Source organism: Nesoenas mayeri (genome assembly GCF_963082525.1).
Source record: "Nesoenas mayeri genome assembly, chromosome: Z".
NCBI classification, from domain to species: domain Eukaryota; kingdom Metazoa; phylum Chordata; class Aves; order Columbiformes; family Columbidae; genus Nesoenas; species Nesoenas mayeri.
This window is the reverse complement of record NC_137542.1, coordinates 69,742,683-69,796,006: the sequence shown is the minus strand read 5'-3', so window position 1 is coordinate 69,796,006 and position 53,324 is coordinate 69,742,683. Positions and strand designations below refer to the sequence as shown.

Sequence of the window (53,324 nt, the reverse complement as noted above, 5' to 3'; positions counted from 1 at the left end):
TTGCAGGAACAGAAGACTAGCAGCCTTCACTAGCATGTTCTTGAATTTCTCAGTTGTCCTGACATGACATGAGAATACTCAAAATATATTCCCAGCTCTGCTGCTCACCAGTGTGAGTCCTGAGCATCCACTTCTCCTCCCTGCCCGGTTCCCCATCAACAGGGTATGACCAAGACACCCTGTTCAGAAGCAGCTTGGGGTAGGCAGAGGATACGTTTGGAACTGCTCACAGCGTGCTGCATGATCCTTACTAAAACACCTGCCCCCAGCTTGGTGCTGGAAGTGCCATCAGCTCCCGGGTCACCCTGAGTCATCCACCTCCTTGTTGCTCTCTCCTCCTGTGTGCAATCCAGATAGTGATCTCTCCCTGTCACAGGACAGCCAAGGACATCCATGTCTCATCTTCCACTTCACCACGGGTGAGGCCAATGGTCAGAAGAGCAGGTAACAGTGTCCTTCACATGCACAACAGGTCAAGCCATCGGAACAGCTCCCCCTGCTCACCGGAGCACTTACTGCAATGCCCACAACAGAGCAGCAATTCGATGGCATTTTAGATACAGCAAAATCTTCGGAAGGGGAGATCTGTTGTATCGGACTTTGACTTGTTTGGAAGCACTGCCAAAATAATCCATCCTGAGTGCCTTGTAGCCATAGGCAACATCCTGATGGCAGACAACCTGCCCGGATCAGCTTCTGCGCAGAGCGAGATATGAGCTAGCAGTGACAAAAGCATGTCTTGTTCTAGTTTGTTGTCACCAAGGAAAAAACATGTTTATAATATGCATTTGTTGATTCACACCGGCTAACAGGGCAACAAGATCAAGACAGAGAAAGGGAGGTTAATAAATCATAATCACCTTTAAGTACTCAACAGACTGACCTTAATCTGTAACTCAGGGTCAAAGTCTAAGGTATTCTGTCTACATGTCTATATTAGCACAGTAAAGATATGGGCCTGTTGGAGAGGGTCCAGAGGAGGCCACAAAAATGATCAGAGGCTGGAACAGCTCTGCTGTGAGGACAGGCTGAGAGAGCTGGGATTGCTCAGTCTAGAGAAGAGAAGGTTCCAGGGAGACCTTATTGCAGCCATTCAGTAATTAAATGGGGCTTAGGAGAAAGATGGGGACAGACTTTTTAGCAGGGCCTGTAGCGATAGTACAAGGGGTGATGGTTTTAAACTAAAAGAGGGAAGATTCAGACTACATACAAGGAAGACATTTTTTACAACGAGTGTGGTGACACACCGGCCCAGGTTGCCCAGGAAGGTGGTCGATGCTCCATCCCTGAAAACATCCCAAGCCAGGCTGGACGGGGCTCTGAGCAACCTAATCTGGGTGAAGATGTCCGGGCTCTTGGCAGGGGGGTTGGACTAGATGACATTTGGAGGTGCCCTCCAACCCAAACCATTCTATGATTCTATGATATTAGCTGACTCAATACCCATCTGTTTCGTAGAATGAAGGTATGCTCTTTGGAGAATGCAGACCCAATGCCTGTGAATTTCCCCCTGCCTGCTGACAACCCGCAAGCTGGAAGAAAACTGCAAATCCCATGGAAGAGTCCTACAGCATCAGCTGGCGATTGACTTGGATGACCACATGGTGCTCCCATGCCCGGAGTCCCACCCAACCAGCTCCCTGTCCTCAAGGAGCACACCCCTCCCCAGATGCTGTAGCACTCAGCTTTAATCAGAGGTTTCCCTTTCAAGCACTGACCTGTCCTGCTGGATCAGTCCTGCTCAGCTTTCAGCACCCGATAGGATCGTAAGCTGAGGCAATCGTAAGCAAAGGATAGAAACAGCGGATAGAGATCTAGAATAAGCAATTACACGTACAGTAATGTTATGTTATGCACAGAGGTGCATGAAATATGTTTGAGAAAAAAAAAAAAAAGATCTGCATAGCTAGGAGAGTTGCTCAGAGTCCAGGATATTATCAGATCTGGAAAAATGCCATGTGAATGAGTCACTGGAGCATCAGTCAATGGCTGTGTACAGAAAATGCCACAACACTGGCTGTTGTATTCTGTCTCCAGTATCAGTTCGTGTTTTCCATAAATGAGTGACTAAAATGTACCATAGGCCACTTGCCTGCATTATAGTTATCTGCCCCAATAGTCTATTCCAGTCCAATCTCTACTCACACCCTTCTCCCCTTTAATAAAACTTGTTTTAATAAAACATCTTTTTCAGTTCATCATTGGAGAGCAAATGAAGGCCCTTTGAAAACTGTTCTGCATATTCCTTAGACAGCTGCCCTCCAACCCTTCTGGTACTGTTGTAGGGTAGCCTGATGCCAAGGAGGGACACCAAATGTGTCTGATCCAACAAGTTTAGAAGTGCCCCATTCCTCCAGGAGCTAGATTAGAATACCTCAGCATCCCAGCATTTAGGACTCCCACAACTTGCAAGCTAGAGATCTGCAGATAAAGACAGGAGTCCTGCTGCCAGCAACAGGTCCTGGGGCACAGAGGGCTTTTAAATCACAGATGGTGCCTTCAACCCTAGCTGAAAGCTAGCACTCTTCAATGTCTTTATAAAGAAGACTCAGGACCTGAGTGATTGCTTAGCAAGTCTGCTGGTGACACAAAATTGAGGGGATTTGTCAACACTCTCAGGGCAGAGAGGCCCTGCAGAGGGATCTGGACAAATTGTAGAACTGGGCAATCACCAACTGCACGAAGTTCAACAAGGGCAAGTGCTGGATTTTGCACCTGAGACACGGTAACTCTGGCCGTACATACAGGATGTGGGACAAGATGCTGGAAAGCAGCTCTTCAGAGAGATCTGAGGACTCTGGTTGATGGCAAGTTGAACATGAGCCAACAGGGTGTCCTGGCAGCCAGGACGCTACTGTGTCCTGGGTTCATCCAGCACAGCATTGCCAGCCGGGCAGGGAGGTGGTTGTCCCGCTCTGCTCTGCACTGGTGCGGCCTCACCTGGAGCACTGTGTGCCGGGCTGGGCAACACAGGATAAAAAGGAGATAAATATACTGGAGAGTGTTCAGAAGAGGCTACGAAGCTGGTGGAGGGTTTGGAAGGGAAGCCATATGAGGAGCAGCTAAAATCACTTGGTTTGTTTAGCCTGGAGAAGGTTCAGAAGAGACCTCATCACAGTCTACAGTTTCTTCACAAGGGGATAAAGAGGGTCAGATGCTGATCTCCTGTCTCTGGCAACCAATGACAGAACCCAAGGGAATGGCAGGAAAATATGCCAGGGGAAGTTCAGGTTGGACATTTGGAAAAGGTCCTTCACCCAGAGGGTGCTGGACACTGGAACAGGCTCCCCAGGGACTTGTCACGGCTCCAAGCCCAACAGTGTTCAAGGGGAGACTGGACAATGCCCTCAGACAGGTGGTGTGAACTGTGGGGTTGTCCTGTGCAGGGACAGGAGTTGGATTTGATGATCCTTGCAGGTCCTTTCCAACTCAGGACATTCTAAAAGCCAAGAGCTGGATTGCAGAGATCCCACTGCCCTGATATCATCCATTATATGTGCAATAGCTCAATACATGGGTCTTGGCTGCTCCTGTACTGCAGGATGAGCTCTGCCCTGGGCTGGCCTCAGACAGGCAAGGACCTTCACAGCAGAGCAACTTTTGGTTCAGCTCACATTTTAACCACCCCAAATGTACAGAGGAAAAAAAATAAATAAGTAAAAGGAAGCTAGGAGAAAAAGAAAAGGAGCTAAAGGGGAAAGGCTGGGAAGCAGGAGGCCACTGTTCCCCGACTCACTGTGATATGGCTTGTGCATCAGGGCAATGGGAGGCAAAAACAACAGGGCTACACGTGGCGGCTCCCGGACCTTCTGCTCTGTGCTGTGAGTGATGAGTCACACCAGATGCTTTTGCTTTGCGTCTTATGGGAGGATCAAGAGGGAGAGGTGCTGCCTGCCACTGCTGGGCTTTGGGTGGCATAGGCGAGGGGATGCCTCCTATGCTGCCCCTCAGAGCCCAGAATTATGGCTTGCTCCCCTTACAACATGCATTTGGAAATGTCTAAAACAGAGCCCACCCTCCAAGAGGTGCTGGGCCAGACAGCCCTTTGCACACCTGCACCGCACTGCTGGAGAGGCAGCAAGGGCAGGTCTGTTCTCTCAGGCTGCATGCAGCAGCATCTCAAAACCTGGAGGTGCGCTCCTCCATCAGCACACAGGGTCTTCTGGCCAATGTAGCAGGGAACACCAGCTCCTGGCCAAGTTCCTGGCTCCAGGACCCTCCTCATGACTCCAGGGAGGAGTGTTTGATGTCAGTGTGCCTTCACACACTATTTATTTTCCAGGCAGCTACTTGGATAGTTTTAAATGACTGTGTGACAGCCATTTTCCCATGCAAATGTGGATGTGGGCAATCTAAACACCAACTTCTCTAGCCCTGAAATTAAAACACCCTGGTACCATGGGGGCTTGGCCACTCACTCAGTCACTCTGACCATATATGCTTTACTGTTAATCAGGCCAGATCACATCTTGTTCTCCTTGTGCCACGGCAGCCTCTCCGCATCATGCGTGTCTGACACTGACTGGGAAACTAGACCACATCCAGAAGAAAAGATGGGGTGAGGATTTCACATATGCCAATCAGCTGCAAAGAACACCTTGCCGTTTGTGAGGCAGAACTGATCTGCTGACACTAGGAAACATTTAGACAAGTTTGGCTGGAAAGTGCCTTGGTTTTATTCGCCCAAATTTCCTATATGTTTTGTTTTTGAGTCCGAGTCACAAAAAGAAATACACAAAGTAGATGTATTTACACACACAAACGCAGTATGGTGAAGGAGCAATTACTCTATGACTGTGATACTTTAACTTGCCTGAATAATAAATACATCCTTCATTCTGTTTCCTTCTATAAAGGCAGTTGATGGAAAGCCCATATCTGGGCAGAGGATCTGCTTTCTATCTCCATATTACTGTTTTCAAATTGGTTGTAATAAGCTCCCTGGAACAGGACTGGCTCTCATTTGTGTATGTCTGGCACAGTCAGGCAGAGCCTAGGGTTATTGCTGCAATAACCCTCTGTGCCAACACGAATTGTAGTGAAGAGGATGTACAAAGAGACCTACGCATCTATTACAAACAGGGGAGCATACACCCCATCAGCCCTGCGTGTTAGCACACTGGAGGAGCCACCACACACTCCAGGAAACAGGTTTTGCTGTTGCAGCTTTGGGTGTTGGAGGAAGACCCCCGTGGGCTCTCTGCTGTCATGTATTGTCCCCTTGAAGTGCTGCTGCATGATCCCATAAGGTGATGCCCATTGAGTGTGGTCTCCAGGCTCTAGACAAGTGTCAGCCCAGCTTCCACTGAGCCCATATTGAATTTTTTACTAAGCTAGCATTTTAAGAGACCCAAAGCTCTCCCTTGCTGCCAAAACATGATGATTACTAAATAATTTTAATATTATTTCTTTTTACTGCCAGACATGCATTTAGAATAAACCGGCTATGTGAAAAGTAATTCTTCTGTGCTCTTGCTCCACACTAGGTGCTTCAAGAAATGGGAGGAGGAGGAGATGGATAGGTGTTATTCTCCCCAAATAAAGAAAAATGCTTCACTAACACCCTCCTGTTCTGAAGGAGCACTCTCATCTCATCCAAGTGTAGGTTCAGGCTTTTGGGATGTCAGAAAGCACCTGGTTCCTTGCAGGGTCTGCATCCACTCTTAGTACATTTGTTAGGTATAAAAAGGTTCCTTTATCTGATTCTTGAAAGATACTCTCTGTTGCAACCAAATTGGTGGACAAGCCCTTAACAACAGTAGCAAGGGGCTTGTCATCTGAGAGGCAAGTCCGATCTATAAGAGTTGCATGGAAAAGGAGGACACGCTCCTTGGTCTTGTCTTCAGGACTCAGGGATGAGCTTGTTCTGACCCCCTGGCTGGTGGCCCCCTATGATGGGCAGCCATAGGGTCCATTTATTATCAGCAAAGGGCTTGGCAATACAGGCAGGGAAAACTTGAGTCAAAGTAATGTTGTCCTAAAATGGATGTCAAAATCACAGCGGTTAGATGCTTTCAGGGCACAGTTTATTTCCCTCCGCAGGTATGTGTCTGCAATCTGGGCTTCTGGTGTGAATCTCACCCCCCAGGAATAATGATAGTCAGAGTTTGAAATTGGAAGAGCCTTCCCAAAATACCAAACATCGCATCAGCTTTGGGCACTTGTGAGTCTGAGCGTGCCAGGTGCATCTCCAGCTCCAAGCCTTGCACAGCCTGTGAGGAGTGCCATTTGCCTTGCTTTGCGTTTGCACCAGCTTTTGTTTATGATTAAGAAAGGCAAATCAGCGAGATTGTTCAATAAATGAATCAATGCTGGGCTTCTGCAGCGCTCTCTGCCTTGCCACTAAGTCTCCATGCTTCAATCCTTCGAGCACTTGGAGGCCCAAATGTACTGGGACTTCCTTCCATCTGTCCAGCCCCATTGAGTGCCGTATGGACAGGATTCAGAAACTGAGTGAGACCCCATGTTGCCCAACTTCAGTCCTATTCCGTCTCAATGAAAGTCAGATCCTCTAATTCTCATTCACAGTATCACAGTATGTTTGGGATTGGAAGGGACCTCAAAAGATCATCCAGTCCAATCCCCCTGCTGGAGCAGGAACACCTGGGTGAGGTCGCACAGGAACACGTCCAGGCGGGTTTTGAATGTCTGCTGAGTAGGAGACTCCACAACCCCCTGGGCAGCCTGTTCTAGCGTCTATCACCCTCACTGAGAAGAAGTTTTTTTCTCAAATTTAAGTGGAACCTCTTGTGTTCCCGCTTGATCCCATTACCCCTTGTCCTATCATTGTTTGCCACCGAGAAGAGCCTGGCTCCATCCTCATGGCACTCACCCTTTATATATTTGTAAACATAAATAAGGTCACCCCTCAGTCTCCTCTTCTCCAAACTAAAGAGACCCAGCTCCCTCAGCCTTTCTTCAAAAGGGAGATGCTCCACTCCCTTAATCATCTTTGTTGCCCTATGCTGGACCCTCTCCAGCAGTTCCCTGTCCTGCTGGAACTGAGGGGCCCAGAACTGGACACAATATTCCAGATGTGGTCTCACCAGGGCAGAGTAGAGGGGCAGGAGAACCTCTCTCGATCTACTAACCACCCCCCTTCTAATACATCCCAGGATGCCATTGGCCTTCCTGGCCACAAGGACCCAGTGCTGGCTCATGGTCATCCTGTTGTCCACCAGGACCCCCAGGTCCCTTTCCCCTACACTGCTCTCTAATATGTAATTTCCCAACCTATACTGGAACCTGGGGTTGTTCCTGCCCAGATGCAGGACTCTACACTTTCCCTTGTTAAATTTCATCAGGTTATTCCCTGCCCAACTCTCCAGCCTGTCCAGGTCTCTGGATGGCAGCACAGCCTTCTGGCGTGTCAGCCACTCGTCCCAGCTTGGTGTCACCAGCAAACTTGCTGATAGTACACTCAATTCCCTCATCTAAATCTTTAATGAATATATTGAATAATATTGGCCCCAGTACTGACCCCTGAGGCACTGCACTAGATACTGGCCTCCAACTAGACGCCGCACCATTGACTACCACTCTCTGGCTTCTCTCCTTAAGCCAGTTTGCAACCCACCTCACTACTCTATTGTCCAGACCACACTTCCTCAACTTAGCTGTGAGGATGCTGTGGGAGATTGTGTCAAAGGCTTTACTGAAGTCAAGGTAGACCACATCCACCACTCTGCCATCATCCATCCACCTTGTTACATTCTCATAAAAGGCTATGAGGTTGGTCAAGCGTGACTTACCCTTGGTGAAGCCATGCTGACTGCCCCTAATAACCCTCTTATCCTTGATATGTCTTGAGATGGCACCAAGGATAAGCTGTTCCATTACTTTTCCAGGGACAGAGGTGCGGCTGACCGGTCTATAATTACCTGGGTCCTCCTTCTTGCCCTTTTTGAAGACTGGAGTGACATTTGCTTTCCTCCAATCCTCGGGCACCTCTCCCGTTTCCCAAGACTTGGCAAAGATGATGGAGAGTGGTCCAGTAATGACCTCAGCCAGCTCCCTCAGCACCCACGGGTGCATCCCATCCGGACCCATGGATTTATGGATGTCCAGACTATTTAATTGTTCCCTAACCCAGTCCTCATCACCTAAAGCAAACTCCTCCATTGCCCTGGCTTCATCCGGGGTCTCAGGGGTACAGGGCTCCCCAGGACAGCCTCCAGCAGAGTAGACAGAGACAAAGAAGGCATTCAGTAATTCTGCCTTTTCTGTATCTTCTGCCACCAGGGCACCCACCCCATTCCTCAGTGGGCCTACATTGCCTCTGGTATTAGTTTTATCCACTATGTATTTGAAAAAGTTCTTTTTGCTGTCGTTGACCCCTCTTGCCAGCTGTAATTCTAAGGAGGCCTTGGCTATACTAGCTGCCTTCCTACATCCAACCATTCCTGCCTTCCAAGCTGGTTGCTCCTCTCTGCACCTGGTGGGCCAGGTGCAGCATTTCCCTCAAATGAGTTTCCCAGCTGCCCATGTTCCCAGGCCGTTCCTCAGATTCATGAGGTGTTACTGAGTTTATGAGATTTATCTGCTTGGAATGGGAGGAAATAGTTCTGAAGAGAGTGGATCAGCAGCCTCATGGTCAGCTCCTTGACCTTCACAATTGCTGGTGTCCTGAACAGGAAAGATCAGCAGCCTCCACTGGCCAGCCAAGGGGACATCCACAGTACAGAGGGTGCTGGAGAGAGGTTTGGAAACCAGATCCTGAATCCCATCTGGGTCCATCAGATGCTTCTTTTAACAACCAGGAGATTCTGGAGATCTCTTGCCTATCAAACATGCTCCTGCCACTTCTGAGGTGCCTTCAGGAGATTTCCAGCGTGGTTTGCTGGTTTTGTCAGTCCTGGTGTTGTGTTGTCAGACCCTGTCACTTACTGCTACGTATTGCAATGAACTGTCACCTCCTCTTGCTGAACAGAAGACAGAGAATCAAGTATTAATTTGGGCAGAAATGAGGCCACCTACACTCCTCACAGACTCTGAGCCAAGTGCCCCCAAACCTGAATTTTGTTCTTCCCAATTCTGAAACTGCCACTAACATTTGCTCCTGCTCCCACCTGGCGCAGACAATGCGCTAATGAGGCAAGGAGCCTCCTCATTGCTGCCCCAAATGTACCACTCTGAGCCATTAGTCCCAAAATAACACAATGCTTAGATGGGCATGGACAGGGTTGACCATGGGGGGCTCCCCCTGAAGCCTGGGCTGCTCCGAGCAACAGCACCAGCTGATGCCATGTGCCCAAAGAGCAGCAAATCACCTTCACTCCCTGTTTTCAAAGGTCTTGGTAGCAGAAGCCAAAACTGCCTAAAAGAGCCTGTGGCATCAGGATCAAGGCTGCTCTTGACAGTGTCTCTCCTTTGGCTCCTTCAAGCCATAATGAACTTGGTCCCTCCATGTGGGAGGAAGAGTCTGTGTGGGGCAAGACACATGCTGCGGAGCAAAATTTCCCCAGAGCTAAAAGCCATCACAAACCTCTCTGCCTTCTGGTCTACCTCCACAAGCATAAAAGCAGAGCTCTGTGCATGTGTTCGCATGTGTGCTACTGTGAGAGAAGGAGAGACTGGCTCAGTGCAATGAGGATTTCAAACAAAAGAATTTAATTACACATATTTTTCCCCCCATGAGCAGGATGGGAACTAAACATGTAACAGCTGTTGTCTAATGCATTCCTAGATAGCACACAGATACCATGCTGATAAGCACCACTTAAGAACCGAGATAGCAAAGAGGAAGAGAAGTACTGATCTTAGTTACACAGAGACCAGGTCTGATCTTAGTGTGACTTTGAAACAACCCTCTATTTATTGGAGCATTTACAGTAATGCATACGGCAGTGAAGCATTTTAATAGCATTTTAGAGGCAGTAAAAGCTTCAGAAACGTGACATTCATTGCACTGCTGTACATCCTCCCCTGGAAACTGGAGGGAGCTATGTCCCACACACCCTTTAAAACCTGACTTGGAAAAATACCCTTTGAAAATCAAATGTTGGTACGGATCCTATGCTGGCTAAGGGTCTGGATAAGACTCTATAAATCACACCTGTTTCAGATCTTGGGCTTTTTCCAGAGCACAGCTTGCCAAGGGAAATGCATGAGCAAAATGAAGAGGTGACCACCCCAAGCTTCCCACAGGCTGGCCTCTCCCAGTGCACCGTGACATTGCTTCCTATGCTGGCCTCGTCCCTTGTTTCCCACTCCAAGAGGTGGCAGCAGCACTCCTGCCTTTGGGAAACCGCTCCTATGTGGGACTGACACCCTCTCCTGCCCTGGGAATGGGAGAGGCAATGACACGCCAGGGAAAAGCAAGTGTACATGACCCACTCAGACACCCTCAGCATCTCTGAGCTGAACCACCTGCTGCAGTGGGCTTAGCACTGTAGTCAAGCATAACAGAATGCACAAGGAAGGTGTATTAAAAAAATAATAATAATTTTTAAAAAATTATTTGCATCTGGCTTCGTTTTAAATGTCAATGGGAGGGGGAACGCTCCTTCTGGGATTGAAAAGAGCCCTGAGTCTCTGCCCATCAGCAGAGGTTTGACAGCATTGCTCATTACAAACACCTTTGCAGAAATGTCTGCTGCACTGATTCTCTCCACACATCTCAGAGACTAAAGGTTAAAGATAAAGATGCAAGTGTATGTCAAAGAAGAAAGGAGAAACAAATATAGTCCTTGTCTCAAAGACAGTACAACCTCAACAGGCCAAACATGGGATGAGAAAAACACCAAAATGAAGCAAACTAGGAATAGACAAAATCTCCTGGTGTCCTGGGACAAAAAACATCCCATCATTTCTTAGTACAAGCCCATAGTGGTGAGACTTTTCACCTGAGAAAATTAGCAATGATTTGCAAGCCATGAGTGACAGCGTTGGTGACTCCATTACACTGCTGGAATGGGTGTGCAAGAGCAACACTATGAACACCGATCTCACAGATTCACCAGGCAGGGTCCTGTGGTCCCTATGCATGACAGCCTCTTGTGTTTGGGGACCTCCTCTTGCAGACAAAGGACAGAACAATATTTGAAGGTCTGTATCTGTCAAGGTACAGATGTAGCCCAGTCTGTACAATTTTTGAAGTTGTTCGTGAAATAGACAATCTTTGGCATCTCAGGATGTCTCCAGGTTTGACTTGGACTGGTGTTAGTTTACTTTAAGAGTAACTAGTGGTGAAGTAGCTTCTATATAACCTGTTCCAACTTTATCTCTGTGATCTCATATCTGGTAAAATGTCTGACGAACATGAGCAGCCACTGCATAACAAGAAATAGTCTTTTATGTTAATTGAAGTTTAGGGAAGCTGTTGAGCAACTTTCAAACTTTACTTGTAAACCACTGAGAAGGAAAAAGAGCGTGATGAAAAAACACATAAAAATAGCCCTAAGCAGACTCCAAGCCTGAGGAGGATGGGAACTCCACCATGAACATTGTTCTCCTCCCAGTGAACAACTCAGGCCACTTAAGACTCCTAAAGAGAGCCCACCACTTCTCTGATGAAGAATGCGAGTGCCACAAACCACAAGACTCAGAGGGACATCGGAAGATGAGGATAGAATTGGAGAACAGAATTCAATATTAGTAAGTTTTATTTTGTAACAGTTTTAAGACTATTGTTATTAATGAGGCTTTTCTGTATTAGTCTGGATTACAAGTGTTAGTATTATTGCAACCAGACTAATAATAATTGTTATTATTTGATTAGCCTAAGATTTTCATTAAGCTCTCAAATGTACATTAATATAGTATGTTCCTCTTTGCCCATAATAATATTTTGAGCATAGAATGAAAGAAGCTGTCGGAAACCCAATATTAATTGCCAGACACTTTCAGAGATGAGAAAGCCTCTCCAGGCAGTTACTTCCAAAGCATGAGTGAACCCTACACAAATCCTTCACCTTGAAGTCTATTCTGCCCACTATACCTGTTTGAGGGTGGATGAGACTAATGTTACTCTTAAAACAGACAACGGTCTCCACGTAGTTCTTGCATAAGGAGCCAAAATTTTGGTGGACTCAGCACAGGTAGTAAGAGGTGAAGCTCTTCAAAGGTTCAACAAGGCCAAGTGATGGGTCCTGGCCCCACACTACAAGAAAGACATTGAGGTGCTGGAGAGAGTTCAGAGACTGGCAACAAAGCTGGTGAAGGGTCTGGAGTACAAGTCTAATGAGGAGCAGCTGAGGGAACTGGGTCTGTTCATCCTGGAGAAAGGGAGGCTGAAGGGAGACCTTATCACTGTCTGCAACTACCTGAAAGGAGGTTGTAGCATGGAGGGTGTTGGTGTATTCTCCCAGGTAACAAGATAAGAAGAGAGAAAACAGCCTCAAGTTGTGCCAGGGCAGGTTTAGATTGGATATTAGGAAACATCTATTCCTGGAAAAGTTGTCAGTTATTGGAACAGGCTGCCCAGGGAAGTGGTGGAGATCAATGCTCACACCCAACTTGTTCTCTGGAAACTTACTGAGGGTGCACTCGATCCCCTCATCCAGATCCTTGATAAAGAGATTAAACAGAACTGGCCCCAATACTGAGCCCTGGGGAACACCACTTGTAACCGCCTGCCAGCCGGTTTTAACTCTATTCATCCCATCCTACAAAGACTGTTCCTCATTTCCCAAAGACAAAAATAAAATAATTCCAGCCTTTCCTTTCTAAAATAGGCACAGGGGAATGGGAAAATGGGGAAGGAAAAGTAAGAGAGTTGTCATTGCTAGAGGACCCCACAGACAGAATGCACAGATGGACTGCAAGGAAGTGGAGGCATCCTGCTGGTTTCACTCATCTTTGATGCAGGAGTAAGCAACCCTTTTAAGTCAAGAAAGATGTAAAGGCCTACAATGTTTCTACCCATTTCCACAACTAAGATTAAAAAAAACAACCAAACAAACAAAAAAACCCCCAGATTTTTAAAAAACTAAACTTGCAATAAAACACTGAGACTTGGTCAAAAAAATACTCTGCCCCCAACAAATCAATTAGGCTTTGACCGTTTTCAAAGTCTCTCCCAGCCACAATAGTACATTGCGACTTGAGATAAGCCTCTGAATGTTTTCTGGAAATATCCCTTTATCCTCATAGCACATTCTAGCAAGTAGGCCCAGAAGAAGGGTCTCTTTTGGTCAGCAGCTGCATCAAAACCTATTTTATTTGCTTAAGCTGAAGGTTGTGCAAAGCAGCAAACAACACAGCAAGACTTTCAGCAGGAAAAGATGTCTCATCCTCTGCTTTACTTGCTACAACAGAGAGCAAAATTACTCCCCACTGGATGTACATTGCACTCCCACCTTTACATCCTGGCCATGACTTCCACCAGTCTGATCCACAGTGACCAACAGACCCGAGTCAAAAATTCACCTGCTGCCAGACAGGGAACTCAGCTGCATGCCTTCTGCTGGCATACTGCACCATGCCCTCAACAGGAATGCGGTGAAATATCCCAAGGCTGTGCAGCAGCATCTGTATAGGCCCAAATTTCCTATCTGCCCAGTATGCAGAGCTGGAGCAGATTTCACAAATTGATCAATTGCCACTCAAGCACAAAAGAAGCAGCCAGATGTTTGAAGTAGTTCAGCACCTGTTGCCAAGAAGGGTCACAATGTTAGTCTTTCAAAATATGTTTATTGTCCTGATCCTCTGGTTTTCTGCCCGTCTCACAGTTTGAAGTGCATGTGTGTACACAGGAATTCCAACAGGAGTCAGAGGCAACGGCAGCAAAAAGGAGGGATCAGCTCCAAAAGTGAAGGGTCCATTTACAGCACCTCCATGGAAGCCAGCATCCTCCTCTGCCTCCACTCCTCCTACAAGTTCATTACAGCTCCCGCCAAGCAGCAGCTTCTCCACTTTTATGGCTTTTCTCCGTGACCTGTGACCCCTTTTGGCACTGTGCTGCATGCACCAAATGCAGCATCCAAGAATCCAGAGTAGTTACGTTATCTATGGTGGTTATGCCTGGAAAGGGGGAACAAAAGGAAACTCCTCCTAGCCATGGGCGGAAAAACAAGCAAACAAACAAAACTATTTTTAAAATGTTCTGTGACCGATGAAGTTAATAAAGTGTGCTTTCCTATAGTTCCCCCACCAATCTCCTCCACCACAATTCTCCTACTGCTACTAGTTTGGCTGGAGATCTGGGTCCTGTGCTACAGCTGGCTGGTTGGAGCTATACCTGCCTTGCTTCGTTAGCCAGGATATCCGTGCTCCCTGGCCAAAGGAGACAGCACTGCAGGGTATAGATTTTGTGTATATTGTGCTGAACTCAGCCATCAGTGGGAAGAGAGCAGGGAGCAGTGAGAACATGGATCTTTCTGCTCTATCCAGCTGCCAGTTTTCACAAAACTGTGAGCAAATTCCAATCTTGGAGATCTATTATGAGATGATAAATAAGGTAGAAAACATACTATGGGTTCAAAAGATTTGTTGAGGCATAGTGGGGGAAGGGGAAACAAATAGGGAGGAAAGACTGAACATAAAGCTTCTTTTCATAAGGAAATTGGGTTAAAAATACTGATGAGTGGCACTACCATGGACTCTATACACTAATTTAGCAAGGGATAGCCTACAGATATCAACAGAAATCCATCAGGAATACTGTGGAACTGTGTGGTCACACTTGTTGCAACCTGTAGCAGATCTGCTGGGCCCATTTAAAGTACCTTGCAAGCTAATTTCAAGCAAGTGTGAGTAATTACCAGAAAGGCCAAAGAGAGACAAGAAGGAAAAAAGCAATGCAAAATAAAATCTGGGCTGAAAGACAGCTTTTAACTTGCTCCTAAATTGTGTGTGTTCCTAATCAGGAAAAATACACGGCTGAGAGAAATGGAAATCCCCTTGCTCATGAGTAACTGAGTGGGAACTGGGTTGGTGAATTTATCTCCAAGAGAGGCCAAGAGATTCCAGCCTCACTGGAGATACAGTGTGACCTGGTCCCCTGGGAGCTCTGGTTTCCCTGGCTGACAACTTTCCCAAGAAGCTCCAGAGAAAACCAGTGGATACAGAGGAATTTCAACCTGTGGCACTGAAAAAGTGTGTGATTTCTGATGATTCCTGAGGTTCTTCCACCTCTAGCATGTCAGAAAGCTCCACCCTCCACATCTGCTGCAGTTACCATTACAGCCTTTTGCTGCTGTTGACCCAGGGCACAATGAGAAAAAGGAGAATGAGAATGGGGAAGGGACCTTTAGCACCCTTAGCACGTGGCATCAAGATCTACCAACAGCCTAGTCCACGCCAGACAATATTTTGCCTGTCAGGATGGCTTTTTTCTTGACATTTTGAACTTTTTTTGAGATTTATGCCACATATTTGCCCCTGCTAGTGAATTTTATTCCAGTTATTTTACTCATTTTAGTTTCTGTCACATAATAGATGGGATGTGCACAGTCCAGTTCACGGTATCAAAACCTCAGTTTCAGTTTTTTCATTTCTTCGTGGACCTCCTGTCTCGGTGGAGAACTCCAAGTTATTGAAACTCAAAGTCAAAATGCAGAGGGAAGGGGTGAATCTGGTGCCAACTTACACCCTTCTAAAGAATCCTCCTTGAGAAAGCTGAGTTCCTTGTTGCAGTCAGCTAAAAACCACATGGTTATGGAGGTGCTGACTCAAAACAGGGCAAGAAACAGAGGGATGAAACCTCCTGTAGAGTTGCCAACAATAACAACAGAAAAGCATCTTTTCAGCATCTCTTCCACGTTTCTCTTGGAGTTATCATCTCCATTGTTTCCCCATGTTGAGCTGCCAGTCAGCTCTCATTTGAGATAGAAACTCTACGCTAGTGTAATTGCCTGAATTTTAAACCATCCCTTCTCACTCTGGCTCCTTCCCATGGGTCGTGTTGAGTCATCGGAGAGCTGAAAAGCTGAGCTGATGTGGGTTTGGAGGTTTTGTGGCAGTGCAGCTCGGCCACAGAGCGTTTGCTCCAGAGCTGGGGCTGGGACAGCAGGATCTCTAGAGGCAGGGGAAGGAAGAGCCTGTGCCAGAAATAGCTGCGGTGCTCAAGCAGCTCTCACACCCACCCGCAGCCCAACAGGCAGACAACATCTTCCTCTAAATGACAGAAAAGGGAGCGTTGAACAGTTCCTCATGTGCCCCAGATGGGCTGCGGAGAGAGGAACTGTCATGACCAGGATGCCAGGATGGGTGGAGACAGGGGAGAGGATGGATCTGTGACTGGAAATGTGTATCACAGAGCCCAGTAACTTCTGATTCCCGTCAGTCATTCCCATTCTCCTGCTTAGGGTTATCCTGAAGAGCGTGCAAGTCTTCATCTGGGCAGTCTGGGACATCATCCTTGTTGCTTAACCAGCCATGAAACACCAGGAGCAAGAACAGTTTTTTATGAAAGATGAAGGGGAAAGACATATACAACATGGACAATTTGGGTCTGCTCCAGACTGGATGGATTTTCTGCAGGGACTGAACTCCAAACATCTGGATGTAACCAGGAGTTTCCACAACTGTCTGCCATGGCTCACTCTTTAGTCTCTCCCACCAGGCGATGTGAACAGAGCCCACAGGCAGGAGTTTCTACACCAAACTGGAGGGAAGAGAAGATGGAAATGGGGAATGACATCAGTTAATGCCATTGGTTAATGACATTTCAATGCCACTGGTTAATGACCAGGTCTCTTTCTCCTGTGTGTCTGCTTTTATATTTTGTGCAAGTCACCAGTGTCCTAAGCACCACATGCTTTCAGTCCAGGGCCATTCGTGGCACATAGTACTTATTAGCAGTTTTTCAGCTTATAGCAGCTCTGGTGCATAACTTGCATTACGGTCTATTAGTGTAATCTGATGAATCTTGCAAATCTATAATTTCTTACAGCATGCCTTTTCTCATCATGTGAAAACTGAGGATCTCAACTCAGATTTTAGGAAAAAAGACTTTCCCATGCTCATGACTGCAAATTTCCTGAGTAAACCACAAAGATTTGAGACCACAAGGCAGATAAATCAAGCCACATCTTTAGTTTTAGACCGAGGAGAATGAGTCACACTTCTCAAAAACTTCTGACCAGAAGTGCAGTGTGTCAGACCACTGTCACCATAAGTGAGTACAAGGCCATGGACTCAGCAACACAGTAAAGAAAAAGCAGGGGAGAAACAACTAATTAAGACATCTAAAGTCCATTATTTTACAGACATGTTGTAAGGGAAGTTAACCACATATTCAAAGCCTGAGCCTTACACTGATGCTATAGATTAGCATCCTTCAACACTGCCTGCTAAAGCTCCCACCTCTCCAGAGTGGAATCACCTCCTATAGCTTGAACAAGATCCTCCACTGAATCCAATCTTCCAGCCAGACATTTTGTACAGTATGTGACAAGATACTTCCTAAGCTGCACCAAGCCCTTTGGATCCAACAAACCCTACTAAATGAATCTTCATCTGGAGGCTGCAACAGGGCTTGTAGTTTCCTAGAGTGGTAACCTCACAGCTCCATTCAACATGCACAGAGTCCAATATTTGCAACCAGCTACTCCTTTGGAAATGAGCTGCCAATAGTTTTCAGTTTTTCACTGGCAAACCACACCATCCCAGGAGGTCTTCAGCATAAACCTGCTTGGAAAATGTGTACTATGATCTGATATTCCCTACCTGTTTCTTCTGGAGCAGAAATCTCAATTTGTCGGTGCAACAACACAAGTTTCTAGGCAGGAGGCCAAGAGCTTGTTCCCTGGAGATGAAACGAGACATGAGGTGTGACTCTGGGAGGCAGTGAACTGTGGAAAGAAACTTTCCCTTCATGTGAGCTGCAACAACCTAAAACAGAACAACTGTGTCTCCAGCGGCAGCAACCAGACCAGTCCCAGCACTGACTTTCACATCAGTGCTCGTCCTAGTAACTGGTAAGTTTTAGAGGTGTGATTGCTTGGAGTGATTTGTTTGGTGACCCTAAGATAGGTGCAGAGGTGAAATTTATTTTCATTAACTTAAATGCACGACAGCTCTGATGAGTCTGAACAAGATGATCTAGCACACTTCAGCTATGTATACAGAGGGAGAAATGCTTCTTCTATATGACAGAAATAGAGATGTGTAGGAAATGCTGTTCTTCACAATATGCAGTTCACAGAAGAGAAAATATGTCTGAAGGTTTGGTAACAGCAGGTTTTCATCTGGTTTAGGTCTCCAAGGAGTTAGGAGATGAAAAAATGCAGCTTTTGACACAAGATTAGCCTATTAGTTTGTGTAGTGGGCTGTGGAGCATTTGCTATCTGTGCTCCACAGCTTTAAGTCTTTAAGAGTAGGACCAGTTCTTCTAGGGGTACCCAGGTCCCTGAGCTGGAAGACAGAGGTAGGGAGCAGAATTAAGTCTCCATAATCCAAGGGGAAATGGTTAGTTACCACTTGGACACACACAAGTCTATCAGGCTGGATGAGACCCGCACAAGGGTTCTGAGAGAGCTGGAAGAGGTGCTCACCAAGCCGCTGTCAATTATCAGCAGTCTTGGCTAACTGGGGACGTCCCAGTTGACTGGAAGCTGGCAAATGTGACACCTGTCTACAAGAAGGGCTGGAAGTAGGATCAAGGGAATTGCAGGCCAGTCAGTCTGACCTCAGTACCAGGGGAAGTTGTGGAGCAGATCATCCTGACTGCCATTACATGGCATGTACAGGACAACCAAGTGATCAAGCCCAATCAGCAAGGGTTTATGAAAGATGTGACTAGCCTGATCTCCTTCTATGACAAGGTGACCCACGTAGTGGATGAGGGAAAGGCTGTGGATGTTGTGTACCTGGACTTCAGTAAAACCTTTGACACTGTTTCCCACAGCATTCTCCTGGAGAAGCTGCAGCTCATGGTTTGGATGGACATACTCCTTGCTGGGTAAAGAGCTGTCTGGATGGCCAGACCTAAAGAGTTGTGGTGAACGATGTCAAATCCAGCTGGCAACAAGTCACGAGTGGTGTTCCCCAGGGCTCAGAACTGGGGCCAGCTCTATTTAATCTCTTTGTCAATGAACTGCATGAGGGGATCGCGTGCACCCTCAGTAAATTTGCAGAGGACACCAAGTTGGGTGGGAATGTTGATCTGTTTGAGGGTAGGAAAGATCTACAGAGGGATAAGGACCAGATGGATTGTTGGGCTGAGGCCAACTGTACGAGGTTCAACAAGGCCAAGTGCCGGGTTCCACACTTGGGTCACAACCACCCCAGGCAGCGCTACAGGCTGGGGAAGAGTGACTGGAAAGTGCCTGGAGGAAAAGGATCCATGGGTTTCAATTGATAGCCAGCTGAATATGAGCCAGCAGTGTGCCCAGGTGGCCAAGAAGACCGACAGCATCCTGGCTTGTATCAGGAATAGTGTGGCCAGCAGGACCAGGGCAGTGACTGTCCCCCTCTGCTTGGCACTTGAGAGGCCCCACCTTGAATTCTGTGTTCAGTTTTGGGCCCCTCACTACAAGAAAGACACTGAGGTGCTGGATAGAGTTCAGAGAAGAGAATAGACATGGTGAAGGGTCTGGAGCACAAGTCTGATGAGGAGCAGCTGAGGGAACTGGGGCTGTTCATCCTGGAGAAAAGGACGCTAAGGGGAGACCTTATCATTGTCTGCAACTACCTGAAAGGAGGTTGTAGCGTGGAGGGTGTTGGTCTCTTCTCCCAGGTAACAAGTGAGAGGACAAGAAGAAATGGCCTGAAGTTGTGCCAGGGGAGGTTTAGATTGGATGTTAGGAAAAAAATGGAACAGGCTCCCCAGGGAAGTGGTTGAGTCACTATGCCTGGAAGTATTTAGAAGATGTGTAGACTGTGGCACTAAGAGACATGGTTAGGTGGACCTGGCAGTGCTAGTTTATGATTGGACTTGATGATCCTAAAGGTCTTTTCCAGCCTGAACAATTCTGTGATTCTAAGGTAAAATATGTTCTCCAAGGAAAAGATATTCCCTAGGGATGGAATCCTCTTCACGTAAAATTGTGCATCTACAATGAAGGTGTCTCTGTCTGTGTTGGGCCTCTCAGTAATAATGGGAACCTTCACTGTGATTAGAACTGGAGAAGATGATCTCCAAGTCACCCCAGGATCCTGATGACATGCTCGGATGAAGACACTTACCTACTACAGGAGCCCACATTTGGTCAGGTGGCCCTAGTCCTTCTGTCCTTTCTTGAAAGAGGCAGGAAAAATTGTTTAGTTTCTGGTATGCAGCAGGGCATGTGTTCCTCCTGTCTGACAGAAAGATTGCTTGTTCACTCACTGTTTGTCTTTATTTTGCCTTTGAAGAAGTGTAATCCCCAAAATACTTACTGGACCTGCTGGCCCACAGCACTGGACAAACTTCCTTATAAGAACTCTGGTCATTCTATAAAAGAAACACAGAAACGACCTCACATTCCTTTGTAAATACAACCCCAGGCCATGCTCTGGCCAGATAAACTGTACCCCAGTGTCCCAAGCTCCTGGTGTGAAATTGCTGGAGGCAGGAATGCTTCTCAAAAAGTGGGAGAAAAACCATTCCCAGCTCCAGACGTGCTGGGAAGGGGCCAAGGGGGTTTAGTATCTGATAAGAACTGCTTTGCATGGTGCGTGGCTGGACAGATATGGAGCCCCTTCTCCCCAGATTCTCCTGCCCTGCTCCTCGCCAGTCCACCCACAGAGCTCAGGGCTGTGTTCACCAGATCACAGCTCAAATCCCTCACCCTACAAAATCACCAGTCTGTTGGGCAAAATCCTTGCACATCCGTCTCCCTATCTCCAGTCACTGACTGTTTTTCTGGCTTCCACTAGGCTTTCTGGATTGCTCAGCTCTCTGGGAAAGAGTTGAAACTTCAGAGAAGAGAGTAGGAATGGCAGGAGATGGCTATTTTTCTACTGGCCGGGGAGAGAAGACAGTGACCTGAGTCCTATATGCAAAGGGGAAGATCAAAGCTGTTGTTGACATGGTCAGTATTGCAGGTAAGGAAGGCAGCATCCAGCCATCCATGTCTGTGAGTATCCATATCTCACATGCCCCGCAGCAGAAGTGTCTGCAAGATCTAAGGAAAGATCTGGTATTTACATGTCTGTGTCTGTGTAGCAGTAGGGTTTGTGTATATTATAAGGAGAAACTGCAGATGGAAACATTTACAGTCTGGTGTCTAAGGCCTGGTTCAAAGCCCATTAAAATCAGAAGTCATTTACTGTGATGAGGTTTTGCCACATCTCTTCTTGCCCATCCCAAACACCCTATGAGCTCAGGACTGCTCTCTGCTTCATACCCTCAGTTAAACCCTGCCAGTAACAGGAATTTCCATGTTCACTACTGTGGCTCTTTTACAGTGAAAAGCTGGAGATGCCCCCTCTTGTCTTGTTCACAGCCTGCAGATACTTAGAGATAAATGCTGCTCACTCATCACTCCTAGCTCAAGATACCAAGACTCCATTGTTTGCTTTTGTTTTGTAAATTGGAGCCACCAGGGCTTTTTTGTGTCCCTTGTGTTGCTTTTATCTGAACACACTCCGGCATCATGTCCCTCCCCAGGAGACAGATCAGATGGGCTCATCATCTCATTGCATTTGTTCATATCCCAGTCTAACACAGTTCTACCAGCTCTGCCTAAACTGCCTATAACCTGCCTGCAACTATAGCATCCACTTCTGAAAGGCCTTTATCCTGGATATGCAGACATCAAAAGTTGATGAACCCTTTGCTCTAAGGGCTGCAGTCTGCGCACAATGGTGGTGAGACATTTTCTCCTTTGCATTTGTCAGGTTTCTGCTCCGTTGTCATCTATAAAAGAGCCCTTTAAGATGTTATCATTTCCACATGTGTGTTTATAGCTTGTAAACGAGCCACCTCTATCTTCTTTTCAGTAAGATCACAGGTTTATTCTCCTGAAGACTTTCACCATAGGGAACTTTATATCTGAGTTTCATGTTTAACAGCCTTTAAAAATGCGGATGCTGGAACAGGGCAAAACATTAGTGTTATAAATGAAGACAAGTCTTTGAGCCAATTAATTAATTTTATTGAGCAAGCGAATTTAAAGCAAGCAGTAATTAGGCAAAACAGTGCTGGGTGACCGGGGGAAGCTCAGTTCCGCCACGGCACAAAACTCAACTTTTCGTATGTGCTTATATATGTTATACACTTGTTCACGCCCTGGGACACCCTGACAAGTTAGCTCCTGGTTGGCTAGTCGACAGTGAAAGATGTTGCTGGGTGTCGCTTGGTGTTCCTGCCTCTGGAGTTCTGTTATCTGTTACACCATCTGGGCGCTCTGTTATCTGTTGCACCGTCCGGCCACTCTGTTATCTGTTGCACCATCCGGCCATTGGCTTGGTTGGGGCCCGGCATCCGGCCATTGGCTTAACTACTATTTTTTACAAAATATAATGAAACTTGCACAAACGCAATTACTTCTTACAACGATATGCATAATATAATTGAACCCTACTCGATTTGTTCAACAACCTTGACCATTATTTATTACATTAGTGTGTAAGTAATGAAGATGCGGGTTTGTTTTCACTCATCCCTCACAATTTATACAGCCACAAATGCAACAGCTTTATTTACCACAACATTAAGTGGGAGGTCAAAACTGAGCTGCTTCTCCTTTCTGCACCACAAACCATTGTCAGAAACACTGCTGTCTGCTCTCCTTCTCCTTGTTCTCCCCTAAATACGTACTCAGCACTGTGGTTCTCTGGACACGTCTCTCTCGAGTCTTGACCAGGCCGAACAAACCCATTTAGGTTTTACATCCTGATAACATCACAGGTCAGAGTGGAACAAACAGAAAGTGAGAGGTTGAGCTGTCAAAGTGGATCAAGATCTGCTGTGGAGCTGCCACGGACAGTAATGTAATGTTCTGCATGAACGTGCAGGAGATGTGTTCAGGGATAATGTACTTGCATAGATAGAGAATTTTTTTAATTCCAGGGTGTTATCAGATCTGGAAAAATGCTGAACGAGTGCGTCGATGCAGTATCAGTCTATTGCTACACTGTGAAGGGGAGGCTGTATTCCTTCTCTACCATCCACACTGTGATTGCTGCAAATAATTAACTGAGACTAACCAGACTCTTTTCCCTGCACTAGGTCTGTATTATCAGTTCACTTCCCACCCCAAGAATTAATTTTCACTCTCAGACCCACACCCCTGTATTATAATAAATAATGTGAAATTCCCTCCCAAATAATTTGGTGGGAATATTAGGAAGAAAGAAGTTTCAGCCTGTTTGGGAAGAAGAGGCAGTCTGAGGGGAGATAGAAATTATAAGAACATTCAGTCCCCATGCTGCAAATTAAAAGCTAATCACATATATATTCATGTGTACATAGTAGGCGTAGTCATCTCACTCCTGCCACACATTAAGGTCTGGTTTCAGCAGCCAAGGATTTCCATAGTGCTTTCTGCCACAGCATTGAACTGGGAGATAAAATTATATTGTTTGATCACTGTAACTTAATGTGCAAAACACTGCACTCTTGCATTGTGAGTCAAGTCTATTAAGAACAGACACAATCGTGCACTTGACTTAATAGTCCTGTAGTCTGCTCCAAAAATCAGCCTCTCATCCAGGAACAGATTAATAGTGAATTGTTGATGCTCGCTAACACCCCTCCAGCACCTCCTGGAGCTCCCATTGCTTTATCCTTTTGCCCACAGCCCATACTACCTGCCAGGTACAATGATGCTGCCTGATGTACTGGGTTTCTTCAGTGTGTTTGTGTGGGACCAACTTGAGGAGACCCTCTACAGCAGCCAGTGGCTGGAGCAGAACAGCCAGGTGGTGGCCAGTACAGAAGAGGGGGGGGCTACACCAGCTATGAACATAGTTGGGCCAACAGAAGGTAAATAAACGTTGGGCTACAGCTTTCCATTGCTTGGGCTCCCAACAATCTGCCACCATAGAAAACTGCCTATTTTATGAAATTAAACCTTCCTAAGAGAAGCATTTATTCCAGAAAATCATGAAACCAAAGATATAATGGGATAGAGTCTGGTAAGGCAAGAAGAACAATCACAAGGAGAAAGGCTCCTGCTAGTAGCATTTTCCTCGTAGCAAAGTGTCGCTTACTCTTCTCTGAAATGGAGACTACTACTTCAGGACTGCCAGAGGCAACAAGCAGCCCGCTGAGCTCAGGGACTCCTCCTGCCATGGACAAAGAGGATACAAAGGAGGGGAAAAGGTGCAAGCTACCTGTCTGATTAGAGTGAACCTCTCAGCAACTCACCTTCAGCCCTTTTCAGAGCCTGGAAAAGTGGCTTTGAAACTAATCACTTATCCTGAGAAGGTGGATGTAGACTCTAAGGCTGTCTTGAGAGCTCCTGCTGCCTGTGCAGTGTCGGGACACCTCTTGCAGTCTCCCCTGGCCCCAGTGTGGACAAAGCACTCAATGAAACACAAAACCAAACACAATGAACTGATGAAGCTTTAAATCAGATTAAATAAATGAGGAAACAAAATCAGTGCAAGACTTTATTCTGTGAAATTATAAAAGACGAAGAGCTAATCTGAAAACAAGATCCCCACACAGGCAAAGCCAAAGCAAACACGACTCCGTGCAAACCAGTGCTGGAGTTTGTCATGGGCTTTGATTAATCCAGTACTAGAAAGAGTCAGAAAAGTAACTTCTCCAAGATGAATCCTGACAGGACAGGGAGGAAAAGAGTGTCTGGAGAGGCAGACCCAGAATAGATTCTGGCCATGGCAGAAGCTTGTTTGCATTGGAACCGTCTTAACTTTATGTCCATCACTCCCAGATTGTTTTTTCCATCTCCTACAATACTGCATTCAGAAATGGTGGTGCAACCCTTCATGGCAGCTTTCAGAGACAGTCCACCTACACAGGAGAAGAAGTACATGCCATGAATCAGAGTAACCAGCCTCCATAGCTATTCCCTCCGTGGGCAATGAGGTCCCCATTTCCACCCCAAGAACTGCCCATTCCTTATGTCTGGTTTGCTGTCTGTTTCCATCCCCTGAATGTGTTTGAAAAAGCAGCAAGATCACCTTGGTTAACTTGAAATAAAAAGGTTTTAGGGTTTGTGTTTTCTTTCTTTCTGCTGAATAAAGGTGCTTTTTAAAATATATAAACATTTCAAATTAAAAAATTGTAAAGCTTTTCAACAGTTTTCTTTCTCTTATTTAAACATTCTTCTGTTCAAACCTTGCCCATCTTCCTAAAGAAACCAGGGTTGTGTGGCAGTACTCCAGATGTTCATTGTCTCCTCTCTCTGACCTTCTCATGACATTTGAACTGGATGACTTTTTCCCGGCCAAATTTGACATGGCAGTGAGAAGTCTCAAAGACATTATAGCTGAGCCCTTTACTCAGGTACATCCATTATCTAAGGCATTAATGGATTTAGTGAAACCAACAGAGAAGCCTCCCTCAAATGTCCATGGAGGGAGACCCCGAAACCTGAACTTCTCCTTTACCAATGTTGGAACATCTGCCTAAGGAGACTTGGGAAGGTGCTGGGTGCCTAAATCCCCATTCAGATATTCTTGCTCCCATAACTTGCATTTGCTCACACTCCTCAAGTTTCTCTGCTGCACAGGCTGTGCAGTCTGGAATATTCTGCTGGATGTTTTTGTCTCAAATTCAAATAACACACAAGGGTGCATCATTAGTTCCTCACCTTCCTTTGTTCCCCTACACTGCCGTTTCTTCTGCATAGCTCAACACACTGCACAGGTTTCCTCTATTTGCAGTGGGTGATCAATCAAGTCAAGATAAGTTTGGAGCATTTTTTATCTCGGTGGTATAAGGAATTAATTGCACCACTCTAATTCCATTGTGGTGACTAAGAAAATGCTTGTTTTTCCTCATGTTTACTCTGTGAAAGAGCTTCTAATGCAGGGTTTGGTCAACACAACTATGAAGTGTATAGGAAAGACCTTCAGGCATCACATCATCACCTGGCAATATTATCAACTGAGAAAAACTTTATCCATAACCATACATAGGTAATTTTTTTCCCAGTCTGCTGCTACAGAAAGTGCCACTGCTCTTAATTTCCACCTTATCTTTTCTGCCTGCTGGAGCACAGGATGGGACTGCTATGAAACCTGGAAGTTTTTCACCTGCTGTTTTATCAGCTTCAAGCATGTTCTCTTTCAGTTCCCTGTCTCTTCCTCTTTTTTTCCTTCCCAGTTTTTTCCCATTTTTATTTCTTCATGATGCTTCATCTTAGACTGATTTCACCCATTTAACCAAAAAGATGAAAGGTAGCCCCAAACAAGAGGCAGTTACCGGAATTCATTAAACCAGCAAGGTCAACACACTGAGTTTCGGATCCGGTGCAGTTTACAATTTCGTTACCACACTGGAAGGAGTCTACGCTGTAGCAGGCGGGACACTGGTATCCGTTGGGCACATTGTCATCTGGTGGCACTAGAAAGAGATAGGACAAAATTGGTTTTAAGGAAGGAAGAAGAGGGACAAATGAGGTGACAGCTTAGCCTAGAAAGCCTCACCTCAGGTCAAGGCAGACAGAGAGGGGATGTGGTATAAGGAAAAAGGGCACTTACAAGAGACAGAGATTGTTTGACAGTCATCACCCGTGCAGCAACCCAAGTGGCTTCTTGCTTTTACCTTCCCGTAGTTCATGGTGACAGGGCCAAGGTCGCAAATGTTGGATGACAGGCAGGTCTTGATGGATGAAGGGATTGTCATCCCCCCTGTAAGAAAGTGGAACGCAGCACCAAGTCATTAACCACATGGTAACCCACTTCACCTCCCATTAGTTCCTACAGCAGATGCTAAGTAGCCATCCTGGGGTGTGAGAGGGATCTGGGGACAGTGGAACCACACTGGGAGTAGCAATGGTGATTCTGGTGATTCTCTCAGAGAACCAAGGGTGCTATCGCATCTGAGACACCAGTGAGGAATCTCTTCTTCTCCACATTATGCTTAAAGGCAGTGGAAAAGCATGACTCCTCATGGCCAGCTGGCCTTGCTGCAGATATTCACCTTGGCCAGATGCCCCAACCACAGAGTATATGAGGTGACCCACATGTCTCTGACCCACAGCCCACATTTCTTCATGCCGCCCTCAGAGCACAGAGTCTATCACAGCCACAAGCAATCTTAAACAGGACAATCTAGTCTTTCTCATGAACAAACCCAAAATGAGTAACATGGGCAGATCAGTTACATTGCATTCTACTGAGGCCCCACCAGTGCTGTGAGGAAGAAATGTGGCTTTGCACAAGTGGAGGGAAGACATGCACTGGAGCTGCCAGCACCAAAGCTGGTAGATAACTCCCAGCCTAAAAGCCAATGATCACATTACTGAAGCTGGGCGATGACTGTGGCCATGCCACTAACACACCCAAGTGTGCAGTTGTGTCGGGACTCAGCACCCATCTTTGGCTTATCAGTTGTGGGGACATGGTGAAAGCTCAGTCCTGGTGGTGCCACCAGGCCACCTGGTATCCCCTTCCCTGCCTGAAGAAGGAAGTCTGGTGCAGGCCAGTTTCTCCTCCACCTGTGACCAGTGCATCTTCAGTGCTAGATGCCAGCAGCCTTGTGTCCCTCACAGTCCAGACTCTCAGCCCACCTACGCACCTTAGCCAGAATTAAAAGCCAGTGTCTCCTCCTACTGCCTAGGTCCTCCCCGCCACAACTAAGAACAAAGTAAGAAACTGCTCCTCAAGATAGAGGAATAGAGAGCTTTCCTCATCCTGGACCACCCTGATCTCTGAGTGCGCAGTCACTGAAAAGGAAAATGGACAGTTTATGCAAGGACTCACCCTAATGCCAGTGACAGAAGTGGAGAGAGAGACCCATCCCCTGTCCCCATTCTGAAAGATGTGCTGGCACACAGCCATGGTGGATGTCTCCCTTACCTATCATGACCTCATGCAGAATGATGCCACAGGTATCTTCACCACCAGTGCAGGTTTTCATGGGGCCAGAGCAGCTTTTTCCTATGCTGTGACAAACCTCACACTGAAGTGAGGCCACTGGGGAAAGAAAGAGGACACGTTCCTGGGTAGCAGTTGTGAAGGATCTCACTTCCCCTTTCATCGGTATTTTGATTCAGCATTTGATCAGCACTTTTCGCATTCCTCTTCCTTTATTTTCCCCATTTCATTGCTCAATTTGTGAGAGGTTTTGGTTTTTTAACTTATTATTTCTATTATTATTTATTCTAGTATGAACTTGAATTTGGGCAAGTGAGGAAAAGCCATTTGGGATAGCATTTTACATTTTAACCACCAGTATCCACCCAGCTTCTCTCACCTTCTATACAATGATGTTTGCTTGATTTTCCTGAGGTTGCTAAGGAAAACGTCCCCACAAACCCCTTTGTGCTGGTAGGAATTCAGGTGTCCCTGGATTCCCAGGCCCCAAATCCTCTCTTTGCAGTGAGCAGGGACAACCAAGATCTGGGGGTAAAGAGTCTGCCAGTGGGTATTAACTGTGCTATGTACAAACTGAGGAATGGTATATTTCTTTGTCGATGTTAGGGGAAATCACTTCACCAACTGCCTGCTGGAACATCCCAACAAGACCAGAATATCAGGCAGTCAGCAGGAAACAATTAGAAAATAATAAAGCGTTTATCAACAGAGGACAAACAGCATTTCCTCCCTGACACACACTCTTGGGGACCCAGGGGCTCAGCATATAGATTAAGAGGTCCAGGGAATGTGTCAGTTCCCTAAACCCAGGTGTCATCTAAGGCACCTTGTGGTGGCTGAGACATCTACATAAGGTGGCATGTATAACACGGACCTCCAAGGCGTCAGTACTCTTCTGGAGCACAGCTGAAGGACATCTAAGATGACATACAGTGTCCAAAATCTCACATAGCCATGGGCATGAGCAAAATAAACGAGCCCCCAAATTTGTGATAAATGGTGGCTGGAGATCAACTAAGCTGACCAAAGGTCTCTCTGCCTCAGGGCAACCTGAATTACTCCTGTGACTGTCCCAGCTAGGTCACCAGTGACCGCTGTGGGAGCTTAGGCAGCCGGTTCAAACTGAAAATGCCTAAACCCTCATCTGCACATTGGCTCATAGCACCAAAGATCCCCCGAGACCAGCCACCCCCTCTGCAGTATAAATCCCCCTGGATGAGGGGTTCCTATGGCTCAGACAGCAGTAACATCCCCACACGTGGAGCACGAATTCCCAGACCACGTCCACGTCTCGCCACCCCTCTGGTCCCAATGAAAACTCACCTGGGTCTAGGAAAGCCAAGAAGAAGCTGAGGCCAAGGAACACTTTCATGTTGACAGGATGTAAGCACAGGGAGCTGCCAAGTCTTGCTGAACACAGCACTGTGTGCCACAAGAGCTTTATAAACTGGATGGAAACAGGGTGTTTTGGGGAAGTGGTGGCTGCGGAAGTGCTCTGAAGAATATAGATACTGCAGAGGACTAGCATGAGTGTGTCACAGAGGCACCCCGCGGTTAGACTAAGGGACAACAGGGTCCAAAACAACTTTTATTAAACCGTTGAGAAACAGGGTTTTAGCACTCCAAAAGTGACTTAAATACAGGTTCGGATATCAGTTGAGGAAAACTATTAAGGAGCAGCAACTAATACAACAAGCAATCCACAGAGTGCATGCACATGGCTTCACCCAAAACAATGCTGGAGCTGTCCCTGAGTCCTAGAGAAGTACACATTTGCCTAAACACGGTGCGGGATTATTTTTAAAGAGATACACGTACTCGTACTGAGTACGGAAAGTGTACGCTCACGATTCCATGAGAGTAAATTTATAATGCACTTGCAATCCTGCGAGGGTTAATTTACTTACACGTGCTTATGTGGAAGCATGGGAGGAAAATACACTCACGATTGTGCGAGGAAATAATTTATACACGTGCTCATATTGAACACGGAAAGTTACACATGCAAATGTGCACGGAAAGTACACGTGCTTGTATTAAGCACGGAAAGTACGCGTGCAAATGCACACGGAAAGTTACACATGCGAATGTCCACGGGAGGAAAATACACCCGCGATTCTGCGAGGATTAATTTTACACGTGCTCATATTGAGCACGGAAAGTTACACGTGCAAATGTGCACGGAAAGTATAAATACACTCGCAATCCTGCGAGCAGTTTTACTCCTACCCGTGGCAGCACGGCAAGTGGAGTCTCCATCTTCATGCTCCCAGAGACCCGCGACGATGGGCAGAGTCTCGATGAGAATCCCGTTTTTCTATTGGCTGATCAGATCTGACTGTAGGCATTCCAGAAGCTTCTCTGCACCCCCACCCTGGCTGTGGGTGCCCCTGAAGCCTCCAAACATCCCCCACACTGGCCGCAGGTGCCCAGCAGCACTCCCTTCTCCTAATGGCCCTGACCAGGGTGCTCTGGCGCCAACCAAAAGAAGCTGTTACCCTCAAGCAGCAGAGAGAGAGGGAGATGTGCCTACTGCTTCCATACTGAAGGAGGGAGGGGGAGAGAGGGGGGGCTGCATTCTGCCACAGAGCGTATGTTTTTTGTTTTGTTTTGTTTTGTTTTTTCATTTAAAGCACAAGTTCTGCCTTTTCCTCTGCAAAAGGAGCGCTGTTTGCCTTTCCCTAGTCTAGACTATGCAGCCTGTGGGGCAAATCTGGCTTGCCTGGGGTCTATCAGGTATGTCTACGGCGCAGACTTTGTTTGAACACCGTTCAGCCCCCGCCATGCATATGAATGATGGAGAAGAAACCATTTGAACAGCCCTGTTGTGCTCTCACCGTTAGGCCCAAAGAAGAGAAGCGTAGCAAGGGCCAGCTGGGCATTTTCCTCGTGGCTGAGTTTTTGCTGGCTGGTTTCCCAGCTCCCTTCCCATCAGACAGTCAGGAGCTCTCATACCCTGAGCACAGCAGCAAAGCAGGGAGCTTCCTCTCCAAGTTGGCATGAAGCTCCTGTTTGCGAAACTACTGCCAATGCACACCTTGGAGCAGGCTCAGTCAAGGGTTCCTGGGAGTTTGTCAGAGCTGCAAACAGGACCTTCAGGGTGCGGGTTTTGATACAAAACACTTGGAGGTTGATAAGGAACTCTTCTGTTGTACCAGCAGGCTCCGAATCAAACCAGCCAGCAGAGAGGAAGCATCAGCCTGGCTATGAGACAGCCTGGTCACAGCTTGGGTAACATTGCAGCAAGTTTTCCATGCACTAAGATCTCATGATGAGCTGATGCTAAGCAGCATGGACCAACCTGTCATCAGCCTAAAAGTCCCCTGCCCCTTGTGCCTGTGTTATCAGCACCTGCTGCCTCACTGAAACTGTTCCTCACTCTGCAGATATCCTCTTTACTCTTGTCCTACACCAGATCAGACACAGAGAGTTAGTTTATGGTCCTCTGGGACTATTTGTATGGACAGTAAAGAAGAACTGAAATGCCCTTGTGGACCCTCTCAGCTGCCGTTTCAGTTCCTTGGGTGAGACATTGCTCCAGGTGGACTTTTTGCTGTGTGGCACAGCAGGGGTGCTGGGCTCATCTGGCCTCCAGACAAAAGGGCAACACAAACAATGAGTTTTCCACAGCAGGGGCATACAGACCATAAATACAGAGGGTTAATGAATCACAAATACGAGGTGCAAAGACCTTCTGAGGCTCACCCAGTCCTTCCCACTGCCCAGGACACCTGTAGCACAGGACCAGGGCTACCTGTGGGGATGTATCATGTATTATAGCAGGGAAATCCAATCTGATGTGGACAGAGTCTCTCTTTGAACCTGGTAGGGTTAGGTATTTGGGAAGGAGCAGAGAGGGTTTCACTGCTGGGGTTTCACTGCTGAGTTTTCCTGCTGATGTGCAAATGAGCTAAGTGTTGTTCTTGGCTCTACCAAAGTCTTCCTGCAAATCCACGGAGAAAAATCACAGATCTTGCTTATGTTTCCACTCACTCTTTTGCTTTCTTTTTCTGTTTCTCTCTCCTACCTTACTATCTGCTTTTCCCATTTGTGACCTCTTTGGAGGAAAAGTGATCTCATGATATTTCCAAATTCTTTGAGTACTCCAGTGTGATCTCTTCTTGGCTAAGCCCACAGTACTGTGAGAACAGAAATTAGTATAATTACAATGCATAAAAGCCTAGATCCTCCAATGCTCATAAAGCTGAGAGAATGATATCATAGAATCATACAATCATACAATCATAGAATCATAGAATAGTTTGTATTGGAAGTCAAATCTTGCCCAACCCCCCTGCCATGAGCAGGGACATCTTCAACTAAATCAGGTTGCTCAGAGCCCTGTCCAGCCTGGCCTTGAATGTTTCCAGGTATGGGGCTTATATCACCACCTTGAACTTACTTTTTAGCTCAGAAAGGGTCTCATGCCACAGTAGGTATGTTATGATGAAGTCAAACTTCTGACTGCAGCCAGTCCAGGATTAATATTTATACCCCATTGATGTTAAACCTCAAACTGAATGAAACCCTGTCCCCAGGTAGGCTGGGGTACTCAGATCAGGGTGATCCTGCCATTTAACTACATGTGGGTCTGCAGATACAGATAGGGAGATGGGTGGATGTGACTGTCTCTGGTGATTTTAATTTCATGCCCTTTCATGTAAGATGGTTACTGAAGTGCCTGGGCAGTTTTCCCTGAATGACATGACTGCACTAGCCTCACTGAATTACATTGAACTCCCCTGTTTCCCACCTCTTATGGAGAGAGGGTGTGAAGCTGCCGCCTTTTCTTGTGCTTTTTTAGAGATGAAAACAAGCGTAACAAGGAGGAGCCACAATCTGCAGCAATAAGAGACTTGGAAAATAAGATTTATGAGAGAAGATGGGAACAATGAAAGTGCTCAGGGGACACACAGTCATGTAACTTGTACCTGCAAAAACAAGGGCTGAATAGGAAAACCTATCATGGATGCTTACATTAGGTGTTGGGGGAATTTTCTAACAGTGACAACAGTGAAGTTGATTGCCTAGGAGGGCGTGGATTCTCCATCCTGGGTGGCTTAGAAAAACAGGCTAGACAAATACTTACCAGGGAATTATTTAAGTTGATAGGATCCTGCTCCAGGGATGAGAGGTGGATTAGATGCTTTCTCTCAAGATTCTTTCTAAATTGGTTGCTATAATTTAATTTCATGGGAGTGCACAAAGCGCCTGGCTTCTGCAGCACCTCCACACTTCCAGAAGCAGAGGAAGGTGACAATACCATAGTGACACTCCAAGGGGAGGTGATGCAAAGGCTAGGGAGGTCACAGAAATTTGTGAGGTGAGAAAAGTTAGAAATCCAAACCTGGAAACAGCATTGGCAGGAAGGTAAGAAGAAAGGGATAAGTTCAAAAGAAAGATGTTAAACAGAAGAAAAACACCCATCTAGGCTAGAACATGGACAAAAATCGTATGTGACTTTGTCATGCAGGTTTGTGGCAGAAAATGCCAGTGGATGTCATAGAATCATTTAGATTGGAAAAGACCCTTAAATCATCAAGTCCAACCCTTAAACTAACACAACCAAGGCCACCGCTAAACCATGTCCCTTAGCGCCATCTCTACACATCTTTTAAACGCCCACAGGGATGGTGACTCAGCTGCTTCCATGGATAGCCTGTTCCAACACCTGACAAAACTTTCTGTAAATAATTTTTTCCTAATATCCAATCTAAACCTCCCCTGGCACAACTTGAGGCCTTTCCTCCTTGTCCTAAGAGCCCAATCATAAAGATATATCATCAAATCATGAAGCTAATTAATCAGGTTTACATCACAGCTGAAGAACCCAGGTCAGAAAGCTCTGGAAATAGTAAGGGAAGTGGTAACAGTGTGACAAAAAAAATGAAAAGAGAAAGGGCTAGGGGTGCACAGCTGGCATAGGAGATGCTGGGGAAAAGCCTTATACAGACCTAAGTGGGACTGAAACAGAAGGAGGTGACAAGGGAAAATTACAGTGATGGCTTTAAGAAAGAAGAAATTAGACCAGAGCTAAGGGTAAACTCCCTAACAGTGAGATCAGCTGGGGTCAGGAGGGGCACCCTGTTCCTGTGTTGAAACACTTGGGATCGAGCCAGAAGGACAGCGCATTCCGGGGTTGGGGGTGAAGCCAACACAGCCCTGGGACCAGGCACGCGTGCTCGGCTGCCAGCTCTCCTCCCTCGCAGTCACTGTCACTCCAGTGGACGGCAGCACCATGACAGAGGGTCCCCTCCCAGCCGCTGGGAAGCCAGCAAAGCACTTTCTGCAATGGTAGAGAAAAAAACACTTGGGCAGAGGCCTTTGCAAGGCCACTACTCAACTTGAAGATGCAGCTCATGTTGGCAATCTAAATCCAACTGATGTGCCCCATTTGCAGATACCCTGGTCTACAGACACCCTTTGGGAAAATGACTGTATTTATTTGAAGTTAACCAGGGATCACTAACTGTGAAACCACGTCTGGCTCAGGAAGCCCCAACACTGAAGCAGCTGAGGCTGGCAGAGTGATGCAGAGGCAGGAGTAACATACATAGAACCATAGAGCCAATACAGCTGGAAGAGACCCTCAGGATCATCAAGTCCAGCTGTAACCTAACCTAACTCTAGCACTAAACCACGTCCCTAAGAACCTTGTTTAAACACCTTTTAGCATGTTTGCTCTGTTCTTCCTCAGGGCTTCACTTATGTCCACTAGCTTTTTGTTTTGCCGGGTTTTTTTTCCATTTTCTATCCCCAGCAGAGCACAGGTACTGCATCCTGCAGCCAGCTCTAGGGAGGAGCTCTTGGGTAAGGCTCAGCCACCCAACAGCTGCAGCAGCAGCTGGACAGGGTTGGGGTGACTCAGCTGAGCATCCCCCATCGCACCTGTTGCCTCCGCTTGTAGCTGAGCAGAGACAAGGAGCAGGTGAGGCTCAAATCAAAGCAGAGACCTGAGGAAGAATATGATCAGGCACATGCTGCAGGTCATGGATGATGTGGTCAGATGTATGTCACTGTGTCAGGCTGAAGCCATGTAGACAGGGACCTTGAGTGTCGTGGTTGTTCAGCTACGTCCACAGGGTCACCCATGCTGGTGGCAGCCACAGCATTACTGTCCCCAGTGTCTTGACATTACCAGCACACAGCTCAAGAAGCAGCTGGGTGGGCTATCATGCCCATAATATCCATTTTTAACCACAATGTGGCTCTTTTTCTGGTAGAGAACAGTCCTGACCCTTGAACCTCACTAGGCCAACATTTGTGCTGTGCTGACATGCGGCTGCCAGTGACCGCAGGACCATGGACACCCCTGACAGCTCTAACACCACCAATAAGAGAGAACAAGTCCAAAAATCCAAGGCACAGCTTCTGTGGAAGCAACAGAGCAAAGATATCTTCCTTACCTGCCTTCATCCGTGGTGAAGATGACAGAGCCACAACATGTTGGGACATTTCAACAGTGAAGTCGTCTACAGCCCATAAAACACCTGTAGAAGAAGAATCAAATCCACCCATTTTCTGAGCTGATTCCTTGTTTTCCAGATCAGAGATTGTCAAAACCTGCCAATCTGGTTAACCAGGCAAGGAAACACGAGACAGCAACCCTAACCACAACGCACAGGGATTAGTGCGCCTGCCCCACAGGGTGAGAACAGGAGGAATCTCACTGTTTCCTCACTGGCTACAGGCTAAAGAAGCTTTTGATAGTTGTTTGCTTCAATTGTGATTGCACAAATTAATAAACCAGCCAGGTGGTGGGAGGTCAGTACAAATCTAACTGCCAGTGCTGATGAGGATCTCCCCAACAACCCTTGATCTGTCTTCTCCCCACAGTGCATCATCAACTCCCCGCAGACCAGCGGGGAGGGGAGTTACTGTCATTCCCCACCTATTGCTGATCTGGGCTCAGTACCTGGAACAGGAGCTGGGGAGGGAGAGTTGGTGGCACCCAGATGCTTCCAAGGAGCAAAGCCATCCCTGCTGCCTACATGGGAGCCCACAGTCCAAAAGGTTTGTTGTTGAGGAAGTTAGTCCATGCCCGCAAGAGCAGCGTGGCTGTAATAGGGTGCTAACTGTCACACATTAATTTCCCATGAAGACTCCTGCATGCACAGCCGTGTATTCACTTTGCAAGTGATGCTGCTGTTACTAACGGAGCACCAGCAACTTGGCAAGGGGGAACCGCACCCCAAAAAGGAGCTCAGGCAGAGAACTGCAGGGGGCTGTGACAGCAATGGTTTCCCCCCTGGGGTGAAGGTGTTCTCCAACAGCATCGTGCTGCACAGAGACCTGTCATTTCTCCCATCCTCAGCCATGGGCTTCATCCGGCCAGCGCCTGACCTGCCCTGCCTGAGAACACCCTTAGGTTTCCAGCAAGGTCAGTCCCTTAAGGTGAGAGTTCCTGTCAGCAAAGGATTCAGGAATCAGGGAAGTAGAAGGCTGGAAATAATATGAATGTAAAAATGTAAGATGACTGCTAAAATGTTTTCTTTCATGGCTAAAAAAGATGGTATTGAACATGTTATTGCATATGTTCAACAACATGCTAGTGGAAACACACACACTCAAATTACTGAATATTATCAAATCATGTAGCTTCATTTTTCAAAAGTTCAAGACGTTTAAAGGAGTACAAGGGACATTTTATTCTACCTTTGAACCTATACCAATTATGGCAACAGTGGCATTAATACTGCTGAATTTTTAGTACCCTGGCCAGCAATTGCATTTTCAATTTAAATAATTGTGAGGGAATCCAGCTGCTTTTCAGGCATCCTGGAACAAAGATACCTGCATACAAATTAGTGTGTTGAACAAACTTTCTTTTCTGGCGTGAATGATCAACAATGTCCTCTTCAAGCAATCAACAGAACAATGGCTGGGAAGCACAAGCAAGTCCTGGGAAGCACAAGCAGCCACCTTTTGCATCGTGCTGGAATTTATGGAGGAAGCAGCAAAGAGAATGGGAATTCGTAAACTTCCCTTGCAAGCCTAATTTTGTGCACTAAAAAAGGGTACAGCCAAAGCCAACCTGGAGATGAGGCATTCATGGACTGCAGATGCTAGGCTGGTCTGGGGGATTTTGGAGGACAAAGATTCATTCAGACCTTTTTTCACCCACTCCTTCCCTCTGGCTATCCACTGTTCCCTTTTGAGCACCACTGGCATGGGAAGCCTCCTTAGAATAAGATATTTGGAAACAGGATATGTGTAATGAGTAAAGCTATTAATTTGTGCTCTTAATTGTATTTATTTTAAAAAATGTGACGTTATTACTTTCCCACCTTCTCTTCCTAGTCATTCAATTACTAACCAAGTCCCACCGGCAAGAAACAAGGTCTTACCATGAAAAGTAGTAGTCATGGCTGAGTAAGATTTGCATTAGAAACAGGCAGATGCAGCCAATTCAAAAAAATGAAAAATAAACGTGTTACCAATAGGCTCAAGACAAAAGGGCAGGCTGTGGCCACAAACTCTCCCCACGGTGGGAAATATTTGCATTCAGGTATTTCTTTGAACCATCACACAGATGCAGCGGCTTTCTTTATACCAGAGGTCTTTGAAGTCTGAAGATCCAGACAACCTCATTTACCACCTTTTCTTAAATTGGAGTGATCTGGAGCTCACTGAGCCCTCATTACAATTTTTGGCATCCCATCTCTGAGATGTGGCTTCACTTCATCAATGCTGTTCATTTCTGTTGTGGGATTTTTCCTATGTCTACAAGGCACATGTCATTTCTACTGATCCCAGGTGTAGTGTGCTTATCAGTGCCAGCTTCTGCCTCCTCCTTCCAGTCTCTTATTGTGAAGCACGACACATTGCATAAGGAAGAGCCTGGAAAGCCATGCCCTGCAGCACTGACAGACATGCTTCCAGCTTTCCAAATGATGTTCATCTTTCCCATCACTTCCTAATTCAACATTATTCATTGTGTGATAAGCATCATAAAATAAAGGTATTCCCAGACAAGCCTGTCACACAGGACTAAGCAGAACACATTTTCTCAAAACCTGCGTTGGTTTGGGCAGATTTTCTAGTCAACAGTCACTTTCAGAAAGCAAAAGCTGTTCTGTTTGCCTGGTTGTTTTTAAGAGCTGAATAAAACATGTTCTTTGTTCTTGCATTTTCTTACACATCCATGAGGAAATGCATCCATTACCCAAGGCAGAGTGGGCCTCCAGGCAAAACAGCCACTTGACAAGTTCTAATACTGGGGGATGTTCAAATATTACAGCAAACATCAGATGAATACTCTAAACCAGCGAACAATGAATGTCAGGGCAAGAGATCCAAGCAAACCTCCACAGGACCCAGTGTGGACACACCTGCGGTAGCTCAGCAGGAGCTGGTACAGCCTGTGGCACAGCACCACGCGGGAACATCACCTCAGGCCCTGCAAGCAGGTTGGGTGCGGAGGTGCCGTGCTGACCTCCAGGATCCAGAGCAAAGCGGGCTGCCCTGTGCCCCATGGAGATGCTCATGAGACAGCCTCACTGACGGGGGGTCAGAAACCAGTGGCAGCTGCTGGTGGCCAGTGTCCAGAGCTGCGCACGAAACAAGACAAGTGACCTTGTCATTGTTCGCCCTCAACTGGGCAGATAGGAAAGAGCCAGGCAGAAGCGATGAGCAGAAAAGGATGAGTGACCTTGCAAGGGACAATCAAACTCTTCCATGGATGCCATGCTCCTACCTACTCAGCCCAAAAGGATGGGAAGCAGAGTTTCTCACTCCCTAACAAACATCCTTGTTGTGGGCACAAAAACCATTCTGGCAAGGAGCTCTCTCCAGGATAACATATGATAATAAATACATTTTCACATACAGGCACTCACTCTGCTACACCAACCAAAAAGCAACTAGTTTCGGCATGTCAGGAGACTAAACTGCAAGATGTCTTGGGGTCCTTTGCAAACTGTTTGTTTACATGAAATCAAAGTCTTACAACAAGAATATATCCCAATAAACTTTTTCTTAACATATCAGTGACATCGGTGAAAAAAAACATCCCATAAATCTGGTCTTTAATTGGTCTACCCCACATCTTCAAACCTGGGATATTACAGACACACCAGATAGGGGTGATATACTGATAAATGGTTGGGGTTTGTGTGTCTTCTAGGCCTTAAGGAATCATCTGGGAAACCACAAGATTTTAATGAGTCTACCCCTGAGACATTAGGTTTATGGGAACAGATTAAAAGAATTTTGCCTAACAACTTAATCATGCAGTATAATGAGTAAATAAAAAATAATGCCACACAGATAAGACATGGGAAATTCCAGTGCTAGTGATATGAAATGTATGGAAATTTTAATTAGGTGGCTACAGAATGAAAATAAAAACAAATATGAAAGAAGAAAGACAGATATGTAAAACAGGGATTATAAGATTATTAAAAGACTGGGGCAGTTCTCTATTAGAGCAAAAAGTTCTCCGTAACATAACTTTTTTCAGGAAAGTTTTTGTCATTTTCATATTTCAACTTTTGCATGAACATAGAGTGAAAGATTGAGGAATGTAACTGGGACCGATGTGTCTGCACTGTCTTAATGAGGTCTTCAAAATATCTGTATAAAGATAAATCAAACACAATCCTCACCTTTTATCTCAGATTAAGAAAAGCCAAAATCATATTCGCTCATTACATGGAAAACCTTAGTGTGAGGGTGACACAAAACAAAAACTATAGGATGGTAGTGCTGCCTCCTCAGGAAGGCTCTAGGGCAGATTTGTGGTATACGAGAGGGGACATATTGCCAGGAAGTACCTTGGTGAGACCATGGGAGCAATATTCCTTCTCTCCATGACAGGAGTGTCTTAAAGTCATGATCCCAAGGAAGACCTGCAGACAATATGCAGATATCTGACATCTCTCGAGCTGTGTCTGGATCACAACAAGCCAATAATGAATCTAGTGGAAAGACTGTTCTTTCTATTCTTCCGCTTCATTAACCAAACTGATGAAAGTAGGAAGCAATGTCTTTTGGATCTACAGAGAGATTCCCTTTCACTTCAAGGGAGTATTTTTACACTTTCTTCTTTTTTAAGTTTTGGCCAATTGTGAAGTGAAACAATTATTTCTTAAAATAGTCTCCAAACCATTACCTCCTCAGCTGTCCTGTCCAATGCCATGCCAGCATACACCAGCTTTGCATTTCTTCATGAATGTAAAATACATCTGTCCCCTGGGACTTCTACCCAATGCCCATGACAACTCAGGTACTGGAATGTCTGCAGTAAGCAGTAGGTAGCTCTGAGAAAGTGCTCTGGAAACCAGATTATACTTGGATTTCTGTAGCTCCTGGAGAAGCCCTCTGGGCCCCCTCAGTGGAAAGGCAGAGTGACAGTAACCAAACCCTAGAGGTGTCTAGAGTGAAGGCAAACAAGGAAAAACATAATGAAGGGCGGTCCACTTCTGTCTCCAGCAGACAATTAAGAGAAAGGAATTACATGTGGTGGGCAAAAGGGCCTGCTATATTATCCCTTTTCTCTTGCAAAAGGACATGTCCAGTGAAGTGAAAGATGAGCTTCAACAGGAGTCACACATTGTCTCATGGGATGACAACACTTAGGGAGCTGTGGCTATGGAGATAATGTTGGAAATTATTATCATGATCCTCTTGGCAGGCGGATCAGGAACAGGATTGGAGAAGACGCGCCTACCAAAGACCAGACAGTGAGTGGCCCAACACTCAGACTCAGTAGTCCAGTAATTGAGCTTGTGTTGCAGAGCACAGCTCAGGTCATCAGGAGCAAGTTCTGAGGAACTGTCTCTGGTCAGACTGAACACTGAGAAATGCTGCTTCCCTCATTTGCCTGTCTGACTCAGACATGGGAGTTCAGTTTAATATAGGTGGGCAAAAAGCTCAGAAAACACTGACATGAAGCACCCCCACTTCGTGATATGTTAGTTATGGACACATCTGCTCTTTGAAAGATGCTCAGTTTGGGGGCATTACAGAGATAGTATGAGAACCTGAGCAGAGTTGTTTAGACAGGGCTCAAATCTGCTGCATGCTCCCTTCAAGATGTTATGCCAAGCTGCTGCTATGCGTTTTCTGTAGTGCCTGTGCCAGCTCTGATAGAGACAAGAGGATTTTTCAGATACTGCAGGGCATTTCAAATGGCATCTAAATGCATCAGTCTTGTCCTGCAAGCTGAATCCCATCTGAGGAGCCTATACATTGCATTGTCCCTGGAGGCTCTACAATGTTCCCCATATCAGGTGATGCGAAGTTGTCAAAACCACGGATTCACAAGATGCTCTGATGGTGCTTTGCTCTATACAGTCCCTAGGGAAATATAATTGCAACAAGATCCAGTTATGCCAGCACTGTGTGCATGAACAGAAAGAGGCAACACAAAGGTTCTAAACACTTCAGTGAGGAGGCCTGAACACAGAGAGCTGAGTGACTCGCTCATGGTCTCACAGACAGCACAAGTGCTCTGCCAAAAGCGATGCTGCAAAGGCCCTGCTGCCTGTACTTACATCACTCAGTCCCCATGACAGCCTCATTGCTGTGACAGCCTCACGTGGCAAGAAGTCTCTCCTGCTCGGAAAGCAATGCACAGGTGAGCCAAGACATATGGCATCACACTAAGGTTGCTCCAGCTACTCTGATCTAAACACGTCTCTCCATATACTATCTGTTGCTAAGGGAATAGCTTTTGTGTTTCTCACAGGTTTGTATCCATCAAGAGCTGGTACTTACAAACCAGGTGGAAAACAGCTGTGGGGATACAGGTCTTGACCTGCCTCTTGTCTGTGCCAAGGAATAGATTTTTCCTGTGATACTGGCCTGTCAGAGATTAGTTGATCTTGAAGATGGAACTGGGCAAGCAGAAAGCCTGTGCCCTCTGTGCGTCCAAGAGTTCAAGAGGGTTCCTAGTACCAGAAAAAGAAGCCATAGTCATGTGAAGCAAAGTTCTGGTGCAGCAGAAGTTGACACTGTTGGCAGAAATGTATCCTGAGGATTACATCTGACCTGGCAGGTCTTGCTCTCGATCAGACCCAGCATGGTCTGTACTACTCTGTCTCTAGATCAAATCAGATGTCATGTAAGTGCACTAAGCCCATATAGTATCACACCATGGCAGTTAAGCCAAGATCACTACTTCCTTCTCCCACACTGTCTGCTCTGTGTGTCCTCCTCCTTCTCCTTCTGTTTCCTCCTCCTTCTTCTCCCTTGCACCACTGCCAGTGGTGTCATCTTCCCCCAGCAAGGCAGTTCAGGGAGCAGATCCATCGGACAATCACCCAGCAATGCAGAGGGCAATACGGTCAGGCCACGTGGCCAAGCTGGTGAGGACTGAAAGGACAAGGTGGAAGCAGCCCAAGTCTGGCTTGGCTGACAGTGACAGGGAGACACACACTAACTCTGTCTCAACACAGCGTGTGTGCTGGGTCAGGGGTTTACAAAAAACACACCCATTGGCTGAAGTTTGTATTATGGAAAGACATGGACCTGTTGGAGAGGGTCCAGAGGAGGCCACAAAAATGGTGCAACAGCTCTGCTGTGAGGACAGGCTGAGAGAGTTGGGGTTGCTCAGCCTGGAGAAGAGAAGGCTCTGGGGAGACCTTATTGCAGCCTTTCCGTACTTTACTGGGGCTTATAAGAAAGATGGGGACAGACTTTTTAGCAGGGCCTCTAGCAATAGGACAAGGGGTGACGGTTTTAAACTAAAAGAGGGAAGATTCAGACTACATACAAGGAAGACATTTTTTACCATGAGCGTGGTGACACACTGGCCCAGGTTGCCCATAGAGGTGGTCGATGCCCCATCCATGGGGACAACCCAGGCCAGGCTGGACGGGGCTCTGAGCAACCTGATCTGGTTGCAGATGTCCCTGCTCATTGCAGAGGGGTTGGACTAGACGACCTTTGAAGGTCCCTTCCAACCCAAACTATTCTGTGATTCTATGCATCCTGTCTAATTGAATTTATATTTATTCAGGACTCAAACTTATTTTAGTATGAATCCATGTTGTGACATGACACAGCAGCATACAGACCTGGTAATGAGGGTTACAGAAGCAGAACTCTCATATCCATCGTTTATGCTGTCCCTGGCAGCTTTGCAGGGACCTCTTGGTTCATCTTTTGAGATGTGGGCACACCTCCATCATGGACAGAACAACTCAGTGGCCCTCCTGCAAGGGAAGCTAAGAAATGAATTCCTCATCACATGGGGCTGAACTGAGGTCACTCAACATACGTCACTCGAATATGTCACAGGCCTCTCACTACACCCCCATTCCAGTAATGAACTGGTGATTCCTATTTGCTAGATTTTGCTGCGACCAAGACTGTCCAGGGTTTGGTCTTCTATACATTAAAATTTGAGAACATGATAGTCAAGCTTATCACCAATAGCACAAATGTGCGTATAACAGGAGATCCTCTTCTGTGCTGTGCTGGCTGGGCTGACATTCACACCAAAAGACAGCTCTTCCTCCTCCTTTTGCTCCCCACTGTGTACCCGTAGTGTCATGGCCAAAGAGAGCTGCTTCTTCCTCTCACAGGCTGCAGACAGAGGAAGTGGTTTGCATGAAGGAGGATGCAAAACTGTGTAAAACCAAAGCCAAGGATAAAACATAGTAATTGCAGAATGGTTAAGGTTGGCTTCTGGACAAAACGCCAGTGCTTACAGATAAATTCCTCTGGCCCTAAGGAAATGGCTATCCAATTAATGTCACTCGGAGGAAGGTGTGTGCACAGCTCATATGTGCTGTCTACAAAGGTCACAGCTGGCAAGAGCACACTTTGCCAAGAGCAGCCTGCTGGCAAAGGCCCATGTTTTCCACAGCCTAGGAGAACATGCCTCTCTTCATTTCAGAGACACCTTCCACCACCAGCAGGCAGCTCCTGCCATGTCAAGAGCGATGGCCCAGGCATATCAACCCCTCCAGAGTTAGCCTCTTCTTCCACTAGAAAAGGAAGCTGAGTCCCTTTATGCAATGTTTAACAAGCTCTCAAAGCCAGAGATGTTTTTGTCCCCACTTCAGCCTAGAGCATTGGTGCAAGACTCAACTAGCCCAGAACTTTAACAAAGCATCATCAAGATGATTCATTGCTAACAACTTATGTGATTACTTAACATTCTGTATGCATAACTGGATAAAACAGGCTCTCTCCCCTCTCTTCTTTCTCCTTCTTCCAATCTCCCCAATTATCTTCATCTTTTGAAGCCAAGATCCTTTCAATACCTCCAGCTTGCCAGGGAGAGCTGCCCCAGCGTGCTAGCTGAATTATAACACACCCTTTAAATAAGATTGTGGCTCAGAAATCACTTAAGTGAGAATATCCCTTAAGTGCATAACAAGGAAAGCATGGTTGGATGAGTAATTGATACAATTTGGATTGAAATGGAAAAAATCTAGCTGGGTCCTACCCTCAGTTTTCTCCTCCTGAACCTACACAGAATACAACAGGTCTATTCTCCAGGCTCAGAGATAAGTTGAAGACTCTGGGCTAACTCTCCCAGAGAGGTTGACTGGCTCAGGGTCACCACCTGGGGTTCACAAGCATCTGTTCTCTTAAAGCTGGGAGAGGGAACCCCAGGGCTGGATGGATGGAAAGGAGGCAGTTCTTCTGGTCGTGGGCTTATCTGAAGTGCTGTTTTGCAATGGGATGATGCTCAGACCTTAAAGACTTAACTGGAAGGTGTAAGGTTGGGAATAACCACAAGGCACAGCTTAGACATGACTTTTGGAAAGGAGACTGGGTTGCTGTCAACTGGGGAAAGAGTTTGCCAACAGGGAGCCAGGTGCCTCCCAGGGGACAAAACAGGAGGGTGTCAGCTCTACAAGAAAGTTGAGGAGATCTCCAATTTTTTATTCAGGACAGGAATTGCGATGGTATAATTCTTCACACCAAAGATAAGGGAAAATAACCTGCATCACTCTTTGCCTTCATTTAGCACCCAGAGTAGCTAAAAGCAAAAATGGAAAGCCAGTATGAAGCAGCTATCACTGTCTTCCTGTCCTGCCTTGACCTATCTGGGGCTGTAGGATCTCTCAACAAATATTTCACTAAATGTATATGCAACACCTGGCACAGAGGAATCTGGAGCATGGCAAGGCTCCCAATCTATTAAGAAAAAATAATAAACATAATAGATATAATCTCAAAGAATGCAGAGCGAGAGATCAAGCCTCTGCCAGGGCAGGACCTTTTTTTCTGCGTTTCAGGGGAGATCTTTAGCAAAACCAGCCTATTTCAGTTTGCTTAATGTGTGGGGTGGAAGGACTGTACAGGAATGTGCAACACAGGAGCAACTGTCAGCTTAGCCATGTCCCTCTGATATGCCTATCTCCAGCTATTCTAGCAGTATTTCTGCTTTTCCTCTGCAGGTAACATGTTTGAATACATTAAGATGGACACAGGATGTAAATGGTGTCAGTTCTGCAATGCAGAGAACCAGTACCCATAGCCACATTACCAAAGTGCTGTGTGCTCACATTATTGCTGCTCTCCCACATGTGGTGACAAGCTGAACACCTTCCCTTTTTCCCTAGGGCTTCGGCAAGGACATGGAAACAAAAGCCCGTGGTCTATATAACACCTACAACAAGGTCTCCTTCACGAGGTTTGTGAAGAAGAGTTTTGATGAAGGAATTGTGGCACCCCTGCTGACACCATCCAGGATGTAATCCTTCATTACATCACCCTTCCAGAAGAACAACCCAAGGTTTCTTTCCATATGTTCAGGCTGGCAAAGCTCAGAGCAGGAAATTTGCTCAGGACTTCCTGGGGCAGGGGAGGAGGACTTTTCCCGAAACATTGATTCTCAGTGGATTTCCATCTCTGTTTCTTCATCTTCTTTCTGTACACTCTTGATTCCCACCACTCATCTACCCTAGGGGCATTCACTTGAGTGTTGCCACTCTATTAAATGTGAATTGAGTTAGGCAGGAGGCAATTATCTGTGCTGGAACTTTCCCAGGGTATCAGAGCTAACATCCTCAGCAATATCTGATGAGATCTTTACAGACCACAAGCAACATAGGCATTATTTAAAGTTATGGTTCTTCCCACACTACTCCTTAAAATGCTTTTGGGACACCGCACTGCCTGAATGAAGAGTTAAATCACACCTCTCTTCACAAAGCAAGTAGGATTTTCTTTGAGATCTCTTTGAGTGCAAGTTGCTGCTGTGGCTTGTTTTTTCTTTTGTCACAGATAGCTGAAAAACAGTCTTTTGGCACAATCCATGTTTGGTGTGCAAACTGAGCACCCGTGTCACCACCCTGCTGAGTCTGTGGGGAAAGGTCCACCATCAGTGCAGGTGCTGGTGAAGGACATTCCTTTCCTACCCTGACCTTACCATATCTTACAATATTGTCAATGCCAGGTTGAATATGAGCCAACAATGTGCTCTCATCACCAATTACATAAACCACATACTGGGCTATGTTAGGACAGTTGTGGCAAGCAGACCAAAGGAGTTACTGTCTCCACTTTTGGGCCCCCACTTCAAAGGGGATATCAAGAGACTGGAGAAAGAGCAGAGGAGGGCTGCACATGTCCCAGAGGCAGGGACTGGGGGAGCTGGGACTGCTTAGTCTGGTGAAGAGGAGGATAAAGGGAAGATCTAACAGCAAGCAACAACTAGTCAATGGGCAGCTACAAAGATGATGCAGCCCAGCTCTCCTCAGCAGGGGCAGGTGACACAAGAAGGGGCAACAAAGTGGAGTTTGTGAAGTTCAGGATGGACATGAGGAAGAGCTTTACAGGCGGGACGGAGGACCAGCCCTGGGCCAGGTCACCAGACATTTCTCACTCCTTGAAGCTTTTCAAGACACAAGTAAACAAAGCCACGGACAACCTGATAGCCCAGCTAGTCAGAGCAGGAGGTTGGATGGCAGGTTTCCAGACACCTCTTGGGACCAAAGTGTCTGTGGTAGAGTCCTCCCATCAGCTTTGCCAGCTTTCTGTAGGGCCACACAAGGGGTCAGAAAACTGCTTTAGTTAAAAGATAATTATTTGTTTCAGACAGATTCATTGTAAGTGTTCCCATACCAGACTAGGAACACAGATGAGTGGCCTCTGGCAGATGTTGGCCAGGTTGCCACCACTATCAACAAAACATACGGGATCACTAGTAATCTAAGATACAACCTATCTCAGAGAAGTTTATATTTTGGGCTTAACAAAGCTTTGTGGCTTCCTAACTAAAGCAGTCTCATGTCCTTGCAGAATACAAATGAAAGGCTGTAGGGATCAGTCTCCCTCAGCCAAATCATTCTTGACTTACTGCTTGTCAGCCTCAATCCAGGGCTTGTAATGAGCCACATATGTGGATCTGTGTGAAAGAACAAGAGTCCTGTCTCACCGTGTGATAATGATTCAGCATAAGTAATTTCACAGGGAGAAGACTGACTTGTAATCATCAGTAATCAAAGAGGTCATTTACGGGGAGAGGGAGCAAGAGCTGAATCTGAACAGAACTTCACATTGAGTTTGGGTATAAAAGGAAGATAAATATTGAAATGTTTGTTTGCTCCCATGAAGGGCAACCTAATGCTGCAGAGTTTGCATAAGAAAAGCGCAAGAGGACAGGTAGAGAAACGTGTCCTGGGACAGCTTTGTGACGCAGAGCAAGAGAGGCCATGCAGGCCAGGCTTAGGATGACTAGTACAAAGTGGTTTCTCTCATCCATCCCTTCTTCCAGCATTTCAGCTCTTCTGTTTATTTTGCTTTCATAGGCAAATTCTTTGTTTACTTTAGCTTAGCTGGCATTGCGGTTCTTGTCAAATTAATTGCCACTCCAAGAAGACAACATGAATGGGTGTGATAACGCTCTCTCCTGCCCATAATATTACAGTACTCCCGGAAACTAAAGGGTTATGGGCTGTACTTCACCCACCTGAATGGATCGCATAAGGCACAGGTAATGGCAAGTACATGTAAAAAGGCATGTTAGCTGGGAAAGTTCTTTGCAATTCATCAGGACAGTGGGGAGAGCCCCAGGGTGACTTTACTTGAGTCTTACAATGCCTGTGACCTGCAGTGGTTCTGGCTTCATCTAGAACAGCATCAAGGTACAAAATGTGGGTTTCTGGTCTCACACTCTTCCCTTGTTTGAGCCAATTGCCCTTCTTTTTCCCTCCTTTTGATAATAGCTTTGCCTAACCCAGGAATAGTGGATCATTTGTAGATGTTATGAGTCCACAGCTGAAGAGAGAGTGACAAATGATGTCTTGACAAGTGGAAGAGACCACGGCCAAACAGTTATTGCTGCTCACCATAACTCATAAGGTGCTGTATCTTGGTTGCTACTGTTCACGTGCCCATAGACCCGAGTGTGCCAAAAGGAAAAGGAGAATCAGAAAATCTGAGGAAAGGAGAATCATGAAATCTGAATTCTCATCACATCCCAAGTCCACTACAAGACCAAAAGCATCAGAAAACAAGTGCTGCACTGCACAGTGTTAATAACTGCTCCAGAAATATGTTTCCAATCTAGATTTCCAAGGAATAGGTGTCAGAGTATGGCTGGAAGAGTAAAAGTCAGTGATGAATGGGTTCAGCAAGGGTTTTGTGTGGCAGCACACATTCTGGCTGCACTTCACAACCATCACGCCAAGAACTGTGCACAGAGTTGGAAGGATCTATCAGACATTGGGGTGACAGGGAGTTATCACAGTCACCAGGATGTGTGATCACTTCCTCCAGCTCGTCAAACCCCATGTAGGAAGCCATCAGCGGTCACCTCAAGTGCTTTGGCTCCCAACCCTGAGTAGTCCAGGTAGCCTGTGTCATCACCTGCCAGTTTTCAAACATATGCCATTATCTTTTATGCTATGGTCCTCATTCCTGGGGGAATTTCCTCAAATACAATCTCCAGAAACCTCACAACTCCTGCCCCCCACCTTCTGGCATCCCTCTGTGTTAAAACCACCATTTGTCATGCTGATCCTTAGGGTCTCATTCACTTCTTCTGCCCTATGGGTCTTCATCCATCTGTCAGTTCTTGTCTGGTATCTGCTGCAACCACAATGAAATGGAGATGTGTCCTTTAGCACTGCAAGGCACAGGGGAGTCTACGTCCGTATTTAGGTCACTTTTTTCTATTATGGCAACAGAGAGGAGGAGGTGAGGAAGAAATGCACAAACTTTATAACAGTAATCTAGGGAAATGGACTCTGGAAGAATCCCAAAGCCTCCTTGGTTGTAGAGCCAACATCTGAGAGCTGAGTCAGTCGATGTTTTTATTCAAATCACTTTTCCATCAGATGTGGCCTTCTTAGGAAATGGGAAAGTTCTGCAAAAAGCTTAACTACACCCACACCTCTGTAGCTCAGTGCAGAGGAGCCAGGGTGATGCTCCCCAGGAACAGTCACCTTAGGCAAACTACCAGCTCCGGTTAGCTTGCAGGTCTGGCCCATATAGCATCCTACCAAGCCCTGCTGGGAGGAGAAGTCCTGCCTTGGACACAGACAAAGCTGGAAGACACAGTGCGAGTCATCCCATAGCTGCTTCTGGTCCAGGCTTTATACATCATATTCATTTTCTACAAGACACTGGAGCCATAGTAGCTGATAGATAAAAGATAGTCAAAAGCCAGAGATAGACCTGCCTGTCCATCCCCAAAGGCAACGAATAAGAAAGCATATCAGGTAAGAAAAAGATGTAAGGTGAAAGGGAGCACAAAAGAACAACTGCTGCCTTACATCAGATCTCCCTACACTCACTGAACCATGGCCACAGCTGTCAGCCACTAACTAACTGTAGACATCACTGTATTTCCACTTCTAGACCATACATGTGTCTTGTTACAGATCTAAAAAGGTCTTTTGGCCTTTTGGCCAAATTCCCCTTTGAGCTGAGAGCTGGGGGACATACCTGAGGGTGTTGCCCAAACAACTGGAGCAGGATGCCACAGGTTTTGTACTTCAGACAGAGAGACTGAACACCCTGGAGCTGCAGCTCTGTAGGCTGTGGACCGAGGCATCCAGTAATGGGAAAAGAAATGTGAAATAACCACACACCACCCTCCATTAAAAGTATTTTTCTGCTATAAATTTAGTTGAGAAATACATGTGGTTTATACTCATGGCTTTTATACCTTGGAGACTGCTGTGCTCCAACACTAACCATGCATTAGCGTAAACGCTACCTAAATTAAAGGTTTGCATCACCCAGCTGCACTAAAACACCTTGGACAACAGGTCCATGGGGGTGACCCATCAATTCCACTGCTCCAAGTTCCTCAGACAAGTACCACAGCAGGACTTTGATCAGGAAGCAGCAGCAAGAAAGTCACTTTCCTTCCCCACACTGGAGTTTCATTTCACTTCAGCCTCATCAGAGTCACCCCCTTACTGTCGTGATCTTCGCAGCTCCCTGATGACAAGATCTGGAGAGGATCCATGTGATTCACCCACAGTTCCTCCAGGGCCTCGAAGCTTTGATCCTTGTCTTCATTGCTCATTTTTGTTTTCTCACGAGAGGGAAAATAACAAAGATGACTGACAAACACGCAAGAGAAGGAACCTGCTCCATGGCCACCAGGTGCCAAGGATACAGGCTTGGGCAGCTAACAGTACGGGGTGTCAGGCAGGTGGGTGCAATGCTGTGCCTGAATCTCACAGCAGCATCTTCCACGAGCCAACTCTGCTCCCTGGAACAGCACACATTTTCCTTTGAAACCAGAAAGACCAACGTAATTGTCTTCTCCTTCCCAGAAATGAGTAACAGCACAGGATCACAGATATTTCTGAGCTGACTTACAGCAGTGAGTCAAGGTTTGGTGTTTGGGCCTCGTTTGCCCAAGGGGTAACATGACACCCCAAAACAGCCAAAAGACTCTGGAAACGGGAAGGATTTGGTGCAGAGCAGTGGGGCAGGCTAATCAGCACAGAACATTGCTTTTGTGGCTAAAATTAAAATAAAGTCCTTAAATAATAAAACGAATAGAAGTCAGCCAGCAGTTTTAATTTGCAGAGCTACTAAGAAGCTGCCATATTTTTTTTCCTTCTTTACTATTTCCCCTTTTCTTTCCTTTTTTTTAAATTTTTTTTTAATAGATGTATGTACACATACATAGGGGGAAACAAGCAAGAACTGAGCTTCTTCAGTCAGTAGTGTAATGTGGAGAGGATTGTGTCTAACCAGACATGTCTAACCAGACCAGAGCCCTGGGCCACAGCAGCCTGCACAGTGAAAGCAGGTTTTCCTCTCTGAAAAGCCCAGTCATCTTTTCATCCATTTTCACCAATTCCATTTTAAACAGGAGAAACTTTTAAAAACAAGATTGTTTCCGAAAACTACATATATGTATCTATATAGATCTATAGATATATTTTGCAACTCTGGGACCCTATAATCACAAGTGACTGCCTCCCAATACCTGCCATGGGGACTTACACAAGCACAATGTGATTATTTGGTCTTATCAGTTCTCCATGATTTTATGAGATCCAGTGTTCCTGACTGAAAATGAGCTTGTCTGTGCATGGCAGACATTTGTTTTCTGATGGCTTGCATGCATACATAGACCCTGTTATCCAATAAATCAAATGCTTACTAGTATCCCCCTCAGTGGGGTCAGTAACACCATTTCAGTACTTAATCCAGGCACAGACTTTCATGTAACTTGTAGAATTCACCACTTCTGCTTTGTCTGCCACTCTTCCATGTTTGCCTGCAATGGGCCAAGTGGTTCAACAATGTCAGGGGAGCAGACAGACACACACTCACCTGCTCGCACATCCAGACTGCGTGATCACATAGTCCTGGTCTCCTGCGGAAGCCAGATAGAAGCAGGTAATCATGTCCTCATTGTATGACTTCAAGAGTAAAATTATCCCCTGCAGAAGAGATCACTCCTTGTGTGGGTAGATTTCCCCGCCTGCGGAGTGCTCATACACTAAAAACATGAGATGAAAAGTACTGTGTGAACTCCGGATCCAAGGCAGAGATGAACCTTGTTTTGAAGCTGATAGCCTGTTTGCACGCATATATCACACTAGAATATTTTCCTGGGCTTCCTTTGAAGAAGCTAAGCCAAATCTCGTAGGCAAAAATTACTGAGAATTGTCCTCTTATCTACCTAGTCTACAGCTGATACTGCAAGGTATAGCCAAGAGCTCATCTGCAACACAAACCTTCCACCAGAGACACCTCCCTGCCCCATTTGACATGGGACATCTGTGATTATAGAAGGGAATAAAATAGGATAGTAAAGCTACTAGCAAGAGCACACACTGTGAAAGAAGATTCCCACCCTCTTTTTATTTGTTTCCTTGTTCATGCTTTCTCCTTCTTTGAAGCAGAGTTTCACAGCTACGTGCTTCATGGTGCTCACAAATGTGCACAAGGGCAAGAAGGTAAGGAAGGAAAAGAAGATGATACAAGAGAAAATAACAGAGGGTTTCCAAACTGCAAGTCTCTCAAAGGACCCTGAAAGCCTGTTCTTTCACATATGCAATACTTCCAGACATGGTGACAGGGAGACAGACCTTCAGCAGGAATACATGAGTTAGAAAGTGGCCTGAAGGCTGCGAGAATGTGGAAAATGTGTTAGGAAATAGAGATACTAACAGAGAAGCAGAAGCTCCTTCAAAAACACCGGGAGGGTGCAAAGTGAACGAGCTGCACCAAGGGTGGAGAGAAAACAGCCCAAGGGCATCAGGTGAAGGAGGTATGGACTCAGGCTCACGTGGTATCACAGTATCACAGTATCACAGTATGTTCTGGATTGGAAGGGACCTCAAAAGATCATCTAGTCCAATCCCCCTGCTGGAGCAGGAACGCCTAAGTGAGGTTGCACAGGAACATGTCCAGGTGGGTCTTGAATGTCTCCAGAGAAGGAGACTCCACAACCCCCCTGGGCAGCCTGTTCCAGTGCTCTGTCACCCTTACTGAGAAGAAGTTTCTTCTCAAATTTAAGTGGAACCTCTTGTGTTCCAGCTTGATCCCATTGCCCCTTGTCCTATCATTGTTTGCCAACGAGAAGAGCCTGGCTCCATCCTCATGGCACTCATCTTTTATATATTTATAAACATTAATAAGGTCACCCCTCAGTCTCCTCTTCTCCAAACTAAAGAGACCCAGCTCCCTCAGCCTTTCCTCATAAGGGAGGTGCTCCACTCCCTTAATCATCTTGGTTGCCCTACGCTGGACCCTCTCCAGCAGTTCCTTGTCCTTCTTGAACTGAGGGGCCCAGAACTGGACACAATATTCCAGATGGGGTCTCACCAGGGCAGAGTAGAGGGGAAGGAGGACCTCTCTTGATCTACTAACCACCCCGCTTCTAATACATCCCAGGATGCCATTGGCCTTCCTGGCCACAAGGGCACAGTGCTGGCTCATGGTCATCCTGTTGTCCACCAGGATCCCCAGGTCCCTTTCCCCTACACTGCTCTCTAATATGTAATTTCCCAACCTATACTGGAACCTGGGGTTGTTCCTGCCCAGATGCAGGACTCTACACTTTTCCTTGTTAAATTTCATTAGGTTATTCCCCGCCCAACTCTCCAGCCTGTCTAGGT

General features: G+C 46.3%; 1 protein-coding gene across 1 annotated transcript; it reads right to left on the bottom strand.

The window, feature by feature from the left end:
- Positions 1–24,561: 24,561 nt before the first annotated feature.
- Positions 24,562–29,264, bottom strand: LOC308052253 (phospholipase A2 inhibitor gamma subunit B-like). The gene is made up of 5 exons (XM_080363115.1): positions 29,143–29,264; positions 27,802–27,918; positions 26,482–26,631; positions 26,204–26,344; positions 24,562–24,787 (listed from the first exon to the last, which is right to left on the bottom strand). The coding sequence occupies exons 1-5, from the start codon at positions 29,189–29,191 to the stop codon at positions 24,564–24,566; spliced, it is 681 nt and encodes a 226-aa protein (XP_080219241.1). The 5' UTR covers positions 29,192–29,264; the 3' UTR covers positions 24,562–24,563.
- Between the last annotated feature and the right edge of the window lie 24,060 nt (positions 29,265–53,324).

What these genes read in the sequence shown, in the direction of transcription:
- LOC308052253 (XM_080363115.1), bottom strand. Translation starts at nt 29,191, where the DNA reads ATGAAAGTGTTCCTTGGCCTCAGCTTCTTCTTGGCTTTCCTAGACCCA. An exon ending in TCAAACAATCTCTGTCTCTT is followed by an intron (nt 26,345 to 26,481) that starts GTAAGTGCCCTT and finishes ATCTCTTTCTAG; the next exon opens with TGCCACCAGATGACAATGTG. An exon ending in TGCTGGTTTAATGAATTCCG is followed by an intron (nt 24,788 to 26,203) that starts GTAACTGCCTCT and finishes TCTCCTGTGTAG; the next exon opens with GTGGACTGTCTCTGAAAGCT.